Source organism: Mya arenaria, chromosome 15 (assembly GCF_026914265.1).
Source record: "Mya arenaria isolate MELC-2E11 chromosome 15, ASM2691426v1".
NCBI lineage: Eukaryota > Metazoa > Mollusca > Bivalvia > Myida > Myidae > Mya > Mya arenaria.
This window is the reverse complement of record NC_069136.1, coordinates 56,781,228-56,848,251: the sequence shown is the minus strand read 5'-3', so window position 1 is coordinate 56,848,251 and position 67,024 is coordinate 56,781,228. Positions and strand designations below refer to the sequence as shown.

General features: G+C 35.3%; 1 protein-coding gene across 1 annotated transcript; it reads right to left on the bottom strand.

Annotated features, from left to right (window-relative positions):
• Positions 1 to 13,506: 13,506 nt before the first annotated feature.
• LOC128219979 (guanylate-binding protein 3-like) lies at positions 13,507 to 39,277 on the bottom strand. Its single transcript, XM_052928188.1, has 16 exons — positions 38,682 to 39,277; positions 37,661 to 37,777; positions 36,840 to 37,019; positions 36,497 to 36,715; positions 33,638 to 33,700; positions 28,703 to 28,765; positions 23,388 to 23,502; positions 22,872 to 22,946; positions 21,272 to 21,474; positions 21,058 to 21,185; positions 19,689 to 19,798; positions 19,138 to 19,562; positions 18,758 to 19,032; positions 18,348 to 18,572; positions 18,035 to 18,131; positions 13,507 to 15,653 (listed from the first exon to the last, which is right to left on the bottom strand). Exons 1-16 carry the CDS (start codon positions 39,004 to 39,006, stop codon positions 15,361 to 15,363), a joined length of 2,913 nt encoding a protein of 970 aa, XP_052784148.1. The 5' UTR covers positions 39,007 to 39,277; the 3' UTR covers positions 13,507 to 15,360.
• Between the last annotated feature and the right edge of the window lie 27,747 nt (positions 39,278 to 67,024).

Here is a 67,024-nt window from a genome sequence, read left to right as displayed (position 1 = left end):
GACATAAATTTCAAATTACCACTAAACAGGCGTTTCAAACAATTCAATAGTTTTCGAATCTCAACAAAGTACACAACATAGAAACATCACTGTTTAATTTGTCACTTAAGTGATCTCAAATTCTCCTGTCTGGTGCCACACTGGTGCTCGTCGAGTTCTTGTGGACCTCCGCGGAAGGACCCCTGGTTGACCTGCCTGTCGTCGATGTGGAGGACGATAGAACCCAACACTTATGTCACTATCAGATCTGCTGAAGAGTATGGCAACATGACTACTGGTCTCAGTAGCTGGCGACGGTGTAGGTAATCCACCATCTGATTCCTCACTGCCTGATGTGCCAATTGGTAAATGTGGAACTGGGAGCAAAAGGTTACGGTGGAGGGTTTTAGTGCCACCCTTCTGATCTTCGCGACACACACGAAATACAGGAGCATTAACATCTGGCTGCTCTACAACCCTGTACACACTTTCGCTCCAAACATCTGCAAGTGTGTGCTTTCCCTGAAATCCTACGTTTTTCACCAAAACACGGTCGCCAGGACAAACCTTATTCTCCCTGACTCTGCGGTCGTAATAGTGATTGGCTTTGTGAGCACTTTTTAGAGCATAATTATTGGCAGCTTTATACGCAGTATTCAGATGTTTCTCCAAGTTTTGAACATAACGTGATGGAGGACTACCCGAAATATGTTGACGTTTAAGCCCTCATACTGCATCTATGGCTAAACGAGGTTGACGCCCGAACATGAGCTGAAAAGGTGAAAACCCGGTCGACTCGTGCATGGTTGCATTATATGCATGACCCAAAGCCGGATTAGCGTCTTTCCATTCGCTTTTCTTGTCATTTGGTAGGGTACCGAGCATTTTTAATAGTGTCTGGTTAAAACGCTCGCACTGACCGTTGCCCTGTGGATGATAAGGAATAGTTCGCGTCTGTCGAATCCCAGCTATTCTGCAAAGGCGTTTTATGACCTTGGAAAGGAAGTTCGTACCCCTGTCACTATGTAGCTTTTCTGAAAAGCCGTAATGCACAAAGAAGTTGTCAAATAAGACTCTCGCAGTTGTCTTGGCTGTATGATTACGCGTGGGAATCGCTTGTGCATAGCGCGTTAAATGATCAGTGATTACGAGTACATTCTCGTAACCACCCTTTGAGACTTCAAGCGACAAAAAATCAATACAAACCAACTCCATAGGACTCGACGAATTGATGTTCACTAGATTTGTTGCTATCGGTTGAGCTGTCTTCCGGCGAACACATCGGTCACACAGTTTGACCCACTTTGCAATGTCGGCGTCCATGCCAGGCCTATAAAACCGTTCTTTGTGAAGAGCGAGAGTTCTGTCACGGCCCTGATGGCCAAGGTCTTCATGGAATGAGTGAAAAATAACCCGACGAACTGATTCAGGTAAAACAACTTGCTGTGCTTTCTCACCCTTATGAGTGCTGGTGCGTACAAGAATACCATTCTGAAGTGACAGACATTCAAAAACACGCAAGTTTTTCAAGGCTCCAGGCGAAACATGTTTTCTGTCCACAACATGCCCAAGTGCAACAAGATGGCGGACCTCGGAAAGGACAATGTCTGCCTCTTGACCTTTTACCCAATCTTTAAATTGGAGAACCTGGGGAATTGCGCGGTTGTCAAAGCTATCGTCGTTGATAACAGATGATGCAATGGAGGGCGATGTAGAAACAGAATGCATCTGTGCAAAAGCTCTGATGACATCTACATCAATAGTGTGCGCTGATATCTCTTCACTGTCATCACTAAAGAAAGTTTGTTGCCTAGATAACGTGTCAGCATCAATGTTTATCTTGCCGGGCCGGTAAAATATCTTGAAATCATAGACAGCAAGTGAAGCGATCCACCTTTGACCACATGCTTCGCAGTAGTCTGGACAGAGGTGAGTGGGTTGTTGTCCGTAAACACCTCGAATGGGACACCATACAAATAGTCGTGGAACTTATCACAAAGAGCCCATTTAAGTGCCAAGAATTCCAGCTTACTTGAATGATAATTCCGCTCAGGTGGTTTGAGACTTCGGCTAGCAAAGGCCACAACCCGATCTACCCCATCGAACTCCTGGTACAACACGGCCCCAAGACCACTAGAAAAGGCGTCAGTGTGGACCTTGAATGGCTTGCTGTAGTCTGCGTAGGCTAAAACAGGCGCACTGGATAGCTTCTCGACAATATTATCGAATGCTTTCTGCTGATCGTCTCCCCAGCTGAAGACTAGCTTCTTCGACTTTCTGACTGGCACCAGAGTTTCCAACGAGGAAGTTATTCAGAGGGCGAACTATGGTAGAGAAGTGCTCTATAAACTTCCGGTAGTATCCGGCAAACCCTAGAAAACTTCGAACCTCCTTAATGGTCTTAGGGATAGGCCAGTTTTTCACAGCTTCTGTCTTGGTTGGGTCCGTCTTGATGCCATCTTCGGAGACAACATGTCCAAGGTAAGTAACCTCCTTTCTTAAAAACTCACACTTCGAAGCCTTGAGCTTTAAATTGTGTGAACTCAATTGCTGTAAAACAGACTCTAGCCGTTCCAGGTGTTCCTCGAAGGTAGAAGAAAAGATGATGACGTCATCGAGGTATATAAGACATTCTTTTAGGTTAAACGTACCCATGCAACGCTCCATCAGCCTCTGAAACGTCGCTGGAGCATTACAAAGGCCGAACGGCATACGATTTGCCTCGAAGAAGCCCAAATTGCCAACCTGGAACGCCGTTTTCTCCTTATCGGCCTCTTCCATCTCAACCTGCCAGTATCCGGCCTTGAGGTCCAACTTGGTAAAATACTTGGAACCAGCAAGAAGGTGAAGAGTATCCTCGATACGCGGAAGTGGATATGCGTCCTTGTGAGTTCTTGAATTCAACTTCCGGTAGTCGATGCAGAACCGGATGGTTCCGTCTTTCTTGCGAACAATGACAACATTTGATGCAAACGGACTTTGTGAAGGTCGTATGGCTCCCATGGACAGCATCTCCTGCAGATGTTCGCGCACTTCATCTATCAGTCCTGGGGGTACTCGCCTATAGGATTCCTTAAAGGGCTCCGGGGTATCAAGTTTGATATGATGCTTCACAAGATTTGTGTTTCCTAAGTCTAGAGGCCCTTGGGAGAAGACACTTTCCCATTTCCATAACAAATTTTCAACATGTTCCCTCTTGTTTTCATCCAAATGACCCAAATCTACCTTAATTTTGTCTAGGAATTCCTATTTTCCTTTTGCAGGCGGATTGTCTTCGGAAGACTTTTTTGAAGGCTCGGGTGACCATGACCGCAACACTTTAGCTTCCTGGAGATCGCACAAAATACTACTAGGTCGTATATCCATCACCTTTGCAGACATGTTGTAAACCCGAACAAGTACTCGACATGAAGTAATTTCACCAAGTCTCACCACTCTCGGACAAATACCTATCCTAGTTGATATTGTAGGAGTTTGTTCAGTTACTGCCGTAACACAATCAGAATTCTTCCTGACAAAACCCGAAAGAGTAACTGTTTCAAAGGGTTGAACCTGTATAGGTCTGCTATTCGTACTTCTCACGGTCCCAACTGGAATATGGGCAGAAATGGCCATATAAGCAGAGAGCCATTCAATGGGAAGGGATTCACGTTCAACATGAGACAATAGGCGTATAAAGTTAGTTCCAATAATTACAGGTACTGACAAGTTGTATTCCGTGTTGTTTACAACCAAGACTGGGACAATAAACGCTTCCTTGGTTATATGAGGAACTTCAATATCCGCTTCAAAATAACCCAAGTATGGTATCTCATTACCATTACCGTCAGGCGTAACTTGTCTATAGAATGAAGTTCAGGCATTGGATTTATCTTTTCAAAGAAATCTTCACTGACTGTCGTAATCATTGACCCACTATCAATCAAACCCTTAACCACATTACCATTCATGACTATGTCTGCTTCATTAGCATAACCAACTAATCTATCAAAAATATTTGGACAATTCTTAGGGCTTTTATTCATGTTGTCACCATTTTGCCCATCAATAGTGACACCTACATGTTTAAAGCTTTCTCTCTTGTCTCCTTCTCTACAGCACCTTCTATCTCTTCATTTATATCTTCTTGGTCCCCTTGACGTTCTCCATATCAACGACCATGGCCTCTATAATTTCCCCGAAATCTTGAATTCTTATATCCCCCTCTGTAAGGCTTTGGTTCTTTCTTCTGCTCTTCCTGTTTCTTCTTCATATCTTCAAACTTCATATCAAGATCTTCAATCTTCTTAACAAGATTCCTGTACATGTCATCCGTCCTCGATGCATCTCTTGTTATTCTATCAGTGTTCTGCATATTGGCGGATGTTTGATGAATTTTCTGCGTCCTTTGTCGTGCTCCTGACCGATCAGTTTGTAACTTAATCTCATACTCTTCTGACCTGACTTTGTTACGTAACTCCTCGTAATTCATTCCACTATCATAGTAAGTTCTGGTGGCTTGTTTTAACTCCTGATTCCTCAATCCCCTCCAAAATCTATTCTTCAATTTGACCTTCTTCTCTCTCTCATCCATAGTTGATCTCCTGCACACCTGCAACAACATCTCCTCTAACCTCAAACCCCATTCAATGATCGTCTCATCCTGTCCCTGCTCAGCTGAAAGAAATCGTGACAAGATACTATCTTCACTCGCTACATTCCCAAAACTTTTCTCCAACCGTTTCATAATATCAGACACACTGACTTCCGTTCCCAAATGTAATAAAGTTTTCCTGGCTTGATCTTTCAATGCTTTTCTCAGCCCCTGTTTTATTACTTCGTCAGAGTAAGTATATCTTACACTTTCAAATTCGAGTTTAAACTCTTCAAATGACGATTCATTTTTGGGAACTGGTTCTCTTCCAGAGAATGGTGTCAAATTCAGTTTCACATTTAGATTGATGTTATCTTTGACAATGGGCTTCACTGTTCTATTCTCACTATAAATATCATCCGTGATTCTGGTTTCAGACATGCGTGGTGTATACTGATTTGAAAAACCTCTCCTCGCTTTTTCTATGTCAATCATTTTTCTATCTAGCTCTTCTCTCTCCTTCTCTATGTGCATACGATCATCCTCAATCTGCCTCTGTTGTTTAATGAAATTATTCTCTCTCTCTCTAAAACGACATTCCATTTCATCAAATCTTTCAGACATTTTCTTCTGCATCTGTGTAAGTCTTTGTTCATATTGCAGAATATTCATATCTCGTTGGTTCAAATGGTTTGTTATCCCGTCAACCTTCTTTTCAAATTCAATTCGCCTCTCGTCTAATGCCTTTTCTTTCACTTTCAGTTTCACAGCTCCATTTCTCAAACTTCTCCATCTTGTCGTTAAAACTGTTTCTGCCAGAATCCACCTCATTGTCCATCCGTCTGTTGGGTGAAGAAACATAAAGCTCTTTTCTAAACGTGTGATCTTGAAGATACACGTTCTCTTCTAATTTGTGTAAACTATCTTCAAGTTGTTTCAAGCTATTGGGTGTATCTTCAAACTGCGTAAATCTAAAGTCTGTATTTATTTCTAACTCTTGAAGCTGATCTTCCAACTTTCTAGTTTCAAGTGAAAAGTCAATATCTCTCTCTTCAGGTACAACTAGTTCGTCTATGGTGACAAATGACGTGTCTTTTCTATGCGCAGGAGTGGATTGTAGTAGCTCCTCTGGTCTGGTACGACTAGCAATTACTCTTTGCCTTTGTTCACATAAAAGCTCTAACTCTTCATTCCGCCTCCTTCTCTCTTGCAATTTTAGAAGTCTACTTTGAGCACGTTCCTCTTCTAGACGACCCCTTTCTCTCTTTACATCCATCGTTGTGTCCCTAAAACTATACGGTAAACCCCCTTCAGCCATATCAAAAACACTTTCAATTTCACTAGTCCTTCTTCAATAATACACTTTCAAGAACACTTTATAAACTTCCAATTTATAATGGCAATGATTAAATGTTTAAGCACGTTTTTATGTCCACTTCAATTATGCAAAAGCAACACAACAACAATCACAACGTCTTATCAAATGTGAAATATCAAAACACAAAACATACAAGCACATGTGTATATACATTGATTGAAACCAATATATTTTGCATCCAACAAATCATAAGTCCCAATAAGTCACCTTTTCAATGTATTATCTCCCTTTCACATAACTACATAATGTGTTAGCTTAATATTGCTTAAGTTTGACGTTTCTGATTACTTCCCTTTTTTAACTACCTGACATGAGCTTTTATATGCAACCCGCATAAACAGTCAATACTCTATGGATGTCAGATCTTAGTTCCCTTTTACACAATCACTCAACAAAGACTAGATTATCTCCCTTTCACTAGAATTTGCCATTTACAACTGCACCGCACACCTCATTAGCTCTCTAATACTAATCACAGAAATCTCAATTATATATATATATTATCTATTGCTAGGCAACGGATATCCAGTATCAACTCATTCAAACAACTAACTTTCACAAATAATCAGAGAAAATAATGCAACTATCTCTGAAAAATTGCGCGCTCCAGATGGGGATTCGAACCCGCTTCGCCGGATCGTCAGTCGGACGCGCTAACCATTAGACTACGGGGCCAGGGTATAATATGGTTATCGAAGTCGTACAAATAACGACCGGCGCGTTTCGAGTTCGATTCGATTTTGGTACGTTCACGGTTACTACGGCGACGGTTTCGAATAAATGAAAAGTATGCAAAACTCAAACAAAATCAATGATTTTGACTTATCAAGATGATTTAATAAAAAAAATGGTATGTACGTATGTATAAACAAAATCAAAGAAAAACAACTTTCTACCTCACTACTTTATAACTCAAACATGCATCTAAAACTATTTGTTTAATGTTAGTGTTTGGTTGTTGTTGTTTTTTTTATCCACACCGCATATGCAAATTATGAATTTGACTGCAGTGACGTACAAATAATACGTATATGGTCCAATTATGAAACACTCACAATATTGATACAAAAAAATATGGTCAACAAAATCCTATCATCATAATTACAATTAACATAATACACTATTGAAAAGTATACACTGGCCCAAAATAACGGTATTATGCCAAGACTATGATCTCTTGCCCACTTTAAACGGGACAGCAATTATCCAATCAAACTGGACAGTGTATATCCTTACAATGGAATAGAATAATCACTCACCAATTATCCGTCGACAGAAACTCCAAAACACATATTAAATAAACACAATATAAGTCCGATCACAGTTAACACGAGTGACCACTATGTGTTAATGTAAACTAACACATACATGTACCTAGGGTACACGTGAAGTGTCAATGCACTAAATCCTGTTCATCCACGGTTCCAAGGCTCCTGGTAGCGTTCCGTCGACGTCCTAGGGTCCGGAATATGGTTCACAGGGTGACCAGTAAAACGTAATCCCTGGGGTAATATCCGATCATAAAAACTATAGTGCACTTTCCAGCGTTCAACAAGATATCAAACACTTGTATACGTCCATTCACCACTAAAATGGTTCTCCTTAAGCGTCCTCAGAATGCGCTTGTGTTCGACTGCTCCCGTTCCGTCAATCCCATATGTTGAGGCGCCAATGTTACCGGAGGTCTAGCTCGGGTTCGTATTATTGCAGTCGCTTTGTCCATGCAACCCGTCGTCAATAATACGAACCCGAGCTAGACCTCCGGTAACAAGTGTAAGCTAATATTTTCTCAACGAAATATAATCCCTATCCTAATTAGCTACATTAACCACTTTTTTCGTAACTAGAACATGTCAACTCCAACACGGAAAGGAGCTAAATAAGAATTAAAAAAGGCTTGCCTTCCGGTCCTCTCAGAAACATTTTATTTAGTACATATATGTTCACTGTGCATTTATTTTTGTATTTTATTTAATACATCCATATCCGAATATTAACAAACAACTAAGTTAACTAGTATCAAAAAGAAGATACATTTGACTAAAATTTCAACAGTGCGAATGGTAAAACAGTATATATCTTTTAAATTACATTTATTCCAAAAAACACTTTACTCCAACATAAATGTACAAATGTGAGTGAAGTGTGTTAACACAAATACCAATAACAACAGCAGACAGCAAACAAAAAACATTTTTAAAGCAGCATAGAGGTGGTGGATATCATTAAAGGCTACGAATGTTACAATAGTCCAGTATAAAAACGTGCTTAAAAATATGGGTGCATTTAGGCCCGTGCAGATCTGCGAACGAGCCCCTTCCCTGCCTATTTGTACAAGGGGTTGCTACAGTAAAAAATTGTGGGCAAAGTATTCGCCTAAACTCGAACGTGTGCATGCACTGACACATTATTAGTTTACTAGAACAAACTATTAAGTGTCCATGTAGATATAAATTACATTTTGGCTAAATTGAAATTGACCTGTACTGTAATTGATTGATAGAAATTGATTGCAACCGTTTTTGATGGACTTTTGTTCTTGTGTTGGTACGAAGTTTGAAAAAAGAGAGTAGACCTGGTACGCTCAGTGGGTTAAAACACAATGGGTGCAACATCGCCTTTGGTATCCGGCTGTTGTGTGCGTTGTTTAAACAGTAGCAGTTGTTGTGAAGTTTCAGAAAAAAAATTCAGTGTCATAAATTATTTACCTATTAAGGAAAACTAAACCATTGGCAAAAATATCAAAGCGCTGAACGTGTTTATCGAAATTAGCTCCTAGTTTATACGAGCCGTGAATTATGTAATAGAAAATTGAGAAAACAACTGGTAGCAGGTATGTGTGAATTATGCAGGTTTACAATGAAATATGCGTACGATAGCACGTGGAATTAACTTTAAGGTTATCACCAAGCCTACAGGTAAAGCTTTAACGTAAGATTTAGAAAATTACTGTAAAACACAACTGAAGCTAAATGTACAAGAATACATGAAAACAAGTGATGTTTCGAAACTTTTCTTCTATATCACAGTTCAAGTCATTTGGCATTCTTGATCGATGGAAATTCATTCTTGTGAGTATGCATCATTTTATAAAATATTGGCAAGGGGAACGTTTATCTTTCTTAAACCAGCAAAATGTCCCGTTTTGCCCATCTACAGATAAATATTGAATCGAACGAATATACGAGCAAAAAAACTAGAATATATATACATGTAAACAAATATCACGCTCACAGAATACAGCACGGAACATAACTAAGTTTAAGAAACTTAATTCTAAAAAAATGATAATGCTTAACACATAGCAAAATATCAACTTTCAAAAAGTAATCAAATTACAGAAAATAGAAAATCTAACAATAACATTTACAAGGATTACCAATACAACAAGAAAAATAAATAGGAGTTTGATTTTCAGTTCAGTTCAATGAAAACATATTTTACTGTAATCTATGCCTCGTTTCGATGTTACCTTGTTTTCAAGATTGCCAGTGAATCGGATAGATAAATTTACATTCGTCACAACACTAAACGATAGCTTTTTAATTTCAGAAGGTCTTCAAATAGTCTTCTCAGTCGTAAATTATTGATAAAATAAGAAACATGCATTTATGATGAAAGCCTTGATTTTGTGACTAAAGTATTATAATGCATATCAAACATAATTGAAAAGTTAGGTAATTTTATTTGAACAGGCGCAAATGCAGGAATTATATCAATTATTTTCCTATGCCTTAAAAGTTTCTAGGACCATCAAATTCAAGTATTTCAGAATGGAATACTGTGTAATGTATGTATTTCTTCTTTTAATTCAGAATTATAACTATCAAATAGATACAGCTCTATGCTGCCTTTTCAAAAATAACAACAAATATTTATCTAAAAATAAAAATAAATATTTAATAATCTGAGTGAAGTTTTCCAGAATTTAAATTAATACGCACGATTGCTGTTGTTTTTTTTCTCATTGATTTCATTTAACCTCCGATAGAAGTACATTAACATGAGATGTGCATTGTGTAGTTGATGCATGTATAATTATGCTTTATAAGTACACTAGTTCTTATGTTTAGGCGGTTAAGAGAACAGTATTTAGACTCGATACCATTTGATGATATTTGCCTGTATAGCCAGGGGTAAAGTTTTCATTGTGCCTGGATGGCCAGGGCTACAGGCCCTTCTGTGAATTCTGGAGAGCCAAGGCTAGATGACCTCTAGTTATCTTGGATAGCCAGGGCTAGCGGCCATTTTGTGATTCTTGACAAGCCAGGACTAAAGGCCTTTAGTTATTCTTGAATAGGCAAGGGAAGTGGCCATTTTGTGATTCGTGAATATTCAGCGCTTAAGGTCCTTTAGTAATTGTAAGATAGCCAGGTATACAACCCCTTTCGTGATCCTTGTTTAACCTACTAGAGGCCCGTTTGTGATTCTGTTATAACCATGGCTAGAGGCTGTTTTTATTCATTTTGGCCCTTTTGTTATTAAAGGTAAGCTAACAGACTCGTTTGTTAGCCCAACAGTCCTTTTATGATTATAGGATATGCAGATATACAGGTACCTTGAACTGGAAAAAACTAATGTATTCAAATGTATTCAATGTATGATGGCTTACTTTGAGTCCTTGTGGGCGAGTGTATATGGTATCAATTTTCTAAAAACTATTATACCGGTGTGGGTTCGCTCCATACTACGGCTAGAATTTATGTTATACCTTAATTGTATTTTTGTTTTGCAATTTCTGTAGCAAAGAGTTAAATAGTTATGATATAAGTGTTTTCAGATGATGTGCCGGGAAAACACGTTTTTGTTCCCAAAACATGAGCTAGTCCATATAAAGGGCAATTATTTGTTAAAAGTGAATTTTACATAAACGTGTTAAACAGAATAACGTAAAACAAGCGTGGGTATGCAGTTAGACAGTTCAAAGCGCAAGCTAGGAATGTACTTGTATCAAGAACAAAGGCTGTCCAAAACTCTGAACATCTAAAGAACCTCGTGCACATTGACCTTTTTGCAACGGGTTGAAGTTAAACATGTACAATTTTACCAATTTGTGTAATGTTATATTGAAAGGCTATGCAAAATATTTCCCAAAGAACAACGGGTACCATCAGCTTGAATTAAAAATGTCAAAATTCCTTAAATTGTCTCAATTTGCAAACTATCTATTATAAATCATGATGGACTATTCAATTGAAATGTTTTTTCATTGTCCACCAAGATTTTCAAATATTACATTTCATACTAACTATATTTGATTTGTTTGATACGCTCATATACCAATATTACTCTGTGCTTTGTCATGCTTTTGCGATTCAATATCACCAATATAGTAAAGGTTCTTGTCATCGTCGGTAAAACCCTTTTGTCAATCAAAATCCACAGTAAAACGTATAAATGAGGAATTGCTGAATAACAAGAATTTGTAATCTTAATCTTTAATAGGGTTTAAACTTTGATGTTTTACTTCTTGGATGTTCCTATAGTTTTCCTTTTTATTGTACGTAACTGCACTTTTTTGCTGCATAATAATTTTGATTTTGAATAATGACCAAAGATTTTAATGAACATGCTTATATTGGTTTGATAATATCGGGATAGATCGGGCGCTTCTAATTAAAGAAAACACGTACGTGTTTAATCCCTTTTGAATACGAAATAGCTTTCAATAAGTAGATATTGAGATTGAGAAATGGCTTAAATATTGTTAGCTTCAGACAATTGAGAAGAATGAGAAGAAGTTGGCGACTATCATCCACAATAACAGTGTACTCGTGATAATCGTCTTCTCACCTTTCTTTAAACTTATACTGGTAGGGTCAGTCGGTGTTAATACCCTTTATACCCTCATTTCACTTACCTTCCTGATGGATAAAGTGATCAGATTACACAAACTCATAGTTCAACACCATTACTGAGACAAGCAATGTTTGATGAATGTGCGATTATGATTGCATCGTTCCATGGGTGAATCCCCCGTACACTTATGACCCGGAGGTCAATTTGTACCGGGTCGTTATCATGTAAATTAACTAGCTTTTGATATGTATATAAATTACCTGTATAAAGTTTGACAGCCGCCGGAGGATTTAAATAAATAAGTACACCACACTATTTTTCGACCTCATATGTATATAATGAGACCATCTTCGGTGGCTATGACAGTGTCCAGTAAAACTTTACCGTAAAGCAAAGCGTTCAAGATAATTATATGAATAAATCTTTTTATTACACAGGACGATGATGACTATGAAGACGTGTAGCTATTCAAAATACGTTGGCTATTGCCATGTTATGGCCCTTGATCGTCAAATAGGAAATAAATTGCTTGCTATGTGTCAAATGATACGTGTCAAGTGAAAGTGTTTTCATTTCAACCTTTATTCCTTAAATCAATCAACAGTGGTTGAAATTTGCGCTTTATAGTTATAGCATGGGAATAAAGGCTACTACGATATTTTGATATACGCACACTACTTATTTAACGATGAACTTGCATATAAAGCTCCATATCCTGGTTACGGTTCCAGTATTAGAAAAGAGTAAAGTAAATCATTAATCTCCGGCTAATTTCGGACGACGTCGGTAGTTTTCGTTCATTTTCCGAAAACAATCGGTCAACTCCCGACTATAGTCAGGAAAGAAAAAATACAAATAACAATTTCTTTGTCTAACACATTGACAACTGATTTGTCAATATAAATTAAATATGAAAAATTATAATGATGACTATCCTTATCACAACAATTTCGAGTATATTTGTTTGTAAACGGTCATTTTGCGAACGAGATTACATCGGGGTTCTTCAAAATGGCTGCAATTCTGACAATATTTACACTGACGTGTGTCTCATCCCTTAAATATCACAAGCTTACTATTTAATTCTATATAGGAGAAAAAGGTAGTAAAACACACCATTCGCCATTTCTAACTAGAAACTGTTAATATGTTCATTTGGAAGTACCCTTAAACCCTCTGCCAACGATTTTACCGAAAAAGTTTGCAAGTCAAATAATTACGCCTTTAAGTTAAGCCCTCTCATAAGTCAAATCATGGATACACTCCTGGTTGAATTTCCGCGGAATATTTTTTCAGCGGAAGCTGGTCAGTTAGGGTAGTTTTGTAGGTATTAAACATTGCCAAGTGTTCTGATATGAGTCAGCTCATGATTTTATTATTATTCAATGCAATCAATGTCGCAAAAATCACTATTCCGAAGCCTGTCTGATAAAGTTTCAAGCAATGTCTACATTTTCCGTCTAACATGGTTACATATGTGTAGGTGTATTTGGTTAACCCACACATTTGATTACATAAAAGGATAATTCGAAACCATAAGCAAATAAAACATTTTTCATATTAAAACCAAATAATGGTAATGAGCATGACTATAGCATGTTTTTATTTGTATTGTTTCCGTGAAAATTGCGTTATAGTAGTAAACTTTTGGTTAAAATTCCTAAAATTTCAGAAGTATCTGTTATGAGATAACATTGATGAAAATTACCTGTATATACTTATTACGAATACTGTCAGTGGTGGCTTTAACATTTAATGAATTAACGCAAGACATACGCTCTCATATGACATTCATTTTATTTGATTATATGTTATAATAATTTCGAATATACATGTAGCTTAAGCATCCCTTTATCATATGAATAAGCGAAATAACCAAACAAAAAAACTAGAATACAATATCACAATCACACACAATAGCACAAACAACCATAACATTTACTGTACTGCATCAGCGAATCAAAAACGTTGCAGGAATTTGCATTTCTGTTGGTTGAAAAGTAAAACAAACGATACTTTCACTTAAATATATTTCTTATTATTCAGTCCAAGCAGTTCTTGGATCCCTTTCAAAATCTCCTTATACCCTTCTTTGACAAAAACATCATGTTAAATATCAAAAGGTTCACCTGTTCTGTTACATCTTTAAAATTCTTTCAGCCAATTAAACAATATACAATTTTGATGAGCACTTTAAAAGAATATAGGTTGATCACTAAAGTTTTAAGTAAGTGTTTTTTAATTCTAATTAGATAGTTTTGATAACAAAATGTGGAACAGAATATAAAGACGTGCTAGCTTATGTAAATCTTTGTTTAACCTATTTAAAAAGTATTACCAGTTAAATCTTATCAAAAGTTATATATATATCATAAACATGCATTAAATCAAAGCACTTCAAATATCAAACAATCAAATTATATTCTTATAAACTACAGAAAAGTTTATGTAGTGATAAGTAAGTAAAACAAAATAAGGTGTTCTAGACAAATATTAATTCAAAGCACTTCTAAAATAATTAAATTCAAATTATACTCATAAAAGCTAATTTAATGAAGCAATTCGTGTGTAAATGAAATCATACAGCAATCAAATTAATATATTTATGCACATATAGGCTGCTATGGTACATTATGTATGTAACAAAGGGCATTGGTAACACTGAGAACTGGTTTTATCTCGAATTCAATCATTAAATTTTAATGGTCATACAACTATTAAGATGCTCATGATACGAAGTGCAATATATCAGAAGAAAATATGCTATATTGGAATTGTTAAGTTAACTTGAATTGTACATTTGTGTTGACAATCTCTCTATGCACAAGGCATTTTCCAAACGTTTTTATAAATAAACAAAGTACATGCGCTTCTCAGTTCTTACAGTTACGTAATAAACACGCAAATATCTCAGTGATAACTGAATGGCGTTTAAAAAATCCATTGCAAATGGCATTTTTAAAAGTGATTACGTTAACGTTTATTTTGCCTTGAAGAACCACTGACCATTAAAGAAGATTTTTTTTTTAAAAATACCATAATCATCCAAGCCTACATTAACATTTACTGAATAACTATATATCATCATTATTAAACCAAATCAATTTAAAAAAGTCGTCAATAAAAAATCATTCCCCAAATCCCAAAATTTTACAAAATAGCCTAAAACACCAATCAAGAGACAAAAGTCTAAAAGAAAGAATAAAACATTCTTATGTTACAAAAGATTAACAACAAATACCATTTCATAATGATTGTGTAGATACTCCGCGTTTCTGAAAATTAAGCTCATGTTACAAATAAATATTTAAACAACACCCCGATTTTCTTTCTATCACTTTTGCTTTTGAGACGTGACACATGCCTCACCGTACAGACTGTACATAAAAGAATTATATTTGTTTTCAAAACGAGATAAGAGGTCATGTTCATCATTTTTCTTCGCAATTGTATCATTAAATTCGAATGTGTACAATGATTCTGCTCATTTGTTTTGAAATAAATTATAAAACAAGAACATATCATTAACGAAATTAAACGATCAAAAAGCAACAATTCTATAAAAAGACGTCTTAATTTGAATAAGAATTTTCATTTGACTTTTTATAACGTCAGTCTTTCTTTCAACATCTTATTGTACAACACAAGAATCACTTCTTTCACGTACAACAGTAGGTGGCCTATTTATGAGCGCCTCTATCTGACTCTGTTGCTTACTAAGCAATTTCTCCAGAACAACGTTACGGTCTTCCATAAATCTCCTCAGTTCCGCTTCACGAGCTACCCTTTCCCTTTCTCGCTCTTTGTTGATTACTTCTTGTTGATTTCTGAATGAATCCTGTTGATTGCGCAGAGCGTTTGCAGCATCCTCTTTCATCCTATTGGCCATCGCTTGAAGTTTTTCTTCCTGTTTTTGTTTCTCCTCTGGAAATGTAGAGATAAACATCATTGAAATGTGTACCATTATATATATGATATGTGTGTGCAGCATTATTAACTAAGTAAGTTAATAATACAATGAAGACATATAATTAAAATTAAAGGAGAAAATGAAGAAAAGTATTGTGTTCTTTTAAATTAGTTTATAGTTTTAATATTTTAGCTCGATTGTGACGAAAGCAGATGATAGAATTACTCTTTTTCCGTCCGTGTAGAAACCAGTATCATTTCTGAGATACTATATGAACGAACCCCTAGTGGGAATTTAAATGTTTGGTTGTTGGCGGATACCTTATCCACTAGACCACTCTTACCCCTTACACTGTTTAACACTATTAATTCCGTATTTTCATGTTTATGTCGGTCGTTTTCACTGTTGTGTATTAGGTATAATATCGATAAACCGTTGTCTTGCAATGCGGATTAGAAGAGACAAACATGATTAAGTACGGGCAATCATATCGATACCTTTTTTTTAAAGTAAGTGGCATATGATTGGTCTGTTTTGAATGCCGTTGAATCGTTCCTGGTAGCTCTTGTGGTGTAAATAAAGTAAACAAAATAATACTGCTTTATACAGTAAATAATTTCAATCACAATTTCGTTAATACTTTCAAAACATATAACGGTCATTATTTTGTCACTATTGAAGGATAAGTTGGTGGAACAACAATTCCAAGGCGTCAATGAAGAATAAATACTTTTTAAAATTATATAATAGTTGTACATTTTATTACATCATGAAAAGAAATGTTTATGAGCTTAACATGTCAAGAAAAATTTGAATGTTAATTGTTTGGGATATGTGTGGGAACGACAGAATGTGGGTAATGTCATAATCTTATGATAGAAAAGTGAAGGCATTATGTTATTGATAAAAAAATATCGCTATTGTCTATATTGTGAATTGTTGTAGAAAACGAATTTCATTTCCTACTTGTTGTCAATAGTATTCAAGTATATGTGTTAAGTATTTTTCTGATGATGGTATTAAGCACCTGATAATTTTCGTACACTATTTACTTTAGCTAATACCTAAAATTATTACAATCTTGTTCTGCAGTGTATATTTTTCCAATATGGCATACTTTACTTAGAATTAAAAATATCTGTTATACCTGTTGGAATGATTATGTATTTGTTGTACAAATGTTTGTCCCGAAGGCCATATATCATCATGAATATCTATCCATCTATGCTTATAGGCATATATGCGGTACATATCTCGATACCCTGTTGAAATATCGTGACATAATGTGATACGGTTTTGTCAATAATACTTATCGCTATTGTATATGCAAAATACAGACAGAACGGTCTTTAAATTGTTTAAATTTGTTTCGGTATAAATATTTGAGCTTGAAACCAAACACACTAGGCACGTGGACCTTTCAATTCACCATAGAAAAATAATCCATAGCAACATGAACTTTTATATCGAATATAATACTACGGTTTTGATCTAATTTTGACAAAATAAAACCAAAGTATTTTTTACATGTTATTGTTTCGAACGATTTTTCATCAATGCAACTTATTCCTGAGCGGGAAAAAAATAAACACGTTGTGCGCATAGATAGATCCTGCATATAACACGCCTCTCATTTGTTATGATATTTTTGTTAGCATAATTAAATGTTTAAACTAAACAAAACACATTACAGCAATATTTTGACAAATTGTCGTGTGAAGTATTAGTCTTATACCTGAAAAAAAAACTATGAAAAAGTGGCAATATCCCACAAACTCGTCCGCGAATGAAACATTTTATAAGTCTCTTTGGTGGTCATTATATTTAGTTTCCGTTTTTCATAAGACAATATTACGTCAATGTAGGAACGTTCGTCTCGCGCACTTACTGAAACGGTTCCACGCTTACTAGAACATGGTCAACATACCAGGTATCTTTCTCTTTTTACCCTATTTTTCTACATTGATCCATAAAAAGCAATAGTGCAACAATATATGCATTGTATGTATCGTAAGTGTTCATTTCTGAAATTTCAATTTACTATACATCATTTTCTATCACTAATTACTATTTCAAACGCTAGTGATTTATGTACTACTATCTGCAATTGATACTGGTAAAACCGAAAAGTGTTTAAGTAAGACCTAGTATATCATTACATATATGGGATAAGAATATGATAACACACATAACATATTTACTGTCTGTTTGTCTGTTACACATTTCATATGTTCATTAAATAAACTCTTTATGAAATTCAAAAAAAATCACATATATATGTTGTATTCTTTAGTTTGATATACATGTTGATTCGATTATGTTTAAACCTAAAAGTGTTTTTAATGTCTAAACATAATCAACTGTCTTGTTACCAAGATATAAAATGAACAATTACCTAAACTTTCCTCTTCACTCAAAGATTCGTCTTTGCTCATGATAAACGCTTCTTTTGATTTGATACTCTGCAAGAACTCGCTCCAGGCGCCCATGTACTACAACACATTACATTAAATCTGGTATATACATCTGCATACTATTACTTCGAAACAGGTATTTAGTAAGTTGTATGACTTTTTGTAATATATATTTAAGTGACTACCATAAACAAAGTCGAAACCCGTTTTATTATGGAATTAGTTAAATATTGAATTACATTCAGCAAGAGGAAACAATCTCAACACTTCCATTTTAACAGCCGTAAATGTTACCTCATGTTCATCGTATCCAGAAAATGAACTTTTAAATTCTATTTCCACAATCTGCAGCCTCTGTCTATACTTCGAATAACCACCCGCTACTTCAAACGTTCTGTTTTCTAACTGTGTTTTAAACTCTACCACCCAGTTCGATGTTTCGAGAGCTGCTTTGCATTTTTCACGTATTGAACGCAAGTTGTTGTCTTTCATCGAAGCCCAGAAAATATCCATATTCATCTGCAACATATAATGTTTACACGTATTAACTTATAGTTGAAAACGATACAATTACCAACCGATACTAAATTGTTACATTGCTTATTTTAACAACTTAAAAGACCTTTACCGGTGTAAGGCTAGCCAGTAAGAATCTGCTGTTATAAAATAAAAACCGATTGTAAATTCGAAAAAAGATTTCAAACCTGAACTTCTTTTTCCACAATGTTACCGTCATCAAATACAGCGTTTGTCCTGAAGTGTACCAATGACGCCAGTTCCGCCTCTCGATACTGTGGCTCAAGTTGCTTTATTGGAGCCGGAACAGTGCATTTCGACATGAAAACTTCAAACTTGTCAAGTGTTTCTTTCTTGACTTTCTCATTTTCCGATTTCGCCACAGCTGCAAATGCATCTTCAACATCTGGTACCCCACCATTGCGAATAGCTTCAACGTATGTTCTGGTTAGTTCCGCAAACACTAGAAAGAAGAATTTGAATTACTTCATTGATCTGCTTTCCGTTATTATATTAAATATAAATAAAGTTAAGAATAGCTGATGTTTTCAATAAAATGGCAACTTACTAGAACCTGTGACAGGTTTGCTGACAACGAGCTTTTTTGGAGGTTGTGCGTTGATATATGACACGAAACATGTTGTTTGCTCCTGGAACCTTCTCGATAAATCTTCGAATCTCAACATCTCAAGGTTTTCAGTGATATCCAGGTCCCCAGGAGGCGGCAACAGAAAACATTTGCGTCTTGACTCTGGGAAGTAATTGCGAATAGACGCTCTTGCACGATTGAACTTCTCATTCTTCGACGATTTTCCATAATCCACATCTTGAAGGGATTCTTCTAAATATTCATCCGCGGTTATTTTTCTGTCGCCTTTTACCAGTTTTAAAGTAAAGTCTCGAACGACTAAGACGAATCCTGGCAGAATGCATTGAAGAGCATCGTCAAACCTATTTTCAAGTGCTATATTTTTCGACAGTTCTGTCACAAACCTGAATAATACATGTATATTATGAGTTTATAATTCATCAAAATTGACATTGATTTACAATATCGAATATTCTTTCGGGTATCAATTGCAGGACAAGTATAAGAATGGGTATGATAAAATATATTACGTTAGCTTGTTGACAGCGTCTTGGTCAAAAGCCCCTTTCATGTTGTAAACAAGTGTGCTGCTCAAAAGGGTCGCTAGTGTAAAGAGTGTGTTGTCATGAGTTGGATCTCCCTGTTTGATATGAACATGAAGAGTGTTTTGGTTTAGTATATAGAACAGGAATGTAACCGGTAATACACCTGTCGCATCGCTACGACATGTGTGACTTATGGCAATATACAACGAGTTTAAACAGGTCAAAACTAGCCAAAAACGATCGAAAGTTGAAAAAGAACGATTTCGACGAAATAAAGAGAATTCTGTAGTTATTCGTATCATTTGCACATAAAGATGTTGCCATGATAAATACTGAGGAAATGAATGTGAAACATCAAAGACAAACTCGAACGTTGTTCGTAAAAAGTAGCTGAAAATATTCGGTCTCAAATTTGAAATCAAGTATAAATGCACCAATCTTCTATATTTGGTATTTTAATATGCTTCTTTTATTTTGCAATCTTTTATATGATTTTGTTTTCAAAAACGTTGATCTGTTCTACCTTTGGTGTTTTCGACACATGGTCTTAAAAAAACGTTTTCAATTTAAATAGACCGGAATTAAAAGCTTTGGCGACAGCAATCAACCATTGTCACCAAGGCAAAGCAATTAAAATACAGAGGACATTTTTATATATTCAGCATGCAAAACTGATGAAAGATTTCATTTAAAAAACATCATAGCTTTATGTTCTTATAGAATGTCTTTGATAAGAAAAACAAGTCGATCTCATATTCCTAGGAAAGAAAATATAATAAACAATTCGTATAAGTACTCATGCAATTTAGCATAATCTTCGGGGGCTGATGCGAGACGTCCTAAAGCAGAACCTGCGCTACCTACCGCAACGTGATTTTTGCCATGATATAATTACAATGCAATGTCATCGCCCGAAAACAAATTGAAAAGTCATTCGCATTACTGACATAATAGTGTTTAGTACATATATTTACGGTATGCAAACATTGCTCGGTAATGTTTTAGATTTACCTAAACCTGTATGTATAGGAATGATTTTATGTTGGTAACCCAATCATTTCATCCAACGCTGAAGCAGTTAGGTCATCTATTATTAATCAGTGTTAATAGCCTACTTTATTATTTAATACAATTAACTTAATAGGAAGCACTTAGATGAGGAGCTTTACCCATCGTTTACATGAATTTGTAGTTTTTTTAAAGATACAAATGTCTCTCGCAAACTTTGCTTGTACTGAGCCTAAATATATAGACCCCAAAATTCGATCCATAGTACAACTTTCGCCATGAAGTTTAGACGGTTTTGCAAACTAAATTGTCTCATGATCTGAGAAAAAATCGACTTAATATTTACCTCGGCAATGTCGCCAAGTCCTTCTGTGTCCAGAAGAACGAGAACTGTGTTTTTCTGCTCAGGGTGAACTCTGCACCAGACCCATATACCTTTTGTTGTTGACTTTATTGAGTCTCCAAGTGCGAAACCTGTTTATTAAATACAAATGAGTAATATATTACAAATAACATATTGTTTCCATGTTTTCAAATGTATGTAAAATCAATTGTATTACCTCTGTTTTGGTCCGCAAGGCGATTCATCAAAAACGATTTTCCTGTTCTGTAAAGCCCGGCAATTGCAACAACTACACACGGTAAATCAATTTTGGAAAGCTGCTCAATGGTGTCCACCTCTAACTTCAGTTCATTTCTTGGGCCAGCACTGATTAAGCAAAGTGGCTTTTTAAAGACTTCAAGGTCGTGAGGAGACCAATATCTGTTATAAAAATCATATACATGTAAGTTCATTTGGTAAGGTGAAGATCCGAACAAATTTAGGCTATTTAGAAAAATATTGTATGAATCAAGTGTAGACCAGAAGCGAAAGGCATGCTTTAACTGTTCATTCGTTACTTTCCTTTCGTAATGCATATCTCAAACCTACTTTGCTTCTAAATACATGCACTACTGATAAATTTAAGCAATACAAATAGAATTATCAGCGAAAATTCACCACCATGTGATAACCACCCAATTTAATTTCCACAATAAACCGTGTTTCATGCAAAACTTATTTCTCCAAAATATCACTTTAGACGGGTTAATCATAAAATATTCAAAATTCGTAAACCAGCCGAAAAGAATTTGAGTGTTTTAGGTAAATGCCGAAACGGAACGAAAATAGCTGATTGAACCGGCATCAATCTTGTTAAGTGAAATTGTAAGTAAACAACTCTTAACGTATGCACTGTACTAAGGCATTCTTCGGTTTTTGGATATAATACCGTTGTAATGGGTCTACTTCCTTTGTTAGACCTTTGCGCATGCATGGTTAAGAATGTAGCCTCTCGTTGTTTTCTCTGTTCCGCCCTCAAAGGAACGAATTAAAACATGTATATGTAATTAGCTACATTCTGTCGACAATGCTCATAGATACGTTTTTGGTTGATTTTGTTGAGATATGAACAATGTTAGACACCGTCACTACTTTGAACAATCAGACATTTAAATTTAAGAAATTGGTGAAAAACATACTTTTCGTAAGGACATCTTTTAAAAAAGAATTGATTTATGATGGCGAAATAAGACAACGTCAATTCATGGAATGTTTCAATCTTACTTTCATCATTAAACATTCGACCCACATATAAGTTGAATCCAAAAAACAAATTAGCAACATCACACACATTTGGTATCAATTGTAACGTTATAACTTGCTACATACTAATGTGCATAAATGACCTATAGTGTATTATCCATGATTATATATGCTCCTTTGATCAACTGACACCGGACGACGATAAAATTTACAATATTTAAAGGCAAGAACAATACTTTTGTTCGCCCTGTCAAGTAATATCACATTTAAATTGGACATTAAACATCAAAAAATAATATGTATGTTTTGTCATAAGTTTATAAATATTACTTTCGTGTCAAGGCTTCCCTGTTTTTATTCCTGGTCTGGACGTTTATGCATTTAGTTGGTGATCACCAAGGGTGACATATTGGTTTCCCTGTTTCCAACACAACACCAAAACAAATCATTGCGTTAAACTATACTCGCGAAAATGTTTCATATGATGACATTTGATGTTAAACTTCAATTATTTTGTTTTGAATGTCGTCAAAAAGGTTGTCTTAAATCAATTAAATAATTAACATTGTATTTACCTTTGCGCGCCTGAATCGTTTCTAAGTTTTTTCGGCTCTTCACTTTGTAAGACTAAACTGCTTGCTGTATGAACTCTGTCAAAAAACATAGCGATTAATTACAAGTATGGGTTATATTTCCAGACAGGTACTACGAAACGTATTCAATACTAATAAACATTATGAGATATTTCATAATTTGTCATTTTTTAATAGTGTTAAGTATGAAAACATTAAAATTTTTATATATATTGTGTATCACTTTAAAACTGTTCAAGTCGATTGACTTATAATACCAGTAAAATTGATTTTTTTTCGAAATTATTGATGGTTATTTTAATGCAATTTGTTTAATATATAATAAAAATCCACCGGTGAAGTTCACAAAACAATATTGAGTGAGTTTTGTTTTTAAGTGCATCGATTCGATCGATTATAGAAAAATTGTCGAATTAAACGTTTTTACATTAAGTTCATAATTGTGGTTATATTTCAAACGTTTACAAATAGTTGTGTCAAACTCAAGTTTGGGATTACCTTGGCATGTTTTTGCTTTGTTTGCTTTGTCGATTGTCTGGTTCGCGACTCTCTTCAATGACGGGCGTTTCGGGCATCTGTTCCATAGATAAGTCGCTACTCATCATATCTACTTCTGTTTCAATAAAAGAAAATAAACGTAGGTATAATTGCATGAAATTTTGAAAAATAGTTACTGAAACAAATCAAACAACCAAATACGTTGCTTATTATTGGTTGAGAGACGATTAAGATTTTTGACTTACAAAGGGGAAATACATCTTTTCTATACATCAGTTCAATTGTGTTCATTGCGTTTATTTACGTGTGTTTAAGGCGTGCTCCGATCGGCCAAGTTCCAATAATAAAGCTAAGTTTTAAAATGCATTTTCTTTCCCATTTATAAACAAAGAACATCTTTCCAAACATGAGCATACATCAATACAGCAAAATTGGATTTATTCGAGTAGCATGCGCAACATATAGCTATAATGATATAATGGCATCATTAAGAGAATAAGACCATAACTTTAAAATAGTAATCCCTAAAATAAGTTAAACATTCCCAACGTTTGAATGGAAAGTTATTTAAGAATAATTGAATATGAATAAAGCAATAGCGTTTATTTTCTAAAACCGCTTATTACATAAATGTGACATCTTCTTCTCATGGGCTAAGACTCGGAAATGTGCACAGATCATTTTAAAATTGACAAGCTTTCTGAAAATAAAGCAATAAAACAAAACGTTGTTCTAATTCATCGCAGCTTGGAGTGAAAAACCTTAATCTAAAGCCATAATTTGTTTTGTGAAACATGTACAAATATTCATCTTTGTCGTCTGAAGGTTCTGTGCACTTAGCTGACGATAAATGTCCATTGCATAAATGTCTCCGTGAGAACTGACGACACGTCCTAACTTGCATAGTAACTTTAACCAATATTTTATAATGGGACACAAATGTTACCAAAAATGATATAACCTTGTGTAGACAGGTCAACTCCACCCCAGCAGTCTTGTTTTGTCACTTGTGCTGTCCATGTAATTGTCATTCGTTCAGTCCATGTTATCTTCATGTATGTACAATGTTCTGTATGGGGTGATGTTTTAAACAGGTTTTATATATCTAATTCAAAATTTCATTGGTCGATATTTATATCTTCACTGCACCACGCTAACTTTCTCCTTTCCTCTAACCACTCCTGATCTGAACTTCAAACTGTAAAGTTTGAAGGTATTTTACTACAGTATTACACTCAGTTATCGCAAAACTGTTTGTTATTTTAAATATTATAAGTATATCGCATCATATCCTGGTGAGTTATTTTGTTTTATTACACAGATAAAGATTATTAGATAATATCTAAATAATTAAACACATTTGTATTTCTATTATGTTTCATTACACGGGAATGGTTATTGTATTGTACCCTTGTATTATGTCTTTTTAATATTGGTCTTGTGTTCTATTTAAATATATTATGTTTCTAGTTTTTTTATAATTAATGTTATGTTTATAGGTTTAAATAACCACAATAAATAAACCATAATTCCAAGAAGTGTCTTTATCAAACTTCGGACCTTCTACAAATTGTCTCCCCGACAAGAGTTTCCTGTGGGCCAGGAAATTGTTCATCGTAGACCCGGTGAGGTGGGAATGTTGTTGACCCTGTCGGCTATATCGAGCAACCAGACGTCAATTCAACTCCGCGCGGTACTCCACCACTATTGGAGCGGTATACCCCCCCCCCCCTTATCCAATTATCTTATTCCACCCTGCCCAGCCCTTTTTTGTCATTTTCATACTTATATTCCCTTTACCCTATTTAAAAAAAAAATCTAATACTCGAGTCGCTCGATCTGTTGACATTTATAAACTTTCACTGAGTCTGTGTCAGAAACAGAAATTAGCGGTTCATGTGTGATTCCCGATGGATTCTTCGCGGATTTTTTTTGTGTAAAATGTGCTATTTGTGTTAGTTTATATTGTAATTTGTATAAATATTGGATATTTGGATTGGACTTCTGTAAGTACATTTATCTATTTCATTATATTTAATAGATTTTTGCTGTATTATATGTGCACTATTTTTTGTACACTGCCAGTTAAAAACTAGAACGTGTCAGTATCTAGATTTATTTTTTACACACGTTTATCATCGTTTGGAGTTAAATTTCAATTAAGATAACAAGGTTTGTGTTTGAATTCATTCAATTTCATAGTGTTCTTTGCCAATTTAATGTATTTTTTGTTAACAACGTCCATTTTTTCACGTTAATGACAATTCATTCACTTTTTATTTATTTTCATTACCTACTTTCCACTTTTGGTTTTGAGTTGTTTTTTTTCAGTAGAGTGCATTGGTAATTAAGTTGCTGATATAGTGTTTATTGGAAATTTTAATTTTTTCTAGTTGCATAGGGTTAATGAGTGATAAGATCACACTCATACGTGCATCTATAGGTTCGACAAAATAATGTGAAGCATTACATTTGTTTTCTTCGTATCTTTTCTTTTCCCTACATTCCCTTTGCATGTAAAATTCTGCACATATTTCAATATATTCCATTTTATTTCAAATACAGTTAATCAGGTGATTTAAAGAATATCTGAGTAGTTATATATGTGTACGTGTCTGTTTATTTGTTTATGTGTTAATTTTTTTGTTTCTGTGTTTATCTGCCAAATCACATAGTTTTATAAGTATATGTCTTAACCCAACACTGAATAGTAAGTACCAGTTGTAACACATATGTGTATATGTAGATATTTGTGTATAACGATATATTCATGGTCAGTGTTTAGACATTTTCCTGGATTTGTTTCGTATCATACTGCTTGACATTTTTGTCTAGGCAGTGTTGCATTCCTTTTATTGTTATTTTACTCATTTAATTTGATTGACATTAACCTCTCCTTTTTCATTGCAGATTTGAAGCAGCACAGGTATTTACATGTTATAGATACTTGTATATGTTATAAAACACATAATATGTCAGCTGTTTTCTAATAATACATTCTAGTCTATTCCAGATCATTCATTTTCCCTGTCAGTTTGTGTATTGTAAATTTTGTAAATTAACATTTTTAGGTTCAGGACATTGTGTATTGATCAAAACAAACTGCCGTTAGTGACCGACTAAGTTGACAATTCATCAGCTGTTTACTTCATTGGAATTTTATTGAATATTGTGTGTTGACACTTTAATTTGTTTACAATTCGGATTATTTGACCAACTCTTTATAGTGGTGTATTTGTTGCAATTAATTTTGGATATAATATAGTCGAGTTTTACTTAAATAGTTAAACTTATTTAAAATAATTTATTATTTTGGAATTTATACTTAGTTACATAGCTTATTTCACTTCTGAAATTTATTCAGTGAACTATGCTGTAGTTCATTTACTTTGTATTCACATAATTTATTCAACTCGTATCTTAACCTTTATTGATATTGGGTCACAAATAGAAGACCCAGATCCAGGTCTGCAGGCTTCTGGTGGAGATAAATCACAACAACAGTTGTCAGAAGAGGCAATGTTGCAGTTGTTATCTCAGAAATACACCTTTACCCTAAAGTATGACCTAGGTGCTATTCCTAAAATAAACCCTACATCACAGGCCGACGATGAACCCCCTATCACACTTTTCTTTGTGAATACAGCTAGTGCTTCCACACCATCTCATTTCACATACTCCTCTAGTACAGCTAGTAGTTCTAGACCTCCGAAAATTCCATTCTTTTTCGTACCAAAGAACGAGATTAGTTATTATGAGTGGCAGCATGAAGTCCGTTGTCTTTGTAGCGATATTACTTTGTCAGAGACTCAGGTCCTTCAGCTTCTCTGCGTGGTACTGCTTGGCGTCGTCTTGTTTCTCTTGGCGATTATGCCACAATAGATACTATTTTCAGAAAACTTGAAGTCAACTTTGCAGATCCAGCCAGACAAGGTGTTTCTATGCGCGAGTTCTTCAATGCTACTCAGAAGCATGACGAATCTGTGACTGCTTTCGGGTGTCGTATTGAATCTATACTTGAATTAGCTTTTGCAGGCGGTCAGGTTCCCAGATCCGGTCGAAACGAACTTTTATGTGAAAGGTTATGGTCAGGACTCATTTCTGATTCTTTAAAGAGTAGTACTCGTCATAAGTTGGATGCCTCACCCGACTATAATCAGTTTTTGCGGGATATCAGGTAGGTGGAGCGAGAGATTACACAACCTCCTAATCCAAAGTCGAAACCCCACATGAATGCTCAGGTGTCTACCCCTGACATTCAGCAGCAATTCATTGAATTAGAACAGCGAATTAACAATAATGTTGGCAGTGTTCAGTCCAGTGTTGATAACAAATTCAATTTGGTCCTACAGCGCTTGGATAATATATCAGTGTCTAGCCCCCCAGATTGTTCATATCCCCCACCCAATTTTAGTAAACCGCAACCCTCAGTCCATCCTGCGCCTTTTCAGTCGCAGACAGGACCAACTCGAGGCAACACGCAATGGCGTGAGAGAGGTGGTTACAGTGGCAACAGACAGCAGTTTACGGGTAGCCAGAAGGTTACAGGTCACCCAAACTAGCTTCCGCCTCTGCTACTGGCCGCCAAGAGGTGGTTCCCGATGATGGCCACATTGATTGTTCTTCTAAAGTTTATTTTCCCCATTGTTCGACTTTGAGGGTTCGTATTGTTGGTGATTCAAATACTTGTTCTGTTTTTATACACCATGTTTCCACAACAGGTCTACTTGATACAAGGTCCATGGTTTCAACCATTTCAAATTCTTTTTACCAGTCCCTAACCTCAACTATTTTATTTAAACGATTTTGGAGTTGATTTGAACGTTTCAGTAGCCAGTGGCCATACCTTGGACATACTGGGCTACATTGAAGTTGCTGTTGCTATACCTGATTTTAATTTAGAATTACCAGTCCCCATTTTAGTAGTACCAAATACAGAGAGTAACCAAACTTGTCCTGTTATCTTGGGAACTAATATCATTCGGTGTTGTAAGCCGGGGGCGGCCGCCTCCGCGAACACTGTGCCAGAAGTTTGGTAATTCGCATTCAATACTCTTGTGTGCCATCCTAATATATTCAATGTTATGTTTATAGGTTTGAATAACCACAATAAATAAACCAGAACCCCGCGAAGTGTCTTTATCAAACTTCGGACCTTCTCCACAAATGTCACCAAAAATAATAAAACCTTGTGTTATATACATATAAATAAATAAATGTTTTTGTCAATTTCATTATAATTATCTGAAATATTTCAAAATATGTTTCTTGTATTAATGTTACTGTAATGGTGTAATGGTGTTAGTGATGTTTACCTTTGTCGGAGGTTGGCTCTTTGTCCACGTCTAAACCAGCACCCGACTGTTTTAACAGTTGCACTGTAAAAGGAATTACAGAATGCACGAACATGCTTTAATTGATTGTATTTAAAAATACACTGTTTTATTGGGTAAGCAGAAAGTGATGATCTGAATGCATGAACTCCGTAGTTGAGTGTTATACCATTTAAGGATTAAAATTCGACATGTTGCATTTTATTGGGGTATGGTATGCAATGGGGCTATTCAAAAGAGGTGGAGTCCGAAGGACATGTCGAATTTTAATACTTATATTAACATTCATTTAAATCTACCTTTCTGCTAAAATAAATTGACTATTCAAGATAATTTTCTCTTTTTTTCTTTCTCTCGTTGTTCTCAACGGTGGGTAAATTAGAACAGCTATCGTAACCTAATTTTAAAAGACAATGAATTTATTTAAACGATTTTGGAGTTGATTTGAACGTTTCAGTAGCCAGTGGCCATACCTTGGACATACTGGGCTACATTGAAGTTGCTGTTGCTATCCCTGATTTTAATTTAGAATTACCAGTCCCCATTTTAGTAGTACCAAATACAGAGAGTAACCAAACTTGTCCTGTTATCTTGGGAACTAATATCTTTCGGTGTTGTAAGCCGGGGGCGGCCGCCTCCGCGAACACTGTGCCAGAAGTTTGGTAATTCGCATTCAATACTCGTGTGTGCCATCCTATCTCTGTTAAGTCCACTAATGAGCACAGTATTGAAATAAAACCATATGAGACTGTGACCATTAACGGTATTGCCAGAGGTCTTGGTAGCAACATTCAGAAAGTTGAAACAGAGAACTGTGACATTGGTTCTCCATATCTTATTAGACCACAAGTACTTTTTGTCCCCCAGAACGGTAAGTATGCTAAAAAAAACTGTCAGAGTTTGTAACATGACTACTAGGCCCATTATTATTCAGCCAAAGTCTGACGTTTGTGTTGTCAGTGAAGAAAATGCATTAGATAACCTCACATCTTCCTTTCCCTCTCCTTCATCTACACCCTCTGATAATTTTGTTGATGATCTTGATCTAAGATTGACACGGAGAACTTGTCCTCCGATCAGCTTCTTCGTGTTCGCCAGGTTCTTGGGAACTGGAAAAACATATTTTCCACTGGTCCCGTGGACATTGGCTGCACCAACATCATACGGCATAAGATTGTCCTTTCAAATGATACACCCTTCAAGCAGCCATACCGAAAAATGTGAATGTCTAGTTTTTGTTGATGATATTTTGATATTTTCTGAGACTTTCGATGAGCATGTGATCAGGTTAGAGAACGTTTTTCACCGTCTTTCATTTCATGGTCTCAAGCTTAAAGGTTCAAAGTGTGAGCTTTTTAAATCATCAGTTACATATCTTGGCCATATTATTTCTGAACAAGGCATCGCCACTGATCCTGAGAAAACTTCAGCCATAACTGAATGTCCAGTCCCAAATAACATTTCTCAACTCCGTACCTTCTTCGGAACCGCCGGCTTTTACCGTCGCTTTATAAAGGACTATTCAAAACTAGCACAACAATTAAACAAACTTCTTGAAGGTCACGGTAATAAACAAACAAAATAAAAAACACAAATTCAAACGCGAAAACAAGTTGACGTGGTCTTGGGTGACGCCCAGCAGTCTTCCTTTGATCTTTTGAAGGAGAAACTGTCTTCTTCTCCTGTTCTTGCTTTTGCTAACTTTTCTAAACCCTCAAAGTCCATACTGACGCAAGTGGGTCTGGTTTGGGAGCAGTACTTCTTCAAGAGCAAGAAGATCACACCGAAAGAGTCATTGCTTACGCAAGCCGAGGTCTTTGCCGGAGTGAGCGTAACTATCCCGCACACAAGTTAGAATTCCTCGCGCTTAAGTGGGCGGTAACCGACAAATTTCACGACTATTTGTTCGGTAACAAATTTGTAGTCACGACGGACAACAACCCGTTAACGTATATCCTGTCTACTGCCAAGTTAGACGCTACAGGTCATCGTTGGGTTGCAGCTTTGTCTGTATATGACTTTGATATCATATATAAGTCAGGCAAACTTAATTCCGATTGTGATGGGTTAAGTCGTAAACCTTGTTTGTTCAGGAGATAAAAGCTGTTTGTCTTGGTGTCTCTGTTTCCATTTCTCCTGTTGAATGTGTATCTGGCGTGACAGGTCCTTAACTGACCAGTGAAGAGATTGTCAATCCTATTCCAGCATCCAAACTGGTAGACTGAAAAACAGAGCAGTCAAACGATCCTGACATCGCCAAGGTTATTTCCATCCTTAATTCTGGTTCTCGTCCGAGGGGGGGAGGGGAAACGTCGAAAGATGTCAAATCCCTTCTTCGTGACTTGTCACGTCTTTATCTAGAGGATGGTATTTTATTTCGAACCGCTACTTTGGATGGTGATGAAGTTCAGCAGCTTATTATTCCCTCTACTTACAGGACTATTGCTTTTCGTGGTGTTCACGACGACGTAGGTCATCCTGGTCGTAAGAAATCCCTGTGGCTTGCACGTCATCGTTTCTACTTGCCCGGCATTAGAACGTCGTATTTCTTCCTGTCATCCGTGCGTTTGTCGTAAGACCCCAGTTTTTCCCAGGGCTAATCTTGTTCCCATTGAAACCTCGAGACATATGCAGCTTGTCTGTATTGATTTTTTGAAACTCGAAAGGTCAAAAGGTGGATACGGAGACGTTTTGGTCATCACCGATCACTTTACACGGTATGTCAAAGCTATTCCCTGTAGGAATCAGAAAGCTAACTCTACTGCTAAAGCTCTTTATGAAAACTTCATTGTCCATTACTCCTTTCCAGTGCAGCTCCGCTCAGACCAGGGACGCAACCTTGAGAGCCGCGATATTAAAGAACTCTGTAACTTGCCAATGTAAAAAAGACCAGAACAACCCCTTTCCACCCTTTCATGGGAAATCCCTCCGCTGAGAGGTTTAACCGCACTCTCCGTCGTATGTTAGGTACCTTGGCTGATGACCAAAAGTCAAATTGGGCTGCGTGTATTCCTTCTCTCGTCCAGGCTTACAACGCAACGAAGAGTAGTTCTACATGGTTTAGCCCCCAATTTTTGATGTTCGGGTGGCACCCACGGCTCTCTGTAGATGCATACTTGGGCACTGCACCAGTGAATGGAGATGGGGTAAACCATGCTTCATATATTTCACAACTTCAAGAACGCATGAAATATGCTTAGTTGGAAGCAGGAAAAGCAGACAAGAAGAGAGCAGGGCAAAACAAAGTTCAGTACGACCAGAACGTCAGAGAAAACCGCATTACAGAAGGTGATATTGTTCTGGTACGTAAAGTGAATTTGCAAGGGCGACATAAACTGGCTTACAAGTGGGAGAAAGACCCATATGTGAAAATAAACATTCCATATGAGGGTCAACCTGTTTACAAAGTGCAGCTCGAGTCTCGCAAGGGACCAGTACGTACTTTGCACCGAAAGCTCATGCTTCCTTTTATATACGTGCCAGAGCCAGAAGATACCGAAGTTGGATAAAAACCCAAAACCTTTTCGGAAGATCAGGACGCGGTCAGTACCCCTTCAGCCCTCTGAGTCTGAGTACGATAGAGATTCATCTTCGTCTGGAATATATGTCATTCCACAGAGGAGGCCTCTGAACCGTAGGCACAATCCCAGCTCCTGAACCGCCCACAAGCGTCAGTCATGGCAATTCTCCTTCTTTTCAAAATCATTCGCATATTTCTTTTCAGTCTCTTATTTTCTTTACATACTCCGCAACACAGTCCAGAGGTTCCTCCCCCTATTCCTGTGACACCGCCCGTGCCTACTCCCAGACCGAGTCGTACTAGACGTCCCCCTGAACGTTTCGGTGAATGGGTATCATCCCAGCTCGCTGAAGACGTTATATATTATATTTAGGCGTTATTTCAAATTGATCTAGTTTTAATAGCCTGTTCACATTATAGTCGTGTCATTATTGAGATTGTGTGAAACTATTTTCTCATTTAGTTGTTCTCTTATTTATTAGTAAAACTTGTGTTATATTAGTTCACATGCCATTTTGGTTTTTAAAACATTATTTTCAGGGTTACATTAATTCTCATTAGTTTTTCGGATACCACAAGGCCCGCCATCATTTGTTTAGAATATTACACACTTCACATTCTATATTTGTTAGTAATTTACAGCCATAAATGTCGGAGACATTTTAAATCTAGTGGGGGAGTGTGTACACAGGTCAACTCCACCTCAGCAGTCCGTTTGTAATCTTCATGTATGAACAATGTTCTGTATGGGGTGACGTTTTAAACAGGTTTTATATATCTAATTCAAAATTTCATTGGTCGATATTTATATCTTCACTGCACCACGCTAACTTTCTCCTTTCCTCTTACCACTCCAGATCTGAACTTCAAACTGTAAATTTGTATTTGAAGGTATTTTACCACAGTATTACACTCATTTTATCGCAAAACTGTTTGTTATTTTAAATATTATAAGTATATCGCATCATATCCCGGTGAGTTATTTTGTTTTATTACACAGATAAAGATTATTAGTTAATATCTTAATAATTAAACACATTTGTATTTCTATTATGTTCCATTACACGGGCATGGTTATTGTATTATACCCTGTATTATGTCTTTTTAATATTGGTCTTGTGTTCTATTTAAATATATCATGTATCTAGTTTAATATATTCAATGTTATGTTTATAGGTTTGAATAACCACAATAAATAAACCAGAACCCCGCGAAGTGTCTTTATCAAACTTCGGACCTTCTCCACAAATGTCACCAAAAATAATAAAACCTTGTGTTATATACATATATATAAATAAATGTTTTTGTCAATTTCATTATAATTATCTGAAATATTTCAAAATATGTTTCTTGTATTATTGTTACTGTAATGGTGTAATGGTGTTAGTGATGTTTACCTTTGTCGGAGGTTGGCTCTTTGTCCACGTCTAAACCAGCACCCGACTGTTTTAACAGTTGCACTGTAAAAGGAATTACAGAATGCACGAACATGCTTTAATTGTTTGTATTTAAAAATACACTGTTTTATTGGGTAAGCAGAAAGTGATGATCTGAATGCATGAACTCCGTAGTTGAGTGTTATACCATTTAAGGATTAAAATTCGACATGTTGCATTTTATTGGGGTATGGTATGCAATGGGGCTATTCAAAATGGGTGGAGTCCGAAGGACATGTCGAATTTTAATACTTATATTAACATTCATTTAAATCTACATTTCTGCTAAAATAAATTGACTATTCAAGATAATTTTCTCTTTTTTCTTTCTCTCGTTGTTCTCAACGGTGGGTAAATTAGAACAGCTATCGTAACCTAATTTTAAAAGCCAATGAATGCACAGATAAAATAGTTCCTTATTCATATATTTATTTTCTATCTTTTCAAGTTCAAGAATAGTATAAATACGTATTTTTGCATAAAATGTGTGTTTTTGGTCCGTTATCGTGGTGTATTAAAACACAAAAACCCGGGCGTTATAGGTAGAAAACGTGCATTATTCAGTAAATTCACGTTCCGTTAATGCCCGTTTTTTTTGTTTTACATATGCGCTATCAGGGCCCGCATCATAACAATGAAGGCTGAGCGACCTTGTTTCTGACCGAAAGTTGGTCAACGATGCAAACTTTTGCACAAAAACATATTTTAGCATATATAATGTAGCTACATACAAATACAACATGAAATAAACCACATATAACTTACATATTTTCTACTGAGTTGTCTTTACCTGGCAAGCTGATTTGTTTACTAAATAGTCATTTTCTGCAATTGTTTTGACTATAAGCACTAAATTATGTCTAAAACGACTAACTCCTCCAAACTTTAGTTATTTCTGTCGATTTTATTCCGAACATACTTATATGGACATGATTCCAATACGTCGTATGCAATGAATAAAGAAATTGCAAATATTTTTTTCTCTGATGCTGAAGATGCTGTACATTTTATCAAGAACATGTTTACACAATTTTCATGCTTAAATTAGTTATCAAAACAAATAATGGTTAAAGTAGGACTGTTTAGGTAACTAATTGATTACTCAATGAAAGGTATTGTGTGTAAATAATCCCAGTTATCCAGTCAAATTTCGAAAAAAGCAACACTTTCAAAACGAATGAACACTGCAAAAAATGGCGTCGAAACAAAATGCAGCTGCCGAGTTATTATGCGGCCCCAATCGAGCTTAACGTAAAACTTTTCCAATGACATCACTCATTACGTCATACAAACACCCGCTATAGAGGTTACTTTGCACTAACTGTTTTTGCATTTTCGTGACATTTAACAGCCTTTTTAAACACATACGTTTATTCAACTGTTCCATCCATCATCTACATTAAAATCAATCAAATTATCGTTGCTTATCTTGTTTTAATTGCTTTACTGCAGATTACAGTTTTGCATGTCGCCAATAATTTCACTACGATTTCATTGAAAAAAAATAGTTCCGTAGTAAATATGCTCCGCCCATTAGTATTATTGCGTCCAATGACTGGACAGAAGTATCGAACAAACGCACGCGATTTCGTTCGGAAATGCCATTGCACTTAATACAGATATAATATGAAATTGATAAACAACAACCATCATTAAGGTATTATTGAGTAAAGCAAATACAGCTTTTTGAAATCCGTTGGCTCTCCCTAAAAATGTATTGCAATTGCAGTCTACTCCTACTCGTATATTCCATCATTAAAGAGAACACTCTGTTGCATATAATTCGCTTTCAATAAAAACGGTGAAATGTATATAGTGACGGATGGAAATTTACACATTCAAAAACTCTTGCTCATATGACTACACCTGTTTTTTGCTTTATTTGAAAACAATTAAAGCATGCCAAACATGTATAGAATCCAAACTTCTAAAAATAATGAAACGTACGAATCTCAGTTCATATAAATGAACTTATCCTCATATACGAATGTGTTCAACACAAAAGGGTTCAGTTTTGCTTGCATTTTTCCTGACTGTTAGAAATATGGTAACGAAGTACATAATAACTCTTAAAATAAATATTTACGACCCATTCATACTTCGTTAGATACTGACAATAGTATTCAAAGGAATCGGCTTGTCGCCTTCATAACAAAGACTTATGTCTTTTCCATACTGTATACATATAAAACACAAATTTGGCCTGAAGTACACCTTCTAAATTAATCATACCCGTTTATTTGATAAAAAAGCAAATTCATATACGCGAGATAACATGACATAACAGAAATAACACGACAGAACATTGAGTATAGTAATATTATGACAAGCGGGACGTTTTCAATAATTATTTCTTAATGCCCACTTTTACTGCATTTTTATTTTGCCACTGATTATTTTTGCTAAAATGTTTTTTGGATTTGGATAAAAAGGATGAAATCAAATCAAATCATGTTTATCTCAACTATCTGCCACATTGGTTGACCAACGACAATATTAAAACTTTTTGATTGAGGTCAGAGCTGTGTTCTTCTACCCTTAATACAGTGGTGCAATAACTCCTTCTTCGAGATTAAAACCTTAGTGATCTCTTAGTCTTGTTTGCACATTTTATGTCTCTTTGCTTGTGTGTTTTCGGCGCTATAGTAACAGGGTCTTTTGTTAATCGTTTGACTTGGGCTTGGTCGACATTTGTATACATCAATTAAGTTTGCTTCTATAGCACATGCATATTCTAATTACCGTACAATTATTCAGTAAGATACACTTCGTCGATATATATGTAATACAATATAAAACAGTTATAAAGTTGTGACTTACGAGAATGATGGAGAAAGTGCTGGACCTCATTGGTATTAATGATCACATCAAGTTCCAGACTAGGTCTTTGAATAATATTTTGCAACTCTATTTCCAATGGTTTAAATTCTGTTGTCAGTTTGCCGGCAAGCACATCGTCGTAGCAATTGATGAACGATAAAAATGAATTGAACTGTATATAGAACACGACGCTTCCACGAAGGATCTTTGTCAAAGTGCCTAAAACATAAACTCGTATATTGAGCGTTCAAGTAAAACCAACGTAATTGGCGGGACGATAAGCATATTTGGAACTAGATTTCGATTTTAAACAGATGGAATTTATTTCAGGAAATATACCTACCATATTGCTTGAACTTTGTTAAGGCTCTTTGCAAGGCTCTAGACAAATCATTTTGCACGGGATCATCTCCCCTTTTTGAATGATTTATCTCTTCCATAAAAAGATTAACCAGAACGATTGACAGCTCTTCTTCTTCGTTTACAGACACGTTTTGCATTGTCATCGTAACTGATGACTCCTCTGAAACATTGAAAATACATTCGAATACAATAAGAAATGTTATTTTTTTTAAAGCTGCAATTACGCATTAAGTTCCCCTTATAATTTTGTTTGTAAATTGAAGTAACCGACAAGTTTTATTACCGTTAAGCAGTGGTGTAAATAATTTCCACCAATTGAACAAAACTGTTATATTTTAAACAAAGTATTTTTTTTATGTTATTTTAACTTTAATAGTTACCTTAGTTTTGATAAATAAATTTTAAAAGGCAACACTTATCCTTAAAATGTGATAATGAAATGCTAGTCGCTGTTTGTCTAAGCTTTCTAGGGTGTTTTTATCTCGAAAGGGTTTTGTCCTGTTACTTGTATGCGATTCACGACTAACATTTGGCTTCCTCGATAAGATAAAATAAATCCCGCAGGTATAGTCTCGTTCATTGGTCTAAACTGATGTTTGAAAATCATTTAGATAACATATTGAACTGAAAAAAGTTCGGATTTCATTCTCGTCACGCATTTGTGTCTAGCTTATTTTGGAAGGCCTATAAACTGATTTGAAGAGTTTTAATAGTAGTATAGAAATTCGAAATACGAGTCCATTCCTGAAACATTTAGCGGTGTATTTTGCATATTGAAGACTGACAAAATATACAAAATACCTGGTGCCTTTATCTGTTTCAAATGATCTGAGGGAAAGTGGATCGAAAACAGTTCCTTGACTTCGAGATACATTTTCTTCATTTCAGGAATCTCGTTTGCACTGATATGGTTCACAACTATATATTAAAATAAGGACAGTATAAGCATATACGTTCATGTTTTAGTGTCAAATACAATGATACGGTGTCTTACTTCTACCAACGTGTGGCCTATAAGATAACCACAGTATAACAAAACATGTATCATATGTTTGCTAAGTTTTCTCGATTAAATCTTTAAACTATGATTAAGGTTCCATGATGAAAACAATATATAGCTTATGTTTAAATAAAGATAAGAAGCCTTATGCTACATCGCCAATTATTTACAATAGTTTACTTGTATCAGTTTTATCACTGAATTTTATTCTTTTAGAATACGTATATATTTTGCAATATTAAAATGTCCATTGCATGTTAATTTTACAATGTTCTTTGTTCGTAACATATCTACCACGTTTCAAGTACATGCTTATGATATATATCTTTAATGCTTAATGATTATCGCTCTAAGCGCAATTTGTTGTCATAACGTCTTATTTCATGAATACAAGTTATGTAATATTAACCTAATTTATAATCTTATGACAGTTACGTGGTAGATAATGACCAAAAGATATTGATAAAACGTTCTCGTTTTAACAAGCGTCGAGGATACACCTCTGTTAGAATTATCTATTATTTTCACAAGCATATATATTAACATTTTAAACCAGTGAAAAGGAATTTATATCATTGTTATTGTTTAATATCATCATCATCATCAAATAAAACACCTAAAACATGTATGCTGTTTCACGTTGAGTCTTTCGGAGTGAGCGTTGGTCAAATATTAGATATACAAAATATTGCGACTTAGTCGACTAAGACAGTGAGCGACACCGGGTATTCCGGACTATTCTCTTTAAACCAGTAACACGATAGTTTTTCATCGTGTCACCACTTACACAATAATTAAATTATTATTTAAAGTCGGACGTACTTGCATGTATTTCTTCTAAGACTGTCGTATGTCCCTGATAAAAGCGATGTACAGTATTTACTATGTCAAATACTGTCATTTGAAGTAGAGTTGATATTTCTTTTAGACCACATTTGATTTTTTGTTCGAATGCACCATCTGCGATCAGTTTTACTGTTTCGTCGATAAATGTCGTGATCTGTCTGTTATAAAGGTTAAAATCTCCCTCGTTTAGCTGCGGGTTGGACAAGTGACAAAGTTTGTTTCGAATATCTTTAACATTGCCTATGTCCTGTGTTTGTGTCGGCGTTTGTTGTAATGTTTTTGTTAACATTAGCCAGTACATCTGTACATCCCATTTCTGCAAATCAGCACCGGTTCCATTTGGTGGAAAAAATTCAGTCTTTCTCTGTTGTCCAATTCTCGAAAGAAGTATTTCTCTTTTTTTTGACTTCAGAAAACTGTCCAGTGATTTACCTAAATCATGGAGATTCTTTAAAAGGATTTTCTCTAAGCACCAATTACACGGACCTTGAACAGTTAAAAGCAATGTAATAAAGTGTTCTAGTTCTTTCTGTCGTTTTCCCCTCAAACTAATTTTCTGCGTCAAATCTGTTGTTGATCTGAAAATAAACGCAGCTTATATTATATCATCACTAAATTGATGTTTCGTTACATGGCTTGACAGTACCTATTATTTTAGATTAAACAATATTTATTTCAAAAGAGAATTTTAAGGATACATAAAAATAATGCATACTCAATAATAAAGAGTTCTCTGAGGTAATTATACATGAAACGGAGACAATTGATATACGAACAAAGCAAAACAATTTTGACAAGATTGAAATGGAAGCTCTTTCTATTATACTATGCATCGCTCCTGTCATTTTTCAAGCTGCTTGTAAATGTTGTAATTATTTATAGATTAAGGTCATCGTTATGATTTGGTTGATAAGGTGAAAAGTGAATGTCAACTATGACGGTAGAAAGAGAATCGTACAGAGCATGAAGAGGGGGGATGAATAGGTCAGGTCTGTTGTAGAGTCAAGATTGTTCAAATTTATCTTAAGGAGATCAAAGTCGTTAGGTTTGTCGAATTAAGTGTTGTACGTGATTGAATATCATTGAATAATTTAAGTTGCTCAATTATGTGGCATTTTTGGTTTAAACAATATAGCTTGAACTGATTTAGACCAGGTGTAGAAGAAAGGGTACTAGGGGTCCTCAATTTCACCACATTGGTAATTAGGGCTATAAATAATATTGTAAGAGAGCGAGTGTTCGTTAAGACTACTACAAGGTATCCGCAGTCTTGCATTGGTGACACTCAATTTATGTTCACCCTCAAAGTAGAAATTAGGAACTGATCCTTTAACAATTGAGTTTAACAAGACTTATTACGAAGGTTAACATAATTTGTAAGATGTTGTTTCATAAACTCGGGACGGAATAAGTGAAGTGCGATAGGCTGGCGTAAGAAGAAATCTTGTACAAAAGTTTGAGTTTATGTGTCCTCCTTCTCTCCTTTAACATCAAACAAAGGGTCATCGACAAAGATACACATGATAGTATCATTTGCAAAAAGACGTATTTTAGTGATTTTATTTTTTCACGAACGATATTATTTATAATGACGAAAAAAGATTAAGGGTTCAAGAATTGAACCTTCTAGAACTCAGATTATGAAACAGTATCTAGTATAGTACCAGAGAAAATGACGTACTGTTTTCTGCCACTGAGGTAATCAGTAAGCCATATTTATAGGGAACCGGAAATACTTATTATAATCTGCAGCTATGGATTTAAGTAAGGGTGAAATGCTGAAAAAATGTCAATTATGTGAGAGGTAGAACAGTCCAAGGCCGCAATTTGAGGCGTTTCACATACTTACAACATATAAACAACAAGGTCCAAATCATGCATTTCATGGCGCTATTGTCAACTTATCGGACACTGTTACACCAATTGATAAAATTCTAATTATGTAAATCTTTAAGCCATATCAAAATAATTTTGCGCTCATATATATGTGCAAAGAAATTTAAAATAAAAGTTTGCTTTTTATTCAAAACATTCTCGTTCTTTAAAATCCAACTTCTATGGGTACATAACTAGTGCAAAATGTGTTTTCATTGCGCATGATTCGCTTAATACGGACACATCAATTATTAGAAAATTGACTGTCCATTATAAGAACAATGACTGTCCATTATTAGAAAAATGACTCTCCATTATTAGAAAAATTACTGTCCATTATAAAAACAATGACTGTCCATTATTAGAACAATGACTGTACATTATTAGAAAAATGACTCTCCATTATTAGAAAAATGACTGTTTATTATTAAAACAATTGCTCTCCATTATTAGAACAATGAATGTCCGTTATAAGCACAATGACTGTCCATTATTAGAACAATGACTTTCCATTATTAGAACAATGACTCTCCATTATTAGAACAATGACTCTCCATTATTAGAACAATGACTTTCCATTATTAGAACAATGACTCTCCATTATAAGAACAGTGACTCTCCATTATTAAAACAATGACTCTCCATTATTAAAATATTGGACAATCCATTCTTTAATTATTTGACAGTTGGTAGAAGAAAGTACAGAACGCTGTTTTATTAGCCATACAGAATACAAAAGAATAATGGATGACGTTACAAACATGTTTAATTGTACAGTGTGCTTTACACAAAGAGACGAGTTTCTGTTAACAATCATGGTGAATATTTAGTAATGATGAATGTTTGGAACCTTTTGTTCATGAATATGTGTGCCTACTTACTGTAATAACTATAATGCACATTATTTACATTATAGATATAATTTCCGTTATTATACAAATAGCCATACTACATGTAATATTTTGAAACCACCTATTAACGGTACTCGTAAATTTGATGAAAATGATAAACTATCTAACGGTTTTCACAAAGGTGATAACGGAAATTTGCGTCTTTTATCTTTAAATGTCTGTGGACTGAAATCAAAGCTTATGTGTCCTGAATTTAACGATATTTTGAACAATCATGATATTATCGGCTTGCAAGAAACAAAATTTGATGACATTGATTGTATTGATATTGATGATTTTGTGGTTTTCACAAAGAACAGACGAAGTGTCGTATTAAATACCCGAAAGTCGGGTGGCCTAGCTCTCTGAGTAAAAGAAAGTATTTCTAAGTATGTACATGTTATTGACACTGATTGTAAAATGGTTTTATGGTTTAGCATTGACAAAGAGTATGTAAATTCTGAGTAGGATATTTTATGTGGTATTGTATATGTCCTCCCTGAATATTCTTTATACGCTGTTGAAGACCCTTTTAATGATATTCAATTAGAGCTAAATGATTTGATCTCTAAATATAAGTTTATATCGCAATAGTAGAACTAAAAATATATACGATATTATCCCAGTTGACAAAGATTTGTCTAAAGTAAACCATTTCGAAGAGATATATGATGAGTATATACATGAGATAAATCAATTTGAGTGCCCCAAAAATGTAGAGTTAAACAGAAAAGTTGTGACAAATCTGCTTATAATTATGGAAACCGATTTATTGAGTTCCTCCAGTTATATAATTTATATATTCTAAACGGTAGAACAAAGAGTGATATTCCAGGTAAAGCAACATGTAAAGGAGTCAGTACTGTGGACTATTTCCTGTGCAACGCTAACATGTTTAAGTATGTATTATCTTTAAATATACAAGAATTCTGTTCTCTTTATTCGGATGCACATAATCCTATATCGTTGACGTGTACTTTTAATTTGTCTAAATACCAACATAACCAAGAAACGATAGAGCTAACATTAAAATTATGGGATAACACAAGACAAAATGAGTTCATAGAAAATGTTAAATCGCATAAATTAAATGATATATTAAAACAACTTGATACTCATAATCAATCAAAATCACGCAAGAGGATGCTAATCTAATTGTAAATAATATTTCCGACATTTTTGTAAATGCTTGCAAAACGACATTTGGCTTCAAAACGTTTCGAAATAGCACTGATTGCAAAACTACACGGGGATGGTTTGGTCCAAAATGCAATAAGGCTAGAAAAATTTTCCATAGAGCAATATATCTTTATAAAATCAGAAAAAACCGAAACAAATAGAATTAACTTAAACGAAAAAAGTAAAATGTATAAAAATACAATGAGAGCTTTTCACAATAAACATAAAAATAACGACATATTAAAGTTAAGAAATCTTAAGGTCACAGAACCTCGTAAATATTGGAAAAATATTAAATAACAAAAGTAAGAGCAAAAGTGAAGCTGGACTTGAAGACCTGTCAAATTTCTTTAAAAGCGTAAACTATAAGGATATACAATCCACAAGTAATCAGTCTGGTGAACTTAATGTAAACGTAGTAACTAATGATGAAATTAATATTCCAATTACATTGGAAGAAATTGAAAAAGCTGCAAAATCATTAAAAAATAACAAAGCAAGTGGACTAGATAAAATAACAAATGAACATATTAAAACTACTTTTGACGCTCTTAAGAACATATATGTCAAATTATTTCACTTAATTTTTGAATATGGTGTTATACCTCAATCTTGGACTGTTGGAGCTATTAATCCTATTTTCAAAAATCAGGGTGACCCTACACAACCTGAAAACTATCGACCTATTACCCTACTTAGTTGTATAGGGGAAATTGTTTACTTGCGTAATAAATAATAGACTAAAACATTACGTCGAATCTAATAATATCATACATGAATGTCAGGCAGGTTTTAGAGCGGTTTTTCGACATCAGATCACATGTTTGCCATAAACCACATAGTTCAATATTTGAACAGTAACAAAAATAAGCTATTCTGCCCGTTTATTGATCTCAAACAAGCTTTTGACATTGTCTGGCGAGAAGGGCTTTGGGTGAAACTTTTAAAATGCAATATAAACGGCAAATGTTTACCTCTTATTAAAAATTTGTACAACAATATCAAATCATGTGTCACAGTTAACTCAGAATTGTCAAATTATTTCCCAAGTAATATAGGTGTCAGACAGGGGGGGGGGGAAATTTGTCTCCTCTTCTGTTTTCCATGTTTTTAAACGATTTACACGAGTATTTTATAAGTAACAAAATAGACAGCAGTGTACAATTACCAAATCCGAACCATTTTCAAAATTTGCAAAATTTCATAAAAATATTCATACTTCTATATGCTGATGATACAGTTATAATGTCTGAAACTCCAACAGGTTTACAAAATGCACTCGATGCTTACGCACAATACTGCGATTCATGGAAACTAACAGTTAATATTGCAAAGTCTAAAATACTAGTACTTGGAAAGGGAAGACCGGTTACATTTAATTTCTCTTTTCAAGCAATATCAATACCTCGGTATATACTTTAGTAGAACCGGTTCTTTTCAAAAATGCAAAGTACATATTGCAAATCAGGCTACAAGAGCAATGTACAGTTTATTACGAAACGCAAATCGCCTTTCTTTACCTATAGACTTACAAATTGAAATTTTTGATAAAACTGTGAAACCAATACTTCTTTATGGAGCTGAAATTTGGGGCTATGGAAAAAACGATGTTTTAGAGAGAGTTCAACTACGATTCCTTAAGTATATTGTAAAGCTAAAACGATCTACACCAAATTATATGGTCTATGGTGAAACATGGGTAATGCCGCTTTCGGTTGATATTGAAGATAAAATGATTGCCTTCTAGACAAATTATTAACAAATACTGATAACAATATTACGAAACTCTCGTCTTTGATATATAAGAGTATTTATAATAACTCAATCAACTATAGTGAGCAAGTATTAAAAAGGAAATTTCCATGGATCTACCATCTAAAATGTATTTTAAGTAAATGTGGTTTAATTAATATATGGGAAGGCCAAAACGTTGTGAATCAGATGAGACATGGCATCTAGATGCTACGTTGAAAATGATTATAATTGATAGATTTTGTCTTTTTAATATTATCTAAAAATGATAAAAAAATGAAAATTGTTGGTCGCACACCGATTATGGAGCAGGCGTGATCAGCCCGATACGCCAGGGAGGGTTGGTCTTCGTGTATTGTTTGTTGCTGCTCATTGCTAACCGAACCGCCTAGAGGCAGTTATGTATGATTGCACACGTGAAAATATTGCTTTGTTTTGTTCAAATGAAAGAGTTTCGTTTCCATAGAGGAGATTTTGATAAATAGGTGCACATGGCATAGTGCTCAAGAAGCGGCGTCGAATGTCTACAAGTAGTGGACAATAAAGTAAGAAGTGTTCGGCAGTTTCGACGGATCCGCAACGACACAAAGGGGAATCGACTATTGATCTTCGATGGAGGTCATAGTTAAGTGAGCTGCAGCCAAGTCTTAATCTGGTGTGTAATATTTGTCCAGTGCGTGATCCAAAGCTGAATATTGGTTTGGCTTTGGACATGTTTGGATTAAGAGATTTCTTAAATGATATCTTTCTGATGTTGTATGGAAGTTTATTCCATTCACATATAGTTGCTGGAAGGAAAGAGTTTTGGTTAAGTTGTGTTCTTACTATAATAGTTGGGGTGTTGTTGGCAGTTCGAAGATTGTATCGTGTTTGTTCTTTTGCGGGAATAAGATCTGTTAGATATTTAGGAGAAAGTGAGTGATATATTTTGTAAAAGGTAATAAGCTTGTGTTTTCTACGCCTGTCTGCTAGGGACTCCCATTTTAGTTCAGCGAGCATTGAGTTGATATTACAGTATTTAGTTGCACCTGAAACTATACGAGCAGCCTCATTTTGCACAGACTCTATATCAGATTTTTGCTGATTTGTGCAGTTGTCCCATAAGATGTCACCATACTCCAAAAGCGGTCGAATAAAAGACATGTACATTTTTTCTAAAGAGGGACGATTAAGGTGATACTTTAAGAGCCTAAGCAGACCGATACGTTGCCAAGCTTTTCCCAACATTAGAGTGATGTGCTGTGTCCATTTGGCATCGTTTGAGAGTGTTATACCGAGATGTTTATGTGACTCGACTTGTTCTATTGGAATATGGTTCATGTAAAGTTGTGGATGTACAGGCTTATTGTGTTTTCTAGAAAATAACATAGACTTAGACTTGGCTGGATTGAAGGAAACAAGCCATGTTCGGGACCAGGATTAGACGGTTTGAAGATCTCTGTTAAGTACAGTGCTAGCTGTGTCGGGATGGTCGACCACGATGCATAAACTTGTATCGTCAGCAAATAAGCGAATATTGGCATTGATGTCCGTTGTGATGTCGTTTATATAAACGAGAAAGAGAAGTGGGCCGAGATTTGACCCCTGGGGGACACCGGCGATGACAGAAGACAAAGATGACGAGAAACCAGCATATAACACACGCTGTTGGCGAAATGATAGATAGGAAGAGAACCAACGAAGCAAAAAGCCAGAAATACCAAGAGCAGATAGTTTGTGGAGGAGACCTCGATGCCAAACCCTATCGAACGCTTTAGAAATATCACAGAAAACTGCGCGGACTTCTTTGCCATCGTCAAGCGCTTTGCAGACGTCATTGTATAAGAATGTGATCTGGTTGATTGTAGAGTCACCCTTGATAAAGCCTGATTGGAGAGTGGATAAAAGTTTGTTACTAACGAGATAGTTATAAAGAACCTTATGGATACAGCGCTCCATCAGTTTTCCAAGACAGCTGAGCAACGAAATAGGCCGGTAGTTTGCTGGATTAGATGGGTCTCCTTTTTTAAAGATCGGAGAAACGTTTGCAAGTTTCCATGACGACGGAAAAACAGATTGACGAATTAGTTTACTAAAGTATATGGATAAGGGCGTAGCAAGGACAGGTGCACCCTCTCGTATAAGTCTGGGACTGACAAGATCGGGTCCACAAGCCTTTGAAGGGTCGATAGAGGTGATCGCGTCTAAGACATCTTGAGGAGAGATGACGATGTCTGATAAGACTGACGTAGCATTTCGTACGTGAGGGAGCGGTTGAGTGCTTTCATCTGGAAGTGTTGATTGTTTACAGAAATAGTTGTTAAGCATTTCAGTTTTCTCTTGATCTGTTGACGCAGTGCGATCATTTTCTATTAATGTTGGTAAAATTGCATTTGTTTGTTTATTTGTAAGGTCTTTTACTAATTTAAACCATTTTTTAGATGAGATATTGCTACTATTAACTTGAATGATTAATTTGTTTTCATGTTCTTCTTTTGCCTTTCGAATTGAGTATATGACTTTTTTTCTGGACCTCCTAAAATTTGACCAGGCTGTCTCAGTGTTTTGCCGTTTAGCTAATTTGTGTAATTTTTTCCTGACTTTTATTTGTTTACGAATCATATTGTTTATCCAAGGGATGTCATTAGGTCTTATTGTTACATTTTTATTTGGTATTGTTTGTAAAGCTGCTGAGATAATTGTATCTGATATACTGGATGCTGTCTGATCGATGTTGTTTGAGTTTAGAATGGTTTCCCAGTTTGTTGCTTGCAATTTATTTCGGAAAACAAACCTTTAAATGTACCCATTTCACTCGTTTGCCTTTGTGACATTTATCATTTGATATTACCTCATTTATCCATGTTTGTATTGGAATGAGTGAAATAAAGGAAACTTGACTTGACTTGACTTGGCTTTTGAAAGTAGTTTTGCATTTCTATTTATTTTCAGTGTGTACACTATTTCTAGATTACAATGAATATTTCACATTTCCTTGCAGACATGACGGCACTTCATTCAGTCATAAAATCTGCAATTGGTTAAGATGAAAATGTGTCATATTGCGGACTCTATACATAATCGTATTTAATTTGCTTTTTTGTGCTGTTTACTGTCCAATGCTTGTAATTCAAATGTTATTGGCTTGCAATTCTGCACAAACGCTCAACACACTTTTCAGGATTGTTGTTATAAACTATTAAAAATAAGTTAGTATTGGCGCATTCATGACCATCTCCTTTAATTCCTGGATGCATTTATTTTCCTTTTTATATGATCAATATTTTGGTTCAGTTGACCGCATTTCGGAATTTTCGTTTTCGGTTTTACATATAAGTGTTTTGTGACATTGCAAAATTTAAGATCCCGCCTTTTAAAGTTTCAGCCAGTGTGTTTGTTTGATGGCAACACTGGACCGATGTTCAAAAAATATCTAGAGCTCTCTAAAGTGCTGAATTACTTCCTTTCTTATCAAGCGTGATCTGACATCTGACAACTTTTGACGCCGCAGGGGTGTAGTGGCCAATCAGAGCCCAGTATTGATAAGCCCGCCTCTGTGTATGATAAGCCCGCCTCTGCTTAACAGTTGCATGTATGTTAATAGTTCAGTTATTGATTAGATTCAAGATGGTGTGCGTATGAGAATGAATATAATAAAGCTATATTAAACCATCCCGTTTTGGGTCTGTTATATACATTACACTGACAGCATTACATTGGCGACGAGGATTGATTATTAAAGTGCTAGTAGATTAACATATGAAATACGTCAGTGTCAAGATTAACGTACAATGGCTGGATAAGCGCCGTTCCCGAAATTCGATGTGTACGGGGAGGAAAAGTCCCTTGGCACACGATGGACTAAATACGTGACAAATTTGGAAAAATTGTTCACAGGATCTAGCATTTACTCAAAAAAACGGAGGAAAGCGCTGTTACTTCACTATGCCGGAGATGAAGTATTTGAAATATACGAAACATTGAATCTTTTATTATTATTATTATTATTCAATATTGACAAATATTATACAACACAACAAGTTGCAAACATATATATATATATATATATATATATATATATATATATACATATCAATGAGACATTTATATAGCGTACTTGTTATTTGTATTACATAATATTTGTTTTTTAAGTATTGGTGTATGAGTGATATCACATGCAAAAAAACATATTGTACAAAAAAGTCAATATCGGTCACTGCCAATGCAGAAAGCAGTCTTTCAAACTTTCAATATTTAAGTGTTGAAATAAAAAGTAAGAAGATAATAATGAAGGAGGGATGAACGGGTAGAAAGGATAGAAAGAATAGAATAGATAGAATAGATAGAATATATAGATAGAATAGATGGGAGGTATTTATGCATTTATGTAGTTATTCAACATATGCCATTTGTTTTCATGGAAGTTTATTTTTTTGTTGACTAGAGCTGTTTCGCGCTCTATTTTTTCTTTAAGTTTTACATAGTTAAAAAAGGATGTAAAGGTTGGTATAGTGTTTCTGTTTTTCATGCTAAATATAAAAAACTTCATTAGCAGTATTAAAAAGTTAATTATTGTCTTATGTTGTCATTGTTCAAAGATGCCAAAGCTTATGGTTTTTAAGTTTAAATTGATCGAGTTTTGGTTTTGATCAATTATTCTTTTTAATTGAGACCACATATTTTGTGTAATTCTACATTCCCAGAATAAATGTTCCTGTGTTTCGATGTATTCCCCGCAAAAGTCACATAAGCTTGAATTTGAGATTCCACACTTGTATAAGAATTTGTTAGTAGGTATAATTCTGTTTATAAATTTGTATTGAAAATTTCTCAGGGTAACATCATTGGTGTATCTATAGTTAGATGTGAAGATTTATTTCCATAGAGTGTTATCCATATGTTCGTCTGGTATGACCCGTTTCCATTTTTCATCTATTTGGCTGTAAGTTTCTTTATAAAACTGAATTGAGTATAGTAATGTGTTTGGTTTTACTTTGCTTGTTTCGATTTTGTGTATAGCGTGTCTTGAGGGTCGTTTATTGGCATTGCAGATCTCATTTGATCTCTCATTGATTGTGCCAAACAGGCTATTAGTTGATAATATTTTAGGTAATCGTTATTTTTTATATTGTATAAATATTTAATATCTTCAAATTTGTAAAAGTCTTTTGAACGGTTATCAAATATGTGTTGTATGAATTGTACACCTTTATCATACCAATCTCCGTAATAAAAAGTGCTACCGTTGTTATTTATGTGTTTGTTGTTCCATATTATGATTTTTTGTGTCGGTATCTTTGGATATAACTGATTTACTTCTGTCCAAGAATGAATGATGTCAAATAAGAACTTATTTCCAAGACAAATTTTGTTAATGAAAGTATCGTTTAAATTACACTCAAAAACCAGGTTTCAACCGTATCTCTCAATAAGATTTAAATAAAATGTTTTATATTGGCTTTTGTTAGAGCGGTCTAATATTCTCTTTACCCATGACGCTTTAATTGAATTTACAAGTTTATATATGTCCGGTACTTTCAAACCGCCATGTTCGTAATCTTGTATTAGTAGATTTCGTTTTGTTTTATCAGGTTTGTGATCTCATATAAAGTTAAATATATCTTTGTTTATATCGTCAAGAATATGTTTTTTGCGGGTTTGGTAGAACTGTTAATGGATATATAATTTTTTGCAGTGCAAATGTTTTTACAACTGTCACTCTGCCAAGAAGAGTAAGTTTTCTGTGATGCCAACTTTTGAGACAATTTTTGAAGTTTTGTAATTTAGGGAGAAAATTGAGGTCTAGGAAGCTATTTTCAACATTTGTGAAATTTATACCAAGTGTTTTTGCTTCGTTCGATGTCCATATGAATTTCTTTTCTGGCAAGTAAGTTAATGATATTTCCTTTTAAAAGGTCCCATAAAGTTACTGGGTTTGCCTCTTTATTTGTATTCAAAGTATCTGTGATTGTATTTTCAATTATTTCCTTGTAGTCAGGCATGAACAGTAAGCTATTGTTAAATTTAAAATATCCTGGTCCACGTTTGTTTTCAATTGTACAATTGATATATGCAAACATGGTTGTATAACAAGTTAGTACAATTGCATTTCATTTGACATATTAACATCATTATACACAATGATTTGTCTTATCTTATCTAATTTTGCATCAATGTTAGCATACAACTTAAGTGTGGTTTTACATCTTTGATTTATTGGAAGTTCAATAAACATAATCAGCCAAGATGTTGTTTACAAAATGGAACAAAGGCCAATGCTGAAGAAAACAAACATAGAAGTGTTCGCATTTGCAGAAAATAAACCGTTAACTATAAAAGGCAAATATACATTTACATTGGAAACGAAATCAAAAGTGACAGCAGCAGAATTTCACGTTGTTCAGGGATCATCAGTGACATTAATCAATTACCAGACATCTGTTGAACTCGGTATTGTGCCAGTTATAAACTCAATGAACAGTAACAAATACAAGGAATTATCCAAATTGGATTTAACCAGCTTGAGCTGTCCGAGGAGTCACGCAACATGACAGTGTTTGCATCACATGTGGGATTATACAGGTACAGACGACTGAATTTCGGTGTAAGCGTAGCGCCAGAAATATTCCAGAATGAAATACGACAAGTGCTAACAGGTCTCGAGGGAACATTGAACATATCGGATGACATTATAATACACGCACCAAACCGTGACGAACATGATCGGAGACTCAAAGCCGTACCGCAACGAATGCAAGACAGAAATCTCACACTCAACAAGCAAAAGTGCGAATTTGGTAAAACCTCTGTCAAATTCTATGGCTTTGTTTTTTCGGACGAAGGCATAAGTCCCGATCCGGCCAAAATCACAGCAGTTCAAAATATAGCCGAGCCGAAGACTACAGGTGAATTAAGGTCATTCTTAAGTATGACCAATTACCTCTCAAAGTTCATTGACAAGTACTCTACAATTATAGCACCCCTGCGCGATTTATTGAAAGATTGCACCGATTATAAATGGACAAATCAGCAGCAGACTGCTATCGACCAGCTGAAACAAGCGCTATGCAGCGATACAGTGATCAGCTACTTTGACCCAAAAAACACACAGAACTCTGGGTAGATGCAAGCCCCGAGGGAATATCAGGGATGTTAATACAAGAAAACACAGTCATCGCATATGGAAGCCGGTCATTGACGCCAGTGGAAAAGCGTTACAGCCAAACAGAACGAGAAATGTTTGCATGTGTTTGGGGCTGAAAACATTTTCACATTTACTTGTATGGAAAGGCATTCCAGCTAGTAACAGACTGCAGACCCCTGCTCTCAATATGCACAAACTCTAAACAAATACAGTCAGCTAGACATGAACGATGGCGATTGAGACTTACCACCTACAATTTAACAGTCAAGCACATGCCTGGAAATAAAATGATAGCAGATTACTGCTCCCGACATCCAATAAATAATTACTCACACGAAACATAGCTTAGGAATATGTGAATTTTATTGCCAATGCCGCAGTGCCCAAGTCATTAAATCTCCAAGACGTGGCAAGTTCCACAGCCCAAGATTGTGTGTTGACATGCATAATGTCCGCGCTTCAAAACAACACGTGGATTAAGCAAATATGCGCCGGTGATGGCAGCTATAACTGTTATCAGCAGCTTGCAGACGAACTGACCGTCCTGTCAACAGAGCATGGAAACGTTCTCCTACGAGGAATCAGGCTGTGCATCCCAAACAGCCTGCAATCAAAAGTAATTAACCTAGCACACGAAGGTCACCAAGGGAGAAACAGTACAAAAGCGCTCTTACGAGAAACCTGCTGGTTCCCCTATCTGGACAAATATGTCGACGAACAATGCAAGAATTGCATATCATGCATGTCTGCATCACAAACGACGGTAGAACCGATCAAGCCAAGACCATAACCAAAGAAACCGTGGGATGAAGTGTCGGTTGATTTTTGTGGGCCGTTTCCCACAGGAGAATATTTCATGGTAGTTATCTGTGACTACAGTAGATACCCATTAGTTGAAAAGTTAACAAATCTGACTGCACACAATATCATATCGCACCTTGAAAGAATTTTTGGAATGTTCTCAATTCCAAGTGTGGTAAAATTCGACAACGGAGCGCCGTTCAATAGCCATGAATTTACGCAATTTGCAGACAGTATCGGGTTCAAACACCGGAAGGTAACCCCACTAGCCGCACAAGCCAACTGATTGGTAGAAGCATTTATGAAGCCATTAGTAAAAACAATGAAAACTGCAACAGTATCTGGAAAGAACTTTAAACCTGAACTTACTATTTTTCTAATGAATTACAGATCAACCCCACATCCATGCACAGGACTTTCGCCATTTGAAATAATGTTCAATCGCAAAATGAAGACAAAGCTTCCAACATTTACCGTGCCGAGAAATGATATATATGTACGCAAAAGGGACAATAAATCAAAGCAAAAGAACAAAAAGTACGCCGATGAGAAACGGAAGGCAAAACCGTGTACATTACAGCCAGGCGATCGGGTCCTTGTTTAACAACCCAAACAAAATAACTTAACAACGCCTTTCAGTCATAAATGGCGATACGTCGTCAGACGAAAGTGATCCATGGTCACAGTACGCTATGATGGCCGTGAAATGACACGCGACGCCGCACACTTTAAGTTGGTACCTGTACCGCCCACACACAGCCAACAACATAAACAGCGTTCAGGACCGCGTGAGCAGCAATACAACGAAAACGAACAACGGCGATCAAACAGACGTCATCAGAAGCCGATACGTTATCGTGATTGAATGAGTGTTAATTGTGTGTTGTGTTTTTATCCAGGCCATTATAATGCCTGCTTAGTATAAATAAGTCTCTAGATAATAATAGAGTATAGATAATAATAATAATAATAAAACTACTACAAAATGCTAATAAACTTAATTCGTGAAGTGTTAACCAATTCCGTGGAGAAATAACAATTAACTTCAAAATTCTGGGAGTTTTCGATGGACCAGAACATTGCAGAGACCCGAAACTGATTTACAACCACTTCATGATAATTAAACAGACATTTGCTGGGAAATCTCTTCCCGGTCAAAACATTTACATGATATCATCATAATGTTATAAAGACAAGCCGGATTACCTAACATTCGAGCTTAATGCTTGTTCTTAATGATCTATAATGTGCGTGCTATTAGACAGTTTATTACCTGACATTTTCTTAATTTGTGAGGAAAAAGGGTCGGAGGTTAATTTATAGACAGACAATAATCTTAATAATTTTTGATACATGGTTGCAAGTGATTTGATTATTGCAATAATATTAAAGAAAATGATAGTTTCTGTTAAAAAGAAATAATAAAATGTTTTATGAACAATTCATGAAAATATGTCTATATGATTTATTAATCTCTTTTTTATATAAGTAAAATCAAATCTGTGTAAAGGAGGGATGTAGTGGCCAATCAGAACCCAGTTGATAAGCCCGCTTCTGTGTATGATAAGCCCGCCTCTGGATAACAGTTGCATGTATGAGTTCAGTTATTGATTAGATTCAAGATCGTGTGCGTATGAGTATGAATGTAATAAAGCTATATTAAACCATCCCGTTTTGGGTCTGTTATATACATTACACTGACAACATTACAAGGGGTTACTAACTAGTGAACATTTAAGTTCACAAAATGCACTTGAACTGTTTTAATTTCTATTTCATAGTCATCCTTTGTCTTTGCCCGATTTTGACATCGATTATTTACGATTGTATTGGTAAACCACATTCTTGTTTGTGTTAAAGTATTTCTTTAAATTTGTCTTTCATGAATTCGAACCACTTGTCATCTCTTTTCGATCTCCTTCTTAACCCTATAGAACAATATTATAACTTTCCATTGCTTCTTTGCAAATGAAGTGTAAACAAGTAGAATACCGGATGTCTTCTTTTTCACCCTTAATTTAAGTGTAAAGTTTCGAAAATTCTTGTTTAAATGTACCTGCAAGTCCTCTTTATTTGGTCTAATAGGTTCGTAGCCATCATGTGTATGATTTTAAAGCCCATATTTTGTTTCCAAATGTCTTAGCAATTAATCAGTTACTATATTCTAAGACATACTATTGTTATTTAGTGGTCTTCTATCAGAGAGATATGGGCGCTACTGGAAACTTAGATATTTTTGACTGATAATCTAAACGTTGTATACTTATACTCAACTTCGAATGTCTATAAATGTTTGATAAAAAGTACAACAATATAAAGGGAGATTTGAAGACAAACAGAAAGGTCGTCAACAGTCGTTGTGCATGAGATTGTTTAAAGAGTTTACAAAATCTGCCTTCGCACATTTGCTGAATTATGTATGAATCTTAACGCATTTTGCAATTCGGTGTAAAGCGGAATTGGAAATCAATGGGAAAATGTACCCTTATAGTAATTAAGTCTAGCAACTGCCACCGTCTTTAAATCAATAAGTTGTTTGTGTCTAAAACAATACGAAAAATGTGACCTAAGTAAACAATGATATAAATTATTCATTTGGCTCATCTAGTTAAAATGTTTCTGTTGAAAAGAGTCTACTGTTAGATTGAATAACAACAACATGGCTGATCCTAAAATGTAATTTTCCATGCCTAAATGCATGATTTTCTGCATTCTGTTTTTCTAAGGCTGCCAGAAACATGCTATTTGAAATACAATGCTCATTGAAATAGCTTACCTCATTAAGGTAATTTATATAATTGAAACGATTTGCAGTTAAAATAATGTAAGATGAGCTGTTTTATTGACTGTCACTATATAACGGTAGCTAAATAGTATGGCCTAGCGACAAAACATAATAGTATGCCCGTGCTTCAAGCTACGTGTTTTAAAACCAAGCTAAACATCCAAACCTTCATCTAAAAGTAACGGGTATCAAACACTTACGACATGCCACAACCATAACTTCTAATGCACGTGTATCAAAGCCAAAAAATATACCTCAACAATCAGCTTTAATACACGTGTATCAAATCCTTACGAAAAATCTCAATCATCAGCTTAAAGGCACGTGTATCAAAGCCTCAACCATCGGCAGAAAGGCACGTTTATTAAAGCCTTATGAAATACCTCAGCCATCAGCTGTAAGGCACGTGTATCAAAGCCTCAACCATCGGCTGAAAGGCACATGTATTAAAGCCTTACGAAATACCTCAACCATCAGCTGTAAGGCATGACTATCAAAGCCTTACGAAAGATATCAACCATCAGCTGTAAGGCACGTGTATTAGGCCTTACGATATGCCTAAACCATCAGCTGTAAGGCACGAGTATTAAAGCCTAAGGCTTAAGAAAGACCTCAATCATCAGCTGTAAGGCACATGTATCAAAGCCTTACGACATGCCTCAACCATCAGCTGTAAGGCACGTGTATCAAACCATAACGACATGCCTCGACCATCAGCTTTAAGGCACGTGTATCAAAACCTTTCGACATACCTCAACCATCAGCTGTAAGGCACATGTATCAAAGCCTTACGTCATACCTAAACAATCAGCTGAAACGCACGTGTATCAAAACCTTACGACATGCCTAAAGCATCAGCTTTAAGGCACATGTATCAAAGCCTTACGACATGCCTCAACCATCAATTTTAAAACGTGTATCAAAGCCTTACGACATGCCTCAACCATCAGCTGTAAGGCACGTGTAACAAAGCCTTACGACATGCCTCAACCATCAGCTTTAAGACACGTGTATCAAAGCCTTACGACATGCCTCAACCATCAACTTTAAAGCACGTGTATTAAACATATACGACATGCCTTATCCATCAGCTTTAAATCACGTGTATCAAAGCCATACGACATGCCTCAACCATCAGATGAAAGGCACGTGTATCAAACACTAACGACATGCCTCAACCATCCGTTTAAAAGCACATGTATCACACATTTACGACATACCTCAACCATTAGCTGTAAGGCACGTGCACCAAAGCCTTAGAATATGCCTCAACCATCAGCTTCAAGGCACGTGCATCAAACACTTACGAAATGCCTCAACCATTAGCTGTAAAAGCACTAGTATCAAACACTTACGACATACCTCAACTATCAAATTTAAGGCACGTGTATCAAACACTTACGACATGCCTCAACCATCAGCTTTAAGACACGTGTATCAAAGCCTTACGACATGACCAATCCATCAGCTGTAAGGCACGTGTTCTTGACAATTCTTGATAAACAAACCTTGTTTTCTATATATAGTATGTATGCACTGTTCTGTTTGTAGAGTTTTGTGCTGTTCTTCCATGTTTCTAGTTTGTATGTTTATGTTCTCTGTCTTTGGGGTTAACCAAGTGCCATTAAAACCGGGTTTATGTTTAAAAGTTTTGCCACTGAGCTAATTCTATAGCTTTTCGCATAAATATTAAGGCATGTTTATCACAGCCTTATGACATACCTAAGCCATCAGCTTTAAGGCAGGTGAATCAAAGCCTTATGACATACCTCAGCCATCAGTTTTAAGGCACGTGTATCAAAGCCTTACGACATACCTCAACTACCAGCTTTAAAGTACGTGTATCAAACACTAACGACATACCACAATCACCAGCTTTAAGACACGAGTATCAAACACTTACGACATACCTCAACCATTAGTTGTTTGGAACTTGTATTAAACACTTACGAAATACCTCAACCATCAGCTGTAAGGCACGTGTGTCAAACACGTTTGACATACCACTACCTTCAGCTGTAATGCACGTGTTTCAAACACGTACGATATAACTCTACCTTCAGCTGTAAGGCACGTGTATCAAACACTTACGAAATACCTCAATCATCAGCTTTAAGGCACGTGTATCAAACATTTGAGACATACCTCAATCATCAGCTTTACGGCACGTGTATCAAACATTTGAGATATACCTCAACCATCAGCTGTAAGGCACGTGTATCAAACATTTGAGACATACCTCAACCATCAGCTGTAAGGCACGTGTAACAAACACTTTCGACATGCCTCAACCATCAGTTTTAAGACACGTGTATCAAAGCCTTACGACATGCCTCAACCATCAGCTTTAAGGCACGTGTATCAAACATTTGAAACATACCTCAACCATCAGCTTTAAGACACGTGTATCAAACACTAACGACATGTCTCAACCATCAGCTGTAAGGCATGTTTATCAAAGCCTTACGACATGCCTCAACCATCAGCTTTAAGGCACGTGTATTAAACATTTACGACATGCCTTATCCATCAGCTTTAAGGCACGTGTATCAAACATTTGAGACATACGTCAACCATCAGCCTTAAGGCACGTGTATCAAACATTTGAGACATACATCAACCATCAGCTTTAAGGCACGTGTATCAAACATTTTGGACATACATCAACCATCAGCTGTTAGGTACGTGTATCAAACACTTTCGAAATATCATAACCATCAGCTGTAATGCACGTGTATCAAACTCTTTCGAAATATCTCAACCATCAGCTTTAAAGCATGTGTATCAAACACTTACGACATTCCTCGACCATCAGCTTTAAGGCACGTGTTTCAAAGCCTTACGACATACTTTAACCATTAGCTTTAAGGCAAGTGTATCAAACATTTACAACATACCTAAACGATCAGTTGTAAGCCACGTGTACACTTACGACATACCTCAACAGACAGCTTAAAGGCACGTGTATCTAACACTTACGACATACCTCAACCATCAGCTTTAAGGCACGTGTATCAAACATTTAAGATATACCTCAACCATCAGCTGTATGGCAAGTGTATCAAAGTTTTCCGACATATCTTAACCATCAGCTGTAATGCACGTGTATCAAACACGTACGACATACCTCTACCATCAGCTTTAAGGCATGTATATTAAACCCTTACGACATACCTCAACCATCAGCTTTAAGGCACGTGTATCAAACATTTAAGATATACCTCTACCATCAGCCTTAAGGCACGTGTATCAAACACTTACGACATACCTCAACCATCAGCCTTAAGGCACGTGTATCAAACACTTACACATACCTCAACCATCAGCCTTAAGGCACGTGTATCAAAGTTTTCCGACATATCTCAACCATCAGCTGTAATGCACGTGTATCAAACACGTAAGACATGCCTCAACCATCAGCTTTAAGGCATGTATATTAAACCCTTACGAAATACCTCCACCATCAGCCTTAAGGCACGTGTATCAAACACTTAAGACATACCTCTACCATCAGCCTTAAGGCACGTGTATCAAACACTTACGACATACCTCAACCATCAGCTTTAAGGCACGTGTATCAAACACTTACGACATGCCTCAACCATCAGCTGTAAGGCACGTGTATCAAACACTTACGACATACCTCAACCATCAGCTTTAAGGCACGTGTATCAAAGCCTAACGACATGCCTCAACCATCAGCTTTAAGGCACGAGCATCAAACACTTACGACATGCCTCAACCATCAGCTTTAAGGCACGTGTATCAAAGCCTTACGACATGCCTCAACCATCAGCTTTAAGGCACGTGTATCAAAGCCTTACGACATGCCTCAACCATCAGCTTTAAGGCACGTGTATCAAACACTTACGACATACCTCAATCATTAGCTTTAAGGCATATTAATCAATGTTTAACTACATGCCTCCACCTTCAATTTAAAGGGTCATCTAAAAAACCTTCAGTTTAAAAGCGTTAGGATTACATTAACTCTCAACTTAAAGTTTTCTTGAACAAAGCCTTAATAAATGTTTCAATCTTTATGTAAAAGGCACATTATTCAAATGTTAATATATATATATATATATATATATATATATATATATATATATATATATATATATATATATATATATATATATATATATATATATATATATATATATACTCATTGTGCAAAATTGCTTAAATCAGAAAATATAATGCTCAAAGAGGTTGATCCCAATCTTGCTCTAGTCGCTCTATTTTGTTTCTTTGCTTTTTCTGTTTTTATTCGAATTGACATTAAGAATGATGTCGAAAGGCAACAATGTTTAAGATATGTCCCTCCCCTGTATAGTATATTCCTACTCCTTTCGTTTCATGTTCAAACCTCACCTTTTAGCATTTTTACAGTCTGTCGAAGATGGCTCAGCTTCTTTAGGGGACTTTCTCCAATGCCAAGTGAAAACACACAATGTAATAATGCCAATCAGGAAAGGAAGAACTAGCACTGGATCCATTCTGAATAGAAAAGGATAGGGGGCTATAAATAAAGTTTTAAATCTAATGACAAATAAAATCACACAGTAGTGATGTCGCTCTGGTACCACCTAGTACAATTTCATTCCTTTAAAACACAAATATAATTGCACAGTAAAACACATTATACCTGTAAAAACATTACTTATGATACTATTTAATTTTACTAGTAAGTCATTTCACAAAAGGTGTTTAGAGAGGTGCACAGCCTTATACTCCTTATTTTCTTGCGTTATGCTGTATGGTTGTAGAAGGGCACGCTGATAAATTCCACCCGCTAGCGATTCTTAGTAGTAAGCACGCTTGAACGTCTGCATCCATTCAGCATTACCAAAAAAAGTTGAGATTATAACTTACATTTACAATTTAAAATATATTCGTTACGATAGTATAATAGCAGTGTTTTCTGCGATTTCGTTTTTATTCTTCAAGAAATGTAACCATCAACATACGTCGGTACAACAGAATAGGTCAAATATGTTACGTCATTGGTCAAATAACGTCGCACTTATCCAATCGGAGTGCAATCTTCAAATAAACAACGAAGTCATAACTCCTTATGTGTGTAATACAATGTGAAGGTCATGTTTAGTTTATACGATATTATTTCTTAGATATACCTTTTTGATAGTTCACCTTATATCTATACTCCACCCTCTTCTTCAACATTTATAGAGATGTAAACATGTCACCCGTTATATCATCATAAACCATTATGTATTGATTAATAGTTATACATATTGCTACTTCAAAACATTTATTATGAAATATAATTGCGGATTTCATGATACAAATAATATGAGTCTAGCTAAATACATCAGTGCCGTAGCCAGACTTAAACAAACACCGAGGCATTGCGGTCTATGGATGTCCAGGGGCATGCCCCCCCCACCCCACATTTTTTTTTAAAGAATTCTTTGGTCGATGATTTGTGTACATTGAGGCAAGTGAAGTTAGTCAAAAAAGTTATTTTTAGAGCTATAGAAATTGTTATATGCCCAAAAACATCGAGGCAGGTGCCTCCGTGTGTCTCAGTATAGCTACGGCACTGTACGTACGGTGTTTGTTTAATTTCATATTGCAAACAAAGATACAGAATATTATATAATACCTGTTATGTTGTATTTCATTGTAAATCACTACATACAATCAAGCAATCACACGGCAGACAGTATATTGATCTTGTCTGTTTGAATGATGACCGCATACTTTTCTCTTCAAGTACATGTGTTGTATCTTGCCAGATCCGTTTTAGGGCCAATAGGGCATACCGTGTATTGTTATAATATCAATCCGATGATGTATTCACAAATCAGATTTTCAGATGTAGTATTGACTTACTAAACAAAACGACCCAACCTCTAATCTTAAGTTCCCTATGGTGCTGTTTTTAAATTGACAATTCAAATGGCGTTTGAGTAACCTTTATTACGGTTCATATAATAACGTAAATTATCTGAAATCAATTCTTTGATAAATGTATTCTTATGCCCGTATATAATGAGGGTTTTCTTTTCCTGTTACAATAATATATTGATTTATTACTATTATTTTATAATTATTGCAAATGTTGCTCTCTAGAGTGTATTATATGTTTTAAAACGTGTCGTTTATTATGTTGGTACATATTTATAACTGTCTTATTTGGATGAATAAACTTGCAATAACAATTCCTATATGAAGTATTTCCTTGACCCAACAAACACAATATGAACTTTGGTCTGGGTCAAAATGTTCTTGCTATATACCAAGTTCCATAACGTGACAAATTTCTTTAATTTTGTTTAATTACTTGTGATGGTGACCCTGACCCAACACACCCGATAAAAGGCCTGCATGTTAACCTGGTACGTATTAAATTACCATCAGTTTGTTAAAGAAGCTTTTTAAAACACATCACAAGCATTATACAGTTTCGGTTAGCGACCTTACCTTATACTTCTTATGAAATAGGAAATTGATAGGCATAAGATAACCTTACGGATGAAGTGTGCAATGATCCCCTTTGCAATTTTGGTAAATATATTATTTTTATATAATATATGTCTACGATTCATTGATAAATAAGGATACATATAACATTATTTTATAAATAAATGACATAAAGAATGAATGAAGAAAAGGCTTGGTATGCACTGACTAAACTTTCTCGAAAATAAGAGGAACGAAATGTATCATGGTGTACGCGCTATGTCTAGTGACACGGACTCTACATATCAGTGCACCAGTGTTATGTACACTACATTTGATAATGATAAGTTTTTGTTTTGTATTCTGCATACTCACAAACATGGGTTAATGATTGGTTGCAAAGTAATTTTGAAACCTATATAACAGTAGCTAAAATCACCCGTATACCATTTCATCCTTTATCTCAGCTGATAACGTTGTTTTGAAGACATCAGTACGCATACAAATGCCGTTCGAGCGACCTCATTGACAGCTTGTGATTAGGGTAGATATCATTTATATCGGTAACGACATGTTTACTGCGATGTAAGATAACTGAAATAACTTCATATAAATATCACACTTGACACAAAAACTTATTGCAACACTGATAAACAAATCTAATGATATCAGCGTTGGAAATACTTATGCTTGCTATATTTATCACTGATTTATAAATAATTGATAATTTGTTAGGTTTTAATGATCCGGTCATAGTTTTAAATGATTTGTTTAAAATAAATTTGCAAATCAATGACTAGTTTAACCTGACATTCAACAGCGAGAAGCAACTCGTTCTGCATAAGCACGTTACAAATATCAAAAAGAACAATTTACGTTTATTTAAAAGATATTTTGTAAAAAGATGAATTAATTTTGCATTGCGTAGCTATCAACGATAGTAGTCTGTTTTCTGTAGATATTTCAGAATATTTACTACAATAATGAAACGCGTTTGCTGTTTCAATTCACATCGCCAGTAGTTGTGATTATTTTATTGGTGGAACATAAAGTGTGTATATTAACATCTTATATATCTGATCCATAGTTCTCTCCCTTGTTTTAAAATTTGGAATTGAAGTTGAATTGGTTTTCTTCATTAAACTGTTTGAACGTGATTTCGTCTAGATTCAGATTTATTGGCGCATTAAGATATTGAGAATTATTCACCTAATATGTAAGATTTATTGATTTTTGATAATGGGTTTGACACCGATCTTATCTGTAGCGTTGATTTAGCTCTCTACCTAACATCGATTGCTAGGTAGCCACGACTTCAACGTACAATCAGTTGGGATATCCTATATGGTTGTGTTACTAATATACGCTAGTTCAACAGCTTCTGATAACACTTGTGCTATGCTTAGTTATTCCCCTTTTTCGGCTTACCATAAATTTGGGTTGGTGAATATTTCTAGATAACAACAAAGATTAATTGCAAGACCTTTTGTATTCGAACTATGTCGAAACATACCATCGGAAATTAATCCCTCCACAACAGTATGCCATCACAAACGAAGACACGCTGTTATTAAACTTGAACATAGATTTGTAATGGTTTGTGCGTATTTTGGAATTACAGTCATTATATTAATCAAAGACGACTAAAACATATCGTTGGGAGAATCTATCGGTTGTAGATTCCACTCAATTTATCTACTCAGGATTTTGATAAATATGTGTTTTGCGTTGAGAAATTACAAAATAAGTTTCTGCATAACGTGAACTTCGCTTTGAGTTCAAAACATTTAAAATATCTCAGAATATGGGAGCCGGTGACGGTGATGGCCATCTACAGTAAGGGCAGTTAATTCAGTAGCTTGCACTGTCAAAGATACAATACTCTGACGCTTAGAAACAATAACTAATAAGATTGTTTGTGTGCATATGCGTGGTGACTCGTTTGTAAATCTTTGATGGTTTGTATGTTATCAACCATATGTGAAACATAATGCTTAATTCAGTAATATATTCCAGTCATAACAGTACAGTAAGGACAATGTGAAAGATGAAAAAAGTAACAAGAACTTTATTCATTAAAAGGCACACCAATAAAGCAAAGTTTATTTGTCTGGAATGACACCACCACCTTAATGGTATCGGGAGGGAAATGACCTTCGGTGGTCGATTTTTTCTTAGTCAGAACATTATGCATATTCCTGTCTAAAATCCAAACTATGTAAACACTTTCGCCAACTATGTATAGCCAATCTTTTCACATCAATTAATTGCTGTACAGTCGAAGGTTTCACAAGGCTGATAGTGAACATTATGAAAGAATGCCCATTTATTTGAGTTTTATAGAGACAAATGGACGTTGGTAGAATCGACAACGCAATTTGATTTTACTTACTCCATTAGGCAGTCAAATTATTGACCAGTGTATTTTTAAAACATTACCTTATAATTATATTATTGTTTTCATTATGACATGTAAAGAGCATGATGTTGTTAATATTATCATTATTACATAAAGTTTTACCATAGTTTATTTTTTATGTAGATGATCTAACTGATATATTTCAATATCAAGACGCTTACAAACATCCTGTGTTTTACCGTATTGTACTATTCATGTCCAACGTCAAACGTAGGATAAAGACCAAAATGCGTGAAAGGTTCCGAATAGAAATCTGAATCGACAGGCGCTCTAGATATGGCGTTACGATAAAGCTTCTGTTTTCACCGGATAAGTATTGTCGTGTTGATGGTTTGATGATTTTGATTTTAATTTACATATTTCTGTACATGACAGGGTATACTAGGCGAAACAAATCGATGTAAAGATTAAAGTGTTCATTTAACCTTGATCTGTACAGTATGGAATATATTTTAATTCATACAAAGCTTGGAAATCGTATTGACTCTTCTAGAGGCTTATCAAATTTGATTTTTCAAGCTGTGTACTCGTGCAAATGTATATTAAATTACCTAAGTATTAACCTCATTAGCTGTATAAGTCCGTTAGCTTAACTAGTCAATCTGATTTGCAACATCGTTCTTAGGTAAAGTTATTACCTATGTTGAATACTAGCCGAAAGCTAGAAATATCACAGCTGAACAGTTGTCTCAACCATTGTTATAATAATTAATGTGTCCATTAAGGTTCCAGCGAATTGAGAAGTTTAACGTTAACGACGATGGAGTTAACAACTATGATAACGTTCTAAAACGTTGACCCAAACACTCGTGGTTGAAGTTGTAAAATACATGCAATATGCATAGGCATCTAAATTGTACACTTGGTCGTTTGAAAAAAAACTACTATAACAAATAATAATAATAGTGGTTTATTTCAAACGACCACCCGATTTGTGGCGGTTTCTGCAATTGTAGCATGTCTGTTTGTAATACAAAAGGCCATTGGCTCAATATTCGAAATACGTCACCAGTATGGTACACAGTATTAATGGTGCTTTACACAGAAAAGTAAAAGTACAACGGAATTTGTTTGAAAAAGAGGTTTTGTGAAATAATCTGCTCGTTTTATTTTGTTTCATATAAGTAAATAAAACCCGTACTACAATGGATAGGAAAAATATTCATGATTTGTTGGTACCATTCTTGGCAGTAAGATATAAATGATTGCGATACTTGTATTCATTGGACTGAAGGGTGATTTCAGCACTGTGCAGATTAGAGAGGCGGAAATACGACGTCACGCTGTTTTGCTATGGACGTTTAATAAAGGAATATATTGCCTTCCTTAATCCAAAAACCAGTATCTGATTAACAAAAACCATTATTGTAGATCTCAAACATTACACTATAAGGTAAACGGGTTATACATTGCTTGGGTTTTATTTTCATGCAACGTACAATGTGCTTGACAAATGCTAGTTAAAATAAAATATGTTTTGTAGTGACGTTGAAGGTTATATTCGTGTTACGGTGATAACGAGCAACTTTTGTATTTTGTTTTTAGTTTAAACATATTTATTTTACAACTATCCTACAGCTATCTGATTTAGTACTGCCAATGCACACCGAATGTTTTCGATTATGTATTCATTCTTAACATTTCTAGAAACGCAAAAATGCCTGCATTGCATTGTGCATTGTATAATGCTATAATTGCAAGCCTGACAGTGGCCGAAGGCCTTTTATACTCTTTGGGTTAAGAAAAACTTCTTAATGAAATTGTGTACGTTGTTGTCTTTCTTTCAGTGTACCTCTTCACAGGGGTTTTATGTATGTTTGTTTTACTACTTGGTTGTTCATATAGTGTCCATTGTATTATTCGGAAACGTAAACGAGTTCCATTCCTTCTTAATGGCAGATCGTGTTTGAAATGTCACGAGTTGGTTTAAATACAGTTAAGTGGCTTATGGGTACTCTCACTGCTATACACGTGTTTTGAATCGTCAACACATAGAGCAGCCTCAGTTGTGAAATTATTGCGTTTCCATCTTCTATACTTCCGGTTTCTTGTGTTTGAAGTTCGTGGCGCGAAACAGCCTCAATTTAAACTACTAGTAATTGATAACTCTCCGATCAATATTACATGTGTTCGAGGTTTGAAATGTTTGTCCACTAGTAATTCATTCTTTTTGCCTTAAAATTGACAACAGTACTAACGTCTGCAAAGGGAACAGACTCGAGCTTTCTTTGTGATTACATCTCTATCGAACTAAAAGAAACTATAAACTATGAAGCTTTTTGAACGTTATTCTATTTGTATTGCTCGTGTTATGTGTTTGAAATGTCAGAACTTGTTACAGCTGCCTTCATATGGATCGATTCTGCGTTTAAATTGTTGTACAACCAACATTTAGATGTTCATTGACCAAAAACATACCATACAAAAATATATTTTTATGTACACACCAGTAAATCTTATATTTGAATAACAAAACATGAACTAGTCAAATATTTTTCATGCTGGAATTTACGCCCAATTATCGTTAATTGGCGTTTGGCTTTTTCTATAAGAATTAGGTTTTATTTCCTGATTTTGACATGTTTATTCCTTTTAACATCTTATTTTCGAAGGATAATAGGAAAGAGGGGGCTGGCTTTCAAACTTGCCCTTTCATCTGCTACTAGCTAACGTATTGTGGTAAGATTGAATTTTTAATCATGTCCAATAAACTTTTAACTCATTTTATTGATACACAGTTGTTCAGGGCATTCAGACTATTCAGTTGTATCAGACTTAACATGATCCTAAATACAAATTATGGGCTTTAATTGGCCAAGTTATTTTGGTAAAACAATAAGGGTCCTTTGGCACCTTTAATTATAGCTGATAAACATTCCAAACTAAAACTAAGTCCTAAGTGACGACCAACACCATAGATCGTTAGACACAATTAAATACTATTATGTAAGATAAGGACGGTTTACAGTTAGCTGGTGTAATGTACTATGATATTGATGTTTTGTCCAAAACTCAAATGTGGAATATTTGTTTCGTCACACTTAAGAAGACAATCTAGGCAAG

Excerpts from the sequence above, each read along its gene's own strand:
- LOC128219979 (XM_052928188.1), bottom strand. The coding sequence starts at position 39,006 with ATGTACTGGCTAATGTTAACAAAAACATTACAACAAACGCCGACACAA. Across the intron at positions 21,475-22,871 it reads AACGATTCAGGCGCGCAAAG|ATATTGGTCTCCTCACGACC; the intron begins GTAAATACAATG and ends TTTTTATAACAG. Across the intron at positions 19,799-21,057 it reads GACTTGGCGACATTGCCGAG|GGAGATCCAACTCATGACAA; the intron begins GTAAATATTAAG and ends CATATCAAACAG.